Here is a 72,089-nt window from a genome sequence, read left to right as displayed (position 1 = left end):
TCCTCACCCTCACCATCGTGTAATTCCTATATAAGAAAGCAATTAATAATTATGTTTTGCACTGGATGTTATGAAAATGTATGTGATCTGGTATCCCGACGTAATGTAAATGATTATGTTACATGAAGAGGGCTGTTCGTGGGTGGTATTCGAATACTGTTTTGTATAATTATGATTTCGTTATGTGTAGATTATGTGCGTATAATAAGAGTTTCATTTTAAATGGAGTTTCAATCAATTTTATTATTCATGTCAAATTGGATTCCTCGGAAGACCATCACGACCATGAATGCCGAGTTGCGAGCAGGGCAATCCATACGTTTACCTTTGGTTATAATACCATGTTATTATAGTTGAAATGTATCATTGTTACCTTGGGACTTTACGGTGAATCATTTATTAACAGACAATCAAATATCTCCCACTGCCCAAGGGGAAACATATCAAACTAAGAATGACATTCATTTTTGCTTTTAAGATTTCCCCTCCCGTCTGACAATAATTTTCTGAAACATCCACCAGTGCCGGATGTAGAATGTTTATTCCGAAGGTGATATCCGACAATGAAGTACAAAGGCTTGATACTCCGATGAATTAGAATCACAAGCTTACGCAATGCAATTTTATGAAGAACACTCTTCGGATATATGTTGAAGATTAGTGCCTAAACATTACCTATAAACCAAAACAATCGTAGCATGTATTATGTATACTAGCTAGGCCTTCTAAATAACCAATAAAACATTTAAACGAATTAATAATTGCCTATAAATAATCGGCAGCACCCCTCAAGTATTTCAAGAAACAACTATATGTCTTGTGCAAAACAATTCCTGCATATTTTTTGAATGTGGCAAGATATAATGCGAACATGAGATTGTGAGTTATAAGAACAATTTCAATATTGAGCTGAGTTCAGCAGATGTCATAAAATATCTTCGGATCTCGTTCATGAGGACATGCCAGCAGAATTTGGGTAAATGAAATGCAGCCATTTCCACTGGAACTAATGGTAGATCAATGTTATTGCCGTATCCTTGGAGTAAAATGTCGCCGGGGCGCGGGACAATTCATTGTGGTGTCTTCGAAGGAAACATCACCGGAGCAAGTGTTGGTGGTTCAGTCGTCGGCGGAGCAATCATTGTCGACGGAGCAGATGTCGTTGGGGTGATGTTGTGGAGCACATTCTCGCGGAGCGAATTAATGTCAGTGGAGCATAAAGACTGACCTCTCTTTGATACATACGTATACTCATGGACACAAAAGAAACATTAGCCAATGGTATAAAGGGTATATAGTGGTCGGACATTTCCATCGCCTTGATGTTACCATTTTGCAAAGAATCTACAAATTTTAGTAACATACATTCACCAAAATTAATGTCATACCGTACATTTCTGGATGCTGAAAATAATTAGAAGCTGACCTATTTCACTCAGCGTGACAAAGGTGAAAAGTTTACGTTTTCTCTGTTGTTCCGGATTAAAGAAAAACAAAATAACGTCACCATGATTAATTTCCTATTATGACAATGTGTGGGAAGGGATAATGTGTTATTCATATTTTTTGCGGTACATCAATGATCATTGATGCGACTTGACTTGACATCATCTTGAAGTTCATCAGGACGTGTTTCCAGTGACGTTCATTTACTGGTGCTATATAGGGACAGCATGTCATGTTTTTACGGAGCGTTGTTCAATCTGTTAAAAACAATATAAAAAACATACATAACGATATGTGCACAGGAAATTACAATCATCTGATAATTTATGACAATAATAATGAGATGTGATGTTTATGGCTTATTTGCAATACATTGCACTCCCGTTACAACGAACACGGTAATAACGAAGCAAAACTTCTGTTCCCAAAATGTTCGCCATTAAAGTCTGTGTTAAAAAAATTCGCTTATAACGAACACGTTTATAGCGAAATTTTCGTTATAACGAAGTCTTTTCCGAGCGCCACTGACAAAGAAAAACAAAAGAAATGTGCGCTGTTATAACGAAATGCGGATCGCTTCCGAAAATACGTAGCGGAAAAAGCATTTATAGCGTCTCTGCGTGGGCGAATGCTTCACAATACTGCGTTTTCGATCCGTGTGTCACGCACAAATTTTCGAGGAGAACTTGCATTATTGTTAAACAATCTGACAATAATCTGAAATTGAGTAAGGTTCCTTATTACAAAACACAAAGATTCTGATACACCTAAATGTCCGTTAGTTCGGAAATGAAACAGTGTTTGTTCACGAACATTTTGGCGTTATTCCAAAGATTCGTTATTCCGAAAAAAAAAATAAAAATATGGTTCTTATTACGACGGTGCGTTTGTCCGAAAATGATAGGAATTCCAAACATTCATTGATTGGAACATTAAAAAAACAACAACCTAAAACAACAACAAAACAAAAAAACCCCCAAAACAAACAAACAAACAAAAAACGTTTCGTTAATCCAGAAAAGAAAAGGTAAGTCCACTAACAAATCTTAGGAATTGCAAACCTTATAATCGTCTTATAAGAAAACTGAACCTTCGAAATACGTAACCTGTGTCATTTTTTTTTTAATTAACAAACCTTCCACGGAATGACAAACTTTATTACATTTTCGGATTAAAAAACCTTCGCAACAACGAACCTTCGGAATAGTGATCCTTTCTCAGTTAGTAAATTACAAACCTTTGGAATGACGAACCTGATCATTTTAATTTCCGATCGACGAACCTTCGGACATTACAAACAACTTTATGCTCTCTTTTAATTGTAATATTCAAACGAAATTTAAAAGGTCCCATTCCATTTTACATAGCTTTCCAGTGTATTCAGCAAACAGAACATCATAATTTATATGCGTGGTTTCCTTGTTTTCGTTTAATATTGTATTTGTTCGGTTATAACGAAACTTCGTTATAACGAAAGAAAACTGCCCCCATGCCCCCTATAGGGTATAGTTAGTTCTCTTTTCTTTTAAAATGTATATCATCAAGGTTCTGCAGTGACCACGGGTATATTATTTTTTGATATTTGTTTTTAGGAAGGAAACAACCCCGTAACGAGGGGGCATTGGTGGCACGAGAAACTGAAGGGGAAAAAATGCATGGGGGAGCCTTTTTTCCTATTCAGCCGATTAATCCCGAGTGGGGCACCAGAAAGAAATAAAAAAGAAAGGATGCAATATATATATCTTATATATATATATATATATATATATATATATATATATCTTATATATATATATATATATATATATACGTGTGATACATACCTGATGGCATACGTGTAGAGCTGTCCACCGTTGCTTGTTATACCGGTCGAACACGAAGCCACCTCGATCACTACTGATTATAGCTTACTATAACACGAAGCCCCCTCGATCTCCATTGGGATTGTGTTATGTGAAAGAGATTGCATAAGATTATGCTCTTGTCATGACATTTGTCATCATGAAAAAAGGGAAAAGACGGTCGCACAATCACAGATGGAAGAGGTCTTTGATTTGCTTTGTTGTTGTTGTTGTTGACAAAATTGTCTCACAGAATCACCTGATAAGCAAACAAACCAGTCCTCTTCACATTAATTTTTTTCTGCCAATTCTCTCCACAAAATTGGCCGCTAAGCAAAAACAACAACAACAAAAAATAATAATAATACAAACAGAACCAGCACATGACTGTGGTAATCAATTCCATCAAATCACCTGCCCAAACAACAAGCAAACATGTTATACATAAAACGCATATTAGGCCCTACTAATTGTAAAAACAAACAGTAAAACAACTAGAAAACATAACATTTCGGAATACGTCTTTCTTGGTCAATCAGGCCTGCGCATACTACGCTACGAAAAAAAAAATAAGAAAAAAATGTCCGGCATAAAATGCTACATGCCAAGCGTCAATATCCATGATAGGCCTATGCCTACTCTGATGGCAACGTTGACCATGTAGATAATCGTCATTAACAATCGGATTTTCTATATTATGTTAGTTAGCGATTTTTTTTTCTTTTTGACTAGACAGCCCATTCATTGTCAGAATGAGCAAAAGAAAAAAAAAAGGCTGTGAAGACTTTTTTTAAAAATAATTTCTGTCATTTTTTTGTTTAAATCTTGACCTGACAGCACATATGTCGAGAGAAGTGTTTTTCTTCGATAAGCATATAAACATGGCAATTGAACATTATTCTAGAAGAACGCTACATGTATACCATCTTGCAGCACAGTTCCATTACACACTCTTTGACTGCACACAGTACACAGGTACCACGTGAATGGAGCAATGAAGCAAAAACAAACAAAAACGAAAACAAAAACCCGAAAACAATAATAATCTAAACAGGATTAGCATTTCTGTACAATCTGTCGACAAATCATCTGCTCAAACAAAAAACATTGTCGCGTTCTGCACAAAACGCATATAGGCCCTACTAAATCTGTAAAACAACAACAACAAAATAAATAACCCGAACCTTTCGGAATCCATATAATTCTTTGACACTCAGACCTATGCTATTTACGCTAAGAAAAAATGGACAAATGGAAAAATGTCAAGCATAAATGCTACGTTGCAACTGATATACGTCGATGTAGGGCAATTTGTCAATCAGCTGCAATGAAAACATCTCGACGGGAGAATTTCTTGAATTTGAATAAAATTAATGCTTCGTGCCAAGCGTCATGTACTGCACCAACTCTGGCAACGTATAGTGTATAGACGATCATCAGTAACAACCGAGCTGGGTTTATTTTTGTTGTTGTTGGTTTGTTGTTGATGTTTTAGTTAGGTTTAGTCGGCGATTGTTTTCTTTTTTTACTTGACAGCTGATTTATCGACATAATCGGCCAAAAAAAGGAAAATAAGTGCAGACAATTTTTGATTTCAAACAACAAAACCCAAAATAATATTAATAGTAATCAAAACAGGATTAGTGGTCATCAATATTATTCTGTCAACAGATCGCCTGACAAAACAAAACAAAACAAAACGAAAACACAATTAAACACGTCTTCCATAAAACGCATATAGGCCCAACTAATTTGAAAAACAATCAGTAAAAGTACGCTGAGAAAAAAAGAAGAAGAAAAGGAATGAAATTAAGAAAGAAATGCTCAGCATATACAGGCTGAAGCGTCAACTATGGCAACGTTGACCGTGTGTAGATCATCAAGCTGTTTTTACTTCTGTAGGTTTAGTTGACGATATACCGTGCATTTTTTTTTTATTGGACTGCTCATTTAGGCTATGGACAGAGTTGGCAAAAACGATGCAAAGATTGTTATTGATTTTTTGATTTGGCTTGTCAGCACTTACGGCGAGAGAATTGCTTTTCTTTCATCACAAATGATATAGTGTAAAAACCATCTAATTTATGGCAAATTGAACAAGACCCTGTCGCCATTACACGCCGGCCGCAGTAACTACGCACAGAACACAGGTAGGCCCTACCATGCTGGACAAACAAATAAAAAAAACCAAAAAAAAAAACCCCTAAAACGACAATAACACAAACAGGATTAGCAAATTTGGTTGTCAGTTCTCTCGACAAATCACCTGACCAACAACAAACATGACCTACAATCGCAAAATGTATCTCAATAGGCCCCACTAATTTGAAAATTACAAACAATCAGTAAAAAAAAAAACAAACAGAAAAAAAGCAAAACAAAAATCCTTTCGATTTCGGATTATGTCTTTCTCTGACAATCAGGCCTATGCAACTAAAAAAATAAATAAAAAAATTAAAATTAGAAATGAACAGCATGTGGTACGTGCGGAAGCGTCAACATCTACCGACTGCATGGCAACTTTGGCTGTGTAGATGATCATCAGTAATAAATACATGAGAGCTGTTGTTCTTTCTTAGGTTTAGTTGGCATTTTTTCTTTACTTGATTGTGTGATCATGTATCGTCACTAACAAAAGGATCGTTTCCCTCATTTCAGTCTTGTTTTGCAGATGTGCCTTTTTCAGACAGAAATGTCTTTGAATAGATACAGATGATGAGGAGCAGCAATACCTGAGATCATGAGAAATTTTGTGTCAATCATGCACGGCCACCTGTAGGCCTACATCTCAAAAGCGTCTCAAAGACAGTTTTAGCATGCTTTAGGGTACTGCTTTGATCCCATGATTGTCACCGCAAGCAAGCCGGGAGAAGAACAAGATGGAGATTCGATAAATCTAAAACTATATGCGCAGAAGAAAATAACGCAGAAAAATCAAATGAAGTGAATGTGCAGTCTTGAGGTGTATGTTAGGAAATCATACCTCAAAGCAAACACTTTCGCTAGGGAAAAGCAGGCAGTTTTTAAAAGAAATGATGGAAGAATGATTGTCACTTGTGATCTCAATATTTCACTTTTCCGTAGCATATTCCAGAGCACAAAAAAAAAAAAGAAGGAAAAAAAAAAGGATCGGTATTCGTAGAGGACAGGTATATCCTGTAGGGAAGGTATTATGCGTGTGCAAAAATGTGTACGATGAATGTCCTTGTACTAGTAGGCCTATATTAGGTCCATGGCCTGTCAACAAATCACCCGACGAACAACAAACATGTCCTTCACAAAACGCACAGGCCCACTATTGTTTACTCTTTTTTTTTTTTACTTGGAAGCTCATTTATCGACAGAATAACAAAAACAAGAAAAATGGGAGGGCTACCTTTGATTGTTTGTTTCAGTTATTTTATCTGTTCTTGTCAACACATAATATGGCGAGAGAATCTTATTGTTTATTATAGCATGAAAACATGGCAATTGAACATGCATTTCGGACCGCCTCTATATAAAGATAGATCTGCAGAACAGTCCACTAACACGCAGCTCGCAGCTGGTCGTATGAATACTAACAGTACCCAAGTACATAATACGTGTAATACGTTAGTAGCTTGCAACGGGGCGAACGAACGAAGCCAGCTCGCTTGCCATGGCCACGCATGTACCATCCACTAGTACAGTGATTGGCATTGTCATAGCGAACGGAAGCCAGTACGATATCGCCACGGACTACATTGTTCAGTGGACTGAATCCACTCTTTGGTGGAAGCATGACTAGCAAAGAGTATCGACTTTTTGGTGGAAGCAGGGAGGTCTCACCTCCCTGGTGGAAGGCAAAGAGTGGGGAAAGCGCGTGGGGCATGTGTACAATATGGGTACTAGATAGCATGCTCATGGCCACCGTACCCACATGCACAGTATACGGTTGGCCCATCCATGCCCCCATGATACGTACACACAACATACACCGCACAGGGGTATCGTTCGATCGTACACTACTGGACGTCGGACATAAAACGCACACAGTGGCTATACACACAATGTACGCAGTTGTCGACAGCTTGCTCTGCTATAAACGGATCGCGGATCGTAGCCTCTGGGATGCGGTCGCGCTTGTGTACAGTACACTTCAGTAGTATATCACAGAGCTCTCTCAAGACTTCTGTAAGTAGTATAGTATCAGTAGTATCCGAAAACCGACTTTCTTCTCGGGACCGCAAGGGGGCGTTGTGAATCATGCGCTCGAGACCAAATCCTTCCGTTTAAACGAGCCGTTATTTTGCGAGAGTCACTACTGCAGTTCTCATCTAAATTGACGTTCTAGTAATCAAACATGAGTTATAATGCTCCCTAAGCATCATACTGACTAGCAGTTATATCCTGATACTTTGAATCATGGTTTCACTCGGTGAAATGCACCTTAACAGGAACTCCGTTTTATCTTTAACACATCCTCACCAGATTGTCTCATGAACCAACCCGACGGAAAGGGAATTGTTAATCGAAAGAAAAAAAATCGTATGTTTTATAGCTCAATAACATTGATGATTCGGATATGGTTGTCCAAACATAACACTACCGCTCCTACAATAACTTTATTGAAGTCTTTTGCAGGCGGTGGCATGTATTAATGTCTCATACGAAATTTAAAGTTCGAATGTTCTCAATTCAATGCTAAGCCAGCACCTATTCACATCAAAAGTCTAAGATCTTAATAGGCCCCTTCACAATCTGAACTCAGCGTCGACGACTATACGCACTGTAAAAACAGCGGTGTTAGATTTAACACCACGGGTGTTAAATCTAACACCGATCAAACTTCAATAAAGGACCACACCCACAGGTGTTAAAAATGCACTGTGATGGTGTTGAAAAGTGTTCACCTGACACTTCATGGTGTTAATTTGACACTGTACCTGGTGTTATTTTGACACTGTACTGGTGTTTAATCAAAAATGACACCACATGGTGTTGATTTGATATTTGCTGGTGTTAATATCAATGGTTTAACACCCGTCCAGCTTCAATAAGGGACCACACCAGCTGGTGTTACTTTGGTGTAAATTTATTTTCACATTTTTTCAAAAATCTAGTATTTTAATGTAAAATTCTTGATCGTCTTGTTTAAATTAAAAATCAACAAAAAGTGCAGTTACTAAGAAACTCTTCAAAAAACAGTTTAAAATTTGGAAATGACACCCGTAGGTGTTAATTTAACACCATAAATGAGCACCGAAAATTTAACACCAGCTCGGTGTTCACTATTTAACACCGGACTTTTTGCAGTGCGGTATACTGACGTGAAGGGATCAAGTCATTTCCATTATATAGACCGAAATATTTTCTTTATAAGAACTAACTGTTGACGATCAGCTCGATCCATTTTACTGTAATTTAGTTTCGGCAATTCACTCTAGAAATGTCGCCAGTCATAAGAATAAGAAAGGTGAGATTGCGATTGCATTTAGACCAGAAAGACGAGTAGAAAGCTTACCATGTATAGCTGTGGCCTTCTCTACATAGATGTTCGACTCACAGAAAGGAAACAAACATAACTTACATTCTGCTCTTTTTATTCTGTGCGTGACATGCCTTATTGTGGTGAACGGTGGAGTATATCAGTGACAAAGCAGTGTTAGGTTTGCAACACAGAGCCAGTGAGTCATTGGTGTGAAGAAGACGATACAAACATCATCGAACTGCATGTAGTATCCATCACACAGAGCTAATAATGATAATGATAATAATAATAATAGATAACAGGAAATAATAATAATACTAATGATATGTATTACTACTACTTCTACTACTACTACTATTATCATTATTACTAGTACAAAAATTACCATTCAGATGATGTAAGTTCTGATTCATCCGGGTAACGATCAATAAAGGTACAAAATGAAATCAATTCATCTGGACTTTATGTTTTAATTCCAAGAACGGTTTCACGTCCGATCCTGGACGCTTCAACAGCTCGTCTGATTTGATGGCGGGAAGGCGTCGTTGCCAATCGGCGCAGACGCACTATCGACTTTATTGTTCGAAGTATTTCGACTATTGTTATCATCATTATCATTATTATTAGTAGAAGTAGTAGTATAGTAGTGGTTGTATTTAGGTATTAATAAGCATTAAAGTAATAATCAGTGACAATGCCTTCTTTAGCGGGGTACCCTTTTTCGGTGGTACCACTGCTCTAACAGAGCGCCCTGTCGTTATTAATGTATTATTACCCTATAGCATTGCCAGCTACCCATGCATACCCCTTGATCGAGAGGGACATTGTGGGTGAAAATCTTGTCAAGAGTGTAAGCACTGGGCTTGATTCCATCTCGGGTCCTCCGATTAGGAATCTGGAGTCTTATCTACTATTCCAGTGCCCCCAGCTCTTTGACGAATCAACAGGGAATTTCATATATCACAAGTATGTAATCATTGTTTACTTTTCATAATTAACTTTTCCTACTGTGCCTTGAACACATTAGTCACGAGGAATATGCAATTGGAACTTTCATTATGCGCTGTGATATCAGGTATACACTAAAAGAGTGTTTTGGATGCGGGGAAAACCCGCTTTTATCACGAGTCAGAGCGAGAAGGTCACAAAGAATATAGACTTTCCTCTGAAAGTTGCCCGGCCATTTTGGTGAGTGCTGGATAGTACATATGTCTGTTGGAAAACAAAGTCTTCATAGGATCATTTTGCGTAGATCGTAAAATTAAGACCACATTCAGTCTAATATGTGTTCGCACTTTCCTTCACGGTGATTAGGCAGCAGATCATGAGCTTGTGTACGCAATTTGTGCTTCGGACTCAGACATAAGTCGGCAGTATTGAACCCGGAAGTACAGCATAACTTGGTAAGTATTCCATTATAAGAAACGATATCCACAATCGTGCCGCATGACCACTGAATATGCACAAAATTGTATGCCCTTGTTTTTTTTTTTCTCTCTCTCTCTCTTTTCTTTTGTCAATAGGTTTCTGTCCCCGACTTTCGTGATTTTGTGAGCATATTTAGTCCCACCTCCACACCTCTTTTAATATTCGTAATGCAATTGACAGTTAGGCAAACAGAAAAAAAAATGGTATATCAATCACCATGTTACAATATGCTGTAGAATAAAGATATTAATCATTGTCTCTGCTGTAAATAGATTAACGTCTAACAATCTTATCACATATTTGTGCTAACAAATTAAGAAGTAGGATCATTATCGGAGAAATAAATGAACTTGGAAAGGTCAGACATCTTCGAGATTGCCATCCAGAACTGAGGTTGATGCATTCTAATGACCAATGAAATGATGCTACCCTAAATAATGAGAGCATCTAATCGAAGGCCTCCAAGATAACTTTAAGCGATCAAATAAAGATGGGGTTGATTACAGGATTATATGGCTGGAAAGGTGTACAGGAAGCCAATCGTGGCAGTCAAATCTGTCTCATTGTCTGCAAGAGCGTTTGTCTCTCTCCATGTATACATAAAACTCAGTCGAAAGAACATCGATTAGAAGGTGACTGTAGACCTGACTGCCTACAGTCAGACAGGAGCTGAAAGGCCCTTTTATCCGTACTCATTTACTTTTATTCACCCTTTTCTTGCACCATTTCGACGTTTGGCTATTCGAAAACAAATATTTTCTCTGTGCTAAACTCTGTCTCTCACGCATGAAACAAGTGGATCAAAGTTCTTCCGGGTCTTCCAAGACTGAGGAAGCCATTATTGTCATGCAATAAAAAAGAAAATCATCTCTCTCTCATATATATATATATATATATATATATATTGTATAGATATATATTGTATAGATCGAAGGACTTCTTGTTCCATTGGGCCTACATACAAACAGACAAATGGACATTGATGGACGCACGATTCTTAATCAAAATATCTCTCATATCGCTCATTTTCATTGATTTCTTTTTTCGTTTTTACAAGACAACTTTTGCAAATGACATCACTGGATGATGTTATCGCTGATAAGTAGATGTACAAGATCACGATTAAAAGAGCTCCCCCCCCCCCCTTAGCTGCATGCTCGAATCTAATACCCATTATATTTTGATGAGTGTATCTATATATGTTTTATAAGTGTGTCGTATCGAATGTATACGTTTATGACATAATTTTTGATTTATTCTTTCTTATGTTTTGTTGGAAAAAATGAAAATAAATGAATTGAATTGAATACAGTGCAACTCATTATTGTTTTACGAATACTTCTGTAAGAGTATCAACGAGTTGCATCTAATTTTATTCTATGTCATCGTATGGCGGTCCACTTAATACCTTAATGTTATCTCCTCCACTCAAATGAACCATGCTAAATAATGAAGTTTATTTGAATCCGGAAATAAAGCATCCTCAGCTGATATGATAAAAAAAGAAAACATTCACACTGGTCTGTTAGATTGTGCTTCATTATTTCGTTCGGTTTTAAGAATGTATACATTCTACCACATGTTTCGAACGAACTTTCGCCCTTTCTATCTGGTAAACGATAAACTCAGTTTTTTTATGGTATTGTAACACAATCGGGACCGTTGTGATCGAGGTCGGGACTCTCCTGTCTTGGCATACTTGAAGAACTCAACTCTCTCTCATACATCACCGCATTCGTACGTAAAAGATATCTCAAATAAACACACCGGTGATTGTCGCGGTAATTGAATTGTATATGTCACAAGCACTTTACTTGCCTTTATTTTCGGAGAGGGGCGAATAACACATCGGAAAGTATCTCGCGGGGTGGCCCTCGGCCCTTCACAATCTCACCAACTGCTTGTATACGGACGACCCAAACACTGTCCTTACCCGGCCGTGGCTAGAACGCAACTGCCATTTGTCAGTTGCCGTACAGACTCTTATTCATACCGCGTGCTGTAAACGCACGCCCCGTCCGTACCTATATCCTCTAAGAGAATGTGCGTACACGCACTATCATGACACCACTTTGTTACACTACCCCCCTCTAAAACAAGTAGGTCCTCTGACGGTGAAATAACAACGATAACAGAAGCGATGGTATGAAACTACTTTCCTGTCAGTGAAACAACTTTTATCTGACAGCCTTGTATCTGGCTTCTTTCTGTATAACTATACATAATTCATAACTTCCTCTAAACAAGATGTTATTCTTTCTTCAAAACCAACTCGCTCTTTAACAGTCATTCATTAATGGGACAACACACTGAGTAAGCCTATACACATCACTTATCTTACTAAGTGCAAAACATTACAAATATCAAAACCACCACCTGATATATGGCTTTCATACCTGTGGCAAAATTTGGTAACGACTCAGTGTAAAGCCGCATATTCAAATAAGAAGTCAGCCTTTAAAGCTAAAGAAACAAGATGGAGTTTATAACTTCCTACTCTATCAACAATTTCCATCTTACGCCAAACTCCAATGAACAAGAAAACCACTACACAGGAATGTACTTATTTCCTTGAGAGTCATATTACATGGAATGCATACTCATTAACAGTTAATAATTACTTATCCCTTGTTTTTTTTTCAATCAGTACTCTAACTCAAAAAGCTAAGAAAACACTCTTCAGCTTCAACCCTTTCCTTCAGACATGTAGTATTCTGTGATAGAGGGTATCTTAAGACATAACTCTCTGACCTCCAATACTTAGCCAGCATAAACATTGCAGTTACAAATAATGAACGTTTTCAACTTTCCTTGTATCTGATCTCACGACTTAAACAATCCTTATCATTGCTATACTATCATGATAGAACATGTTATATTGTCTCACTTTGGCCGAGAAAATACACAAACTGAAACATACTTTATTCTCGATTTCGCTACTCCGAAAAGGCTCTTATGTTCTCTATTCACAAATCATAAGGTTGAGTAAAATTAACTACATCTTTTCAAATTCACAACACGCTGAACTTAATGGCAGTCCTTTGTCAGGAATCTGGCCTCCAGGTCCACTTCGAAGTCCGTGATGGTTTCCTCTTGGCAGACGAGGATTCCCTCCTGAAAGGTCTCCCTCTTCACTGTTTGTTTGATGCTTTTCACCCTCCCTTTGCATTCTTCTTCCAGGTCGTCTGTGGTGAGTGGCACATCCATTTCCCCCCGGTGGACTTTGTGAAGTTTGGTGGTGCCACTGGTTTGCCGGTTGTCTTGAGCGGAGTTGTGCATAACCATCCTGTACTCCCTCTCCTTTTCCTCCTGGAATACTTTCATGCCCTGGGCGCCGTACCATGTGTAGGTACTGTTCTCCCTTACTCTAACAGGCAGTCCCATCAACATGCGATGCGCCTCAAGGCTCCCGATGTCTTTCCCGAGTTGGACGCGTCTGATGTCAGTTTGGAGCACAGGAAGCACATCGCCGGGGCCATCTGACTCCGTGGCATCCTCGGATGTGCTATCCGCCGCCCGTTGTTCCGCCTCTCGTTGCGCCCACATTCCCCTTGCCTTGCCAGACAGAGGTGTTTTGCCCCCCTCTTCAACATATTGCCGGGTAATGGGCGACACTCCGATCACAAGCTGGTCTCCACATCCGTCATCCGGGCCGGCATCTCCGGTTTGGTCGACGTTCGAGGGCCGCTCCCTCGTGCCTGACTCCTCCCGTGTTGGCTTTGGGGTCGCTGTGGACCGACCCAGTCTCCTCTGCTCCCCAGTCTCGCGAGTCTTCCGCAGTGGGCTGCTTCTCCTCCGCGGACTCCGGCTTCTGGGGGTCCTCCTATGGGGACTTTTCCTATGGGGGCTCCTCCCTCTACCCGTTGGACTCTTCTCTGCTGGCACGTCGCGATGTGTCTTTTCATGGGCGCGGAGGTTGTCGATCCTTCCATAGCTTCGGTTGCATTCGCGGCACTCAAAACGCCTCGGATGCCTATGCTGACTTTCGATGTGTCTCTGGAGACTTCGGTGGTGGCCGAAGTACTGTTGGCACGTGTAACACTTGAAGTTTCCACCCATAGTGAAACGTGGGAACCTGCATCAAAACAGAAAGAAAGGACCAAGGCTGGTTCCTTCAATTAAAAACATAACCTACGTATTATACTGGTAAGCTAAAGGGAACACAAACATCGCATTTATTCATCACACTTCAAAAACCCAATCGTTTTGGGGCCATTCTCTGCCTTGGAGGGTTTCGACGTGGTGCCGGGATAGGCATTCGCCTTGGCGCTGGGGTGGGGATATTTGGTTCGGATTCTTGGTCAGGGGGTATCGTTTCCAATTCGGCGTCTGGTGACGTCGGAATATCCTCTCTGATCTCTTCCTCTGTCTCATCCTTCTCGTCGGGAAGGTAGCTTGTTTCTACTTCCGGCTCTTCGATCCATGATTCTAACGGTTCCCCTTGATAAGGCTTCAACCGGTCTGAGTGAACAACTACCATTTTGCCATTGGGTTTCATTTGAAGTCTGTACACGACGTCGGAGAGCTTATGTGTCACGAGATATGGCCCTTTCCATCTTCGCTGTAGTTTCGGAGACAATCCCTTTGTCTTTGCGGGGTTGAAGTACCACACGAATTTCCCTACTTGTAAGCCATCCTTTTCTGCTGTCTTGTCATATGTCCGTTTCTGGTGTCTAGCTGCTTTAGCTAAATTCACTCTAGCTCTTTGATGTGCTGTTCTCATCTTCTTTCTCAGCTCGTACGCATAGTCCGACTTCATTTCGGGGTCAATTTCTTCGTCTACTCTGGTCGCTTCCGTAGTAAGATCAATGGGGAGATGTACCTCACGACCTAACATCAACATATTTGGTGACTCTCCTGTTGATTCCTGGGGTGAGGATCGATAGCCAAATACGGCCAGGGGAACTTGTTCGTCCCAGTCACGCTGCTTTCTGGTCGGGTCGATCATCATGGACACCATGGATACGAGCGTACGGTTAAACCTTTCTATGAATCCGTCAGATTTCGGGTTGTACGGCGTTGTGCGAGTTTTGTCGATTCCCAGGATAGAGCACATCTCTGCAAACACTTGAGATTCGAAATTTCGTCCTTGGTCTGAGTGCAATACCTGCGGCACTCCGAATCTGCATACAAATTCATGGACAAGTTTCTCAGCCACTGTCTTAGCCGTTTGATCTGGGATGGGATATACCTCTACCCATTTTGTAAAGTAGTCCCCTACAACTAGCAGATATTTGTTGCCTCTCTCTGTTTCTGGGAAGGGACCAACGACGTCCAAGGCAACACGTTCCATGGGCATCCCGACTGATCGTTGTTGTAGAGGTGCGCGTCTTGTTCTGACAGGAGACTTCTTGCTGGCACATGTGTTGCACATACGAATGATTGATCTTACGTCTGCATCCATTTTTGGCCAGTGATACCTCAGGCGAACTTTTGCGATTGTTTTCTTAGACCCCAAGTGCCCTCCTGTATGACCGGCATGCAGTTCCGCCACTACTTGCTTCCGGTACTTCTCTGGAAGAATAATCTTCCACTGTATGACATCTCCACTGTCGGATTCCCAACGTCGATGGAGGACGCCTCGTATCATTCCCAATTGGTCCCACATACGCCAGTATGACTTTGCGGTGTTTGATTGCGATTCGACATTGGACCAGTCTGGCCGGATACCCTCCTTTTCTTTACACTCGACTACCCATCTGATCGTGTCGTCAGCAAGTTGTGCTTCTCTGAAATCAGAGAGTGTGATGGAGGGCTCCACGTGGACCGCCTTTACCTGCTGGTGGAATTCTGAGTTTGGTACCGGGCTCTCCTTATGTTTTGTGTTTGGCTGAGGACAATCCCCTTTGATGTTATCGCACTGAGTACAATCCCTGCACGGTCGCCTGGAAAGACTGTCAGCGTTCGCATGTGACCTCCCCGCACGATGCACAATGTCAAGGTCATACTCTGAGATGACTTGAAGCCATCTAGCCATCTGGCCTTGGACATCTCGGAAGTTCAGAAGCCAGGTGAGAGCTCCATGGTCCGTCCTGATTGTCGTCCGTTGGCCATAAACATATGGCCGGAACTGTTTCAGGAAGACAACGACATCCAGTAATTCCTTACGGGTTGTACAATAGTTCTTCTCGGCTTTGTTAAGGGCCCTGCTAGCATAGGAAATGACTCTTTCCTTCCCATCGATCACCTGCGAGAGCACGGCTCCTATGCCCTCGTTACTAGCATCAGTGTCTAAGATGTACTCACAGTCAGGAATTGGGTACGCCAAAATTGGCGCCTCTTGTAATCGTGCTTTCAACTCTGTGAAAGCAGCCTCGCAAGCTTCGGTCCATGTAAACGGTTGACCTTTCTCGGTCAGTCTGTGTAGAGGGCGAGCGATGCTGGAGAATCCTGCGATGAATCGGCGGTAATATGACGCAAGCCCCAAAAAACTTTGAACTTCCTTCACAGTAGTGGGGGTTGGCCATTCTTTAACCGCTCTGACCTTCTCTGGGTCCGTGGCTATTCCTTGGGCTGAAACGACGTGACCTAGGTAAAGGACACTTTCCTTGAACAAGTGACACTTTTTTGCCTTGAGTCTTAGACCGGACTCTCTCAAGCGCTGGAAGACTGTCGCCAAACGATGTAGTTCCTCTTCGACGGTCTTGGCATATACGATGATATCGTCCAAATAGACCAAGAGAAGATCCCAGTGTAGCCCGGACAAGACACGCTCCATCAACCTTTCGAAAGTGGAGGGCGCATTCGTAAGGCCAAAGGGCATTACGTTCCAACAATACAGACCTCCTCTCACAACGAATGCCGACTTTTTCTTCGCGTCATCGTCAAGCTCGACCTGCCAGTAGCCCGAGGCAAGATCGAGGGTTGAAAACCATTTCGATCCACCAAGGGCATCCAACGAATCGTCTATTCTTGGAATGGGATATGCATCTTTGATCGTGATCTTGTTTAGACGCCGGTAATCAATGCAAAACCTTTTCGTGCCATCCTTCTTATTCACCAATACAACATTGGAAGCCCACGGGCTATCAGAAGGCTCGATCATGCCAGTGTCTAGCAATTGTTTGATTTGACGATCGATTTCCCTTTGTTCCTTTGGAGGAAATCTTCTGGGGCGTTCCTTGAGAGGTGGGTGATCCCCTGTGTTAATTCCGTGTCGCACTCTGTTCGTGCGCCCGATGTCTACGTCAGATTTTGCAAACACATCCTGATATTCACATAGGAGTTTTGCGATATCTTTGTGGTGTGTTCCTTCGACTCCTTGTTTGGCCCGTTCGTAGAGGTCTCTTAGATGATCAGGCACCTCTTCAATCATTCCGGCATCTGTAGGTTGTGTCTGTTTCTCTTCAACATCAGTAACAGGAGTGACGAATCCAGCAAGGGTACCCCGCTTAACAACGCATTCTTTGTTACTTGGGTTGTAGACTCGGATAGGCAGGGTCGTATCGTCGGCCTCAACTAGTACACGTGCCACTAATATTCCCTTCCGAGCTAGTTCATTGAGCGCAGGCTCAATCAGACCAAGGCCTGTCCTGACCTTGCTAGATCTCACGTGACCTGAAATTAGTGCCTCGTGTCCAGCAGGTATTCTAGTAGTTTCCCCAACTACTACCCTTGCACAGAACGATGTTCCTTGTCCGTTGGTGCATCTGATTTTCTCGCCCTTCAGGTTCAATTCCCTGGACTTCAAATCTAAACTTGCCTGGTTTTGTAGGAGGAAGTCCATACCGAGTATTCCATCGATTTGGCCAGTGTTACCGAAAACAACTTGCAATGACGAGATACAAGCCCCTATTCGAAGTTCGATCCAACCACTTCCTAGTGTTGAAAGCTCACTACCATCTGCGTTCCTAACTCCTGAGATGTTGGTATTCAAATGTGGCCTTTTTACTCTAGGAATACGGTGATACAGCGTGGACGACAATATCGTGTCGGTAGCACCAGTGTCTACCAGTAGCATAGTCTTGATACCCCGTACTTCCACTTCAACGAGAAGGCCACTGCGAGCCACGTCGGGTCGTGGTCGAACAGTTGGTTGTATCTCTGGGACTGTTGGCGACTCATTCATTGTGTCACGGTATTTGTTGGCCCCTAATTCTGATCCAGCCTCCTCTCGGGCCTCTGAGTCGGCTGATCCTCGTTTCCCGAATTTTTGACCTGTTCTTCCTTCAACTTGTTTCTTGTCTTTTGCGGGCAGTCTCGTTGGAAATGCCCTTTCTCATGGCACTTAAAGCACCTCCGATCTGTTCTTGGTGCGCTCCATCCCGGCTGTCCTGTCCACCCCCTGTTTGCTTGTGGTTTGGACTCTAATCTTTCTCTGAACCACTTCAGTTCCTGTCTCAGCTCGTCTATCTCTGTCAATGAGTTCCTTTCCAGGACTCTGGATTGCTTATATCTCCTTCCAGTCCTTTGTTCCTCCAATCTGTAGAAATTGTCGGTCGCCAGTGCAGCCTGAATAGCTTCGTCCAGCGAAGTAGGCTTGGAACGGAAGACTCCCTCTCTGATAGACTGATCCTCGATTGCTTCCGTAAAATGGGTTCTCGCAAGACGATCCTGTGCTTCCTCTGGTAATTCAGGATAGGCGAGCATGGACAATTCTCTTACCGCTTGGCCCAACTCCTGAATTGTCTCTCTTGGCCCTTGACGGCGGTATCGCAGTTCCAGTAGATAGTTCTCGGCTAGCTGTCCGGGACCGAAACGCTTTTCTAGAAGGCCCACCAGTTCGTGATATGAAAAGCCTGATGTTTCACTGATCTTCCCGCCGAGGGTTTTTAGGGCAGACCCCCTAAGGCTGGCAACCAAGAACACTTTCGCCTGGGCATCATCCCAAGCATTTGCCATTCGACATGCTTCAAAATGGCCGATATATTCATTCCAAGGCGTTTTCCCATCAAACCTGTCCGGAATGATATTAGGTTTTGAAGGTGTTGTGTGTGCTAAGTGTGGTTCGTCAAGCTTCCCTTCTTGTGCAACTACTCTTGTCGCATCAGAAACCTGTCCTTCCATGTGGTGAGGTTTGTCTGCTTGACGTGGTTGCGGTCGTCTGCTATTTGCCGGCATCCTTAAACCTGTCGATGTCTTTTCCCAACCGCGAGAAGAAACGGGAGGTCCTCGGTGCTGTTCAAACAAAGGAGAGATAGGTCTCTCGTCCGCTAGGACACCGTCGTCAAATATGCTCGCAGTAGGTGTCCGTTCTCGTTCACGTACCCTCGGAAATTCGACGGTTGATTGCTCCAATTCCAATCGTTCCAGCTTTTCGCGTAGGAGACGATTTTGTTGCAGCAGCAGTTGATTCTTATCTCGAGAGTGTTGCAATTCTTCATCACCTCGCTGGACTTCCGCTGCCAGCATGTCAAGTTCTTCTTGAGGATCTAGAGCTGAATTTTCCGCCATTGTCAACGGCTTTGCTTTTCTCGCTGTAGAAGTACAAGCGCCTGCAGAAAATGTAGTGAAGCAACCTGACGAAACTGGAATGAAACTGGAATGCTCATATACAAGCGACGAGATGATGACACCTGAAGACGATTGAGTACCAAAGGCACCTGTGAGCCTGAGGATGTCCTGTAGGTAGAGTTAACTCCTGCCCTTGACGTCTATGGATGAATTTATAGCGCCTGAAGGCGACGTGTAGGTGCAGCTGTAGCGCCTGCAGGTGACATGTAGATGAAGTGGCGCCTGCAGGTGGTTCTTAGGTGACGTGACGCCTGCAGGTGGTGTGTAGTTGAAGAGGCGCCTGCTGGTGGCGTGTACAGGTGAATAGGCGCCTGTAGGTGACGTGTAGGTGAATAGGCGCCTGCAGGTAATGTGTAGGTGAAAGAGGCGCCTGCAGGTGACATGTAGATGAAGTGGCGCCTGCAGGTGGTTCTTAGGTGACGTGACGCCTGCAGGTGGTGTGTAGTTGAAGAGTCGCCTGCTGGTGGCGTGTACAGATGAATAGGCGCCTGTAGGTGACGTGTAGGTGAATAGGCGCCTGCAGGTAATGTGTAGGTGAAAGAGGCGCCTGCAGGTGACGTGTAGGTGAATAGGCGCCTGTAGGTGACGTGTAGGTGAATAGGCGCCTGCAGGTAATGTGTAGGTGAAGAGACTCAAGGCGAGCCTCATGGGAATACGTCTAATGCAACGTAGAGGTGAAGACACCTTTACGTACCACGTAGGTGACTAGGCTTTACGGCGACTTGTAGTTAACGCAATAGATTGCACATGTCGGTGACGGCGCCTTTAGGCGTCGTGTAAATGAGAGTGAATAACGAAATTTGAGTAAGATGGGAAAATCTTGCAAACGATATGAACTAATACAATCAAAATCCCTCAATATGCCTGACAGATCCCACCGCTGCCACCAAATGTAACACAACCGGGACCGTTGTGATCGAGGTCGGGACTCTCCTGTCTTGGCATACTTGAAGAACTCAACTCTCTCTCATACATCACCGCATTCGTACGTAAAAGATATCTCAAATAAACACACCGGTGATTGTCGCGGTAATTGAATTGTATATGTCACAAGCACTTTACTTGCCTTTATTTTCGGAGAGGGGCGAATAACACATCGGAAAGTATCTCGCGGGGTGGCCCTCGGCCCTTCGCAATCTCACCAACTGCTTGTATACGGACGACCCAAACACTGTCCTTACCCGGCCGTGGCTAGAACGCAACTGCCATTTGTCAGTTGCCGTACAGACTCTTATTCATACCGCGTGCTGTAAACGCACGCCCCGTCCGTACCTATATCCTCTAAGAGAATGTGCGTACACGCACTATCATGACACCACTTTGTTACAGTATTTATCGATGTTTTTACCACTTGGTGTTTCTTTTGCTAATAGAGAAATAGACACCATGGCAACGTTTCATCAGATCATCAGCCAGAATCTGGAGTGCCCTATCTGTCTGACTCTTTTCAACCAACCTAAATCACTGACATATTCTCACACTTTCTGCAAAGACTGTCTTCAACTAATATCTCAAATTTAGTCCGACAAGGAAACTTTAACATGCCCAATATGCAGGAAAGGAACGTCCCTGCCCAGTGGAGATGTGGATAAGTTACAAACCAACATACCCTTGAGTTCCCTCGTGGACGAAGTGAAAGTCGCGAGTCCAACATGCACAGTTTGTGAGATGGACAATAAGTCGCCAGCTGTGTCCTACTGTCAGGACTGCGGGAAATATATGTGTGATTCATGTGAGAAAGGTCACTCTTTCTGGAAACCGTTCTCCACCCACTCAGTGGTACCCATGAGCGAAGTGCAGCTCTCGGGAAAAATTCAGGTTAACAGGCAACGGAAATGTAAGAAACATCCTAATGATGACGAGGAGTGTTTCTGTACTGGATGTCGCGAGTACGTTTGCTGTAAGTGTGGGATGTTGAGACACTCAAAAGCAGGACATGATATCGAAGAGGCAGCTATCCATGAGGAGAAATTGATAGAAAATATCAAAGAGTTGAAAAGGGGAGTGAAATCAAATAAAACGACCATTGAAAATTACATCGAGTTCATAGGGACACAACGCAATGAAATAACAAGTATGTTTAGACAGCTCAATGATGACGTCGACAAGACGTATGAAGAATACATGAAGGTATTGTCAGCCAGTAGAAAAGAGCTGAAAAGTTATGTGAAGCAAATATTTAAAATATTCGAACATGAATTACAATTCATGGAGGAGGAAAGTCGGCGAACAATCAGTCACATGACCGCTATGGAAGAGCTGGTAACAAACGGCATGAAGGTGCCACTGGAGAAAGACGCCTTGTTTGCGCACGACACGCTGTGCGAAAACTTGAAGAGCTTTCTGGGACGAGATGATCCTGATGACCGATCACCGAGAGGTGTGACAGAAAAAGCTCAGAAGATTTCTTTCCGTAGATACGAGAAGGTCAATGAACTTTGTCTTGGAGAGTTCGAAGGTTACACGTGGCATGTCCGTGAAGGTGACGTCTCATCTCACTGGGACGTCAAAGCAGTCGTAACGTTCCCTATCATAAGTAGTATGACCTGTATCGCTCGTGCACCAGGTGGTAAGATGGCGGTGGGATTGTCTAAAGGAGGAATCCATCTCTACTACTCAGATGGCAAGTTACAGCAGACCGTGCTGAAGGATGTCAGTGTTTCTGGAATTGGATTCCTGTCTGATGGTCGAAGTGTTGTACGTGGTAAGGGGCACAATAATGTGTCCCTCTACACTCCACAGTGGGAGAAGCTTCGCGTCATGTTCGAGACGATGAGTGCCCTTGAAGGAGGGTCTGATGGTCTCACTGTGGATGTAGATGATAATATTTACGTGGGTTATTGGGTACAAAGAAAGATCCAGGTATTTACCCCACAGGGTGGTAAGGCTGTCAGGAGCGTGATGTTTGATGGATTTATGCCTCAGCAAATATTCTCCTTTCACAACACAGGGAAACTGATACTGACAGACGGATCAGCTGTCGTCTGCCTTGATGGTAAGGGGAAGAAGGAGAATGTCTTGAAGAAAGAGGGTATTTCTCCCTTCCCAGCTGTTTGTCGAGATGATTCGGTCATTGTAGCCTGGGTGAAGCACGAGGAGGGTCTCGTTAGTATCGATCGATAAACGAGTGATTTGGAGCACACGCAAAATCTTGTCACTAATTTCAAAATACAACGTTCACCGTGGTGTACATACTTTCTACAAGAGTTTGAGAGTTGTGAGATAGCTTTAGGCACTTTAAGTAGGCTCTACATATTTAATGCGATTTTACATGAACAGTCATAGCCGATATTTGTTTGCCAGTGGCATGTAAAAAAGAACAACGAACGAACAAACAAACAAATACACAAAAATATTTAGTGTGATATTCTAAGTGAATAAAACATAGTACAATTTTCAATGACGTTTACGCGAGGGTCCTGTTATGAAATCAGCAACAAGAGACAATTGCATCTCGTTCTCAGCTGAGTAGGAGTAAGTTCACCTTCCAAGCATTCTTGCAGACTATGACATAGGCTATATACAATGTGTGTATAATGATCGTTAAGAAAATGGGGGTGGGGAGCTTTGAGGGTTCCTTGATGTTCATTTGTATATTCATTTGTATTTTCTTTTAGAAAGTTTGAGCGTGTACTTTCAAAACATGAGATCAAATCTGAGAATATGCTACCAATTCGTTTCCAGACCCACGGGGCCTCCCCTGAATCTTTTATAAACTTGGGGTACATTTACTAACGTGTTCATACAGAGTATCTCTGGATTTGGATATATACTCTCTTTTTTCGATTCTCTAATTTTGGGCATCTGGTGTCCCTTTGGGGTCCCCATTGGTTGAAGGTTCTGAAGAAAAAGAATTGTGAAGACTCCTTTACTTCGGAGCTATCTATCCCCATGAGCCATCCCCCTATCCCAGTACCTACAGTGAGATCGGGGGATGGCTTGGCAGTGAATGTGCCCCTCTGAGCCCCCGAGTGTGGAATGGTGTCCATTTGAATGAATATGATATATTCTTATAAATATATACACTAGCAATAATGGCTACGATGTTTTGGTCCTTCCCCATCGCTAGATCTGCGATAAATATATTTTGATAAATAAGCTTTAAACTACAGTTACCAATGTACTTACTTGTAGCTCTGTTTGAGAAAAGATTTGTGAAGATTCCTATATTTGGGAGTTTTGTCGCTCAGTTCTCTCCAGCGTAGTCCTACAATATTACGAATGGGTGTCCAAGCTTACTTTAATGTTTGTGTGTCTACAAACATAGGTAACACCCATCTTCTTCATTTACAATGAAAATTAATTTCAAGTAGTTGTGATACATGGATAGTGTGTTTCGTCGTTATTTTCGGTTTCCACATAAGTATTCAGGTCGTGGTACTTCGCTGTTTTCTATTTCAATATAATATATTCTATACACATAACAATGCATGTAGTGATGCGTTATATCATGAAGTGAAATTGTATTTACGGCGGTAACAGATATTTTCATGCTTGAATGAATGAAAAACAATTGTTTTATTGCATTGACATACTGTTGCTTAGGGTCCAGAGCATTCTCCACTTATATTCCAATCATGTAATTTTGACATTACTGAGAAGCAGCGTAATACACTTTGGACCCCCCCCCCCAAAAAAAAAAAAAAAAAAAAAAAAAAATGTGATGACATACAGAAACATATGCTTTAAAGATCGATTTCAGTTCAAGGGGCGGGGAGACAAAACTGAAACCGGAAAAAAAATAATGATGACAGACCTTATTCTTCCTTTTTACTGCTCAACACGTTATCAAAATACAAATTCAAGTTTAATAGACTTAGTGTAACGGCATTCATGAACCCAGAAATTGACATCCCAGAGGAATGAAATATGAAAGTGAAAAGTAAAACAGTAGTATGCTTCAGCATTGAGATACTAATTCATAATGTATTCGTACACTTGTCCATGTGTGTGGAAACACGTAGCCCGGTGATCGGCCAGGGAACAGAGGTTATAATAATTCTCCATTTTAAAACACAGATGCTGTTGTTATGAGTAGGGGGATATGAAATGTAGTTTATTACTCTATACAAAATAAGATTTAAAAGAAACACTGCATGGGTGAACATGACGGTCTTCCAGATTTTGGAGAAAAGTTGTCAAACAGGATATCACCGCCCCCCCCCCCCCAAAAAAAAAAAACCAACAACAACAACAACAACAACAACAACAATTGAAGGGTTTGTTCGCAAGAACCGATAAGTCCATATTTGCCAAATGGAGATATTTGCGATTAAAGGTCACGACAAATAAAGAGAATAATAAGAAGATTGCTGTTTCTTTTGACCATAACTTCAAATATGTGCCTTTATATGTAGTGACCAATATATCATTTAAAAGGTATTATTTTGTACTTTATGACAGAGACCGTACGTCAAAATCTTCAAAAATGCCCTTATCGGTTTTCGCAAACACTCTTCAATTCGTAATTCACCTTTCATTATCATTTTCATTTCTCCCAACCTTTATCAACCTCTCTCTCTCTCTTTCTCTCTCTCTCTCTTTCTCTCTCTCTCTCTTTCTCTCTCTCTCTCTCTGTGTCTCTTGTCATTTTCTGTTTTATTCACATTTTAATTTCATAGCGTTCTTCACTTTCTGATGTATGAAATAGGCTATTATCTCTTCTGTAGATTTGGAGTGAAACAGTGCCGTGTATCAAACCAATGACGTCAAATAGTGACACGAAGGAGTTTTGAACTGCCCCATCTCTGGTATATTTTGAAATAGTGTAAGCGAGAAGCTGTATATGAAACTATTAGGAGTATATTGAAGTTACCTAGATCATTGATACTGGTTATTGTAGATATTTGTTTGATTAAGGTCATTATTATTCATCACATAATGTGATGGGCTTGGTAAAACTGTAAAACCATCTTTTCAAATGCAATTGCGAAATTGTCATAGCGAAAGAAAAATATTGCTATTGTAATGATGTCACTTACTTCAAACTTATTAATGAATATATTTGCGAATATTTAGGAGATGTTATCAAACTACATGTATATAATAACGACACTCTCACTCTGGGCGCACTCGTCTTTCATCATCCGTTACCTTTACACAACCACACACGAAAAAACTAGCCGGAGATGCAGCTTTGTCTTCTTGTGCCTCTAGGCTGTGGAATAAGCTCCCTCCTCTTCTCAAATCTTCACCCACACTTGATCATTTCAAGCAAAACTTGAAGACGTATTTATTTTGATGTCCCTCTATGTGCACTGGACTTATACTGTCGCTGCCTGGTATTTTGTATATATTTTATCTCCTATGGCGACCAGGGAGGACATGTCATAGCGCTTTGCATCCCGTGGAAAAAGCGCCCTATAAATGTCTATTATTATTATTATTATTACTATTATTATTATTATTATTATTACACAAAATATGGAATCACTTTGTCATGTACAGTAAGTTATGTATTTCTTACATTATGCATTTCTTACATTATCTTATTTGTAGAAACTTTGCTCGGCTGATCGAGCTGGAACACTTCAATTCCCTCTTCTAATCCCGATGTTCAGCACCTCAATTCCCTCTTCTGATCCCGATGTTCAGCGTGTTGGCTTTTCTTTTCATATCCTTTTTCTTTCTCTCCTTTCTTTCCATTATTCTTTTGTGTTTTATTACTGTCATGGTATACCGTACTGTAAAGTCATGTAATGTCGTTGTGTTTCTACTGTCTTGTTCTGTCCTGTCTTGTTCTGTCCTGTCTTGTTCTCTCCTGTCTTTGTAAAAAAAAAAACTGACACAAAAAGTTTAATGTATTCACAAGAATCCTTTCAGTGGTTCACAATTTACAAGCATGCTTTCAGTGGACCTCTCAGTTCTTTCTTTCTTCTTTTTTTCTCTCCAAACATAACTTTGTATTTTGCCGGTATGCATGTATAATGTCGTATTTGTTTACCATTATCTACCATGTAAAGTCGAATACATGCCTATGTTATATCTCCTGATTAATTTCGTGTTATGTTTGACGAAAAAGAAAGAAGGAATGAAATAAATGAAATGAAATGAAATGAAAAGTTCCGTAGTGGTGGCTTTAAAACGTGCTCACTCTGTTCATCCATATTCATAAAGTGCAATCCTCTATATAACACACTTTACGTATGATAAGTAGGGAAAGACATTAGCGGCATCCCGGTGCGGGAAACTATTGTCTAACCACCAGAATGAAAGCCCAATTGGGTAACAAAAGTTGAAAATGGATTGTCATGCCTATTTGCTTTTATTTCGGGCCAATAGGGCCTGCATATCTCTTTCGGGTCACTGAAATTTCAAGTTTGAAGATTCTAGGGCCTAATGACTCGAACGTATCACCAAAGAAACAAATTTTGTGTTGAGTCCGGCTGTATGTAATTAAGACAAACGAGAACTTCTGTTTAGGCCCTACCCTGTTATTCGATTAATAATTAATAATACAATTATGGATATTCACAGTACATTTGCATTCTTGTGTATTGTCTGTTTGTGCGTTACCGACTCTGTTTAATGTTCCTTTATAATCAATTCTACTCATTGTAACATTTAGAAATCTGATTATTCATCCACCCCATTACATATTATCATTACTTGCGGTCTTTTTTTTAATTTGAACTCGCCTTTTCTCTCTCTATCTCTCTCCTCTCTCTGTAAGAAAAGAAAGAGTTGAGGTTCCATCGTAAATTTATCTGATGTTTATTTAATCACATTTTATAAGCATATAACATGTCCGTATTACTTAATTATGTGTTCATAATTTACTCTTTGGTTCTTATGCATTTTATAGAATTCGTATGTTTCTTGTTGCTCTTGTAGTATACTTGCAATCACTTGATATTTTTCAATTTTGTACTCCCTTGTGTTTGCTTTTTATTTCTGGTGGAAAAAGTTCATTGAGTCAACAATATCTTGAGAACTTTGTCAAGGAAAGTCGTCTATAACACCAACTGTTGTGCCACTGTACAAAACGATTTAAAATCATTATTGCCAATCCAAACTACGTAAACTGTGTAAAAGTTTTATGTTTGTTATTGTTCTTGTTGTTTGTTATTACCACGAACTCTGTGTAACGTATAACTTCAAATTCGAATTATCCAAAATATCAAGTACAAAATGTCTAGCTACAATGGACTAGCTGAATTCCATAATATTTGTATGGGAGTAAGCTGTTGATCATGTTTTTTTTTTTTTTCTTTAGAGACCGCCTTTGCAGTGTTGGCTATTCAGGGATAATCTGTATCTTTAAAACAGGGCCCTGCAGACGACGACGTTATTTGAATTGATGTTATTATGAGAGAATAAATAAAACTGTTTAAAAAAATGCTCTGCTTTACAGATTAGAACTTTATGTCCGACATTAAGATATTCCGTTACGCTTTTCCATGCCATTACAATGCTATAGTTTTTTTTCTTTGATTTTCTTTTTTTTTTTCTGGGACGATAAAATTGTGTCCTTGCACAGTGTGTTGCGTAATTAGGTCAACATAATGTACAGGCCTACATGATTCAGATTTTATGCCTTTTGTTTGCAAAATCCTTTTTGTTTTGATAGACATTCAATATTTGATTTCCCTTTATGTTTTAATGGATGTCAGTGCATATGTGAAATTAAGGTGAGTATTAAACAGTAGTGGAATATCGCTCGTTCACCCATTTCTCTAAAGTAGGCCTACATCGTGTACTATAATTGTTTTTGCTGTTGTTTGCGTAATTGTAAATCTGAATGGTGAAATCTTCTCGTTGAGTTGGTGAAAGTGACTGTTAGTGTCGAAAGACATATTTGCACGATACAGAAAGTTTATGGTGGAATTAAATCTTAGCTATGGTGCTGGCTGTGTGTGTGTGTGTGTGTGTGTGTGTGTGTGTGTAAATGACTTTTACCATTTCCCTCTTCCCTTTACTCTAAATACTTAGTTTAAAGCAGAATGCCAACTATGTTCTCCCTTCAGAAAATGCGAATTTTACTAAATTTGTGAAAACACAATATTTCAAACTATAACAAGAAACTCCCCCACCATGCTTGTTGCAAAAAGGAATCAGTCAGTCCGCAGCGCGAGCGAAAACGCACGTATTTATTCAAGTCGTATGCACGGCTGAGCGGTGCTTGCATACGTAATGAGCAGATACATGGTCATGAATAAATCCGTGTCGAACGAGTATTTCTTGTCAGTTTTCGACACTTTTAATATCGACTGAAAGAGAAAACATTAGCAAATATGCTCATGATCAAAATAAAACGGAAAAGAAGAATATAGAATATCAAAATCTCTCTCTGAATTCTGTATTGTATTCAAAAATATTCCTTCACGTTTGACGCCAAAAAACTAACCTGAAATCTTTCATGCCCCTCTAAAATATGGTGAAGACCATGTCCGCTAAAGTATATAGTATCACAATAATAGTCCGGGAGCCAGCGGGGGTCAGCCTAGCTGAAAAGGTTACCAATTTTTATGTATACAGCAATTTAGTACATATGCCCCTAAGTATGGAAATGCACGTCTGGCTGGTCATCGGTGGTGGGTGTGGCCAGGAGGGCCAAACAAAGGACCCCTCAAAATTAGGCTAGCCTAGCTGGAAAAGTAACCCCATGAAAACAATTGGAACTTGTTCGTTACACTTACAGGATAAATGAATGACCATTGCCAGACGTTTTAAGTGGTGGGGGGTAGCCGCCAGACGCTCTTAAAGGCCCAACTCCAGCTAGGCTAGCCTAGCTGAAAAAGTAACCTCATGAAAACCACTGGAACTTGTTCGTTACACTTACAGGATAAATGAATGACCATTGCCAGACGTTTTAAGTGGTGGGGGGTAGCCGCCAGACGCCCTTAAAGACCCAAATTTTTCCAGCTAGGCTAGCCTAGCTGAAAAAGTAACCTCATGAAACCAACTGGAACTTGTTCGTTACACTTACAGGATAAATGAATGACCATTGCCAGACGTTTTAGGTGGTGGGGGGTAGCCGCCAGACGCCCTCAAAGACCCAACTTTTTCCAGCTAGGCTAGCCTAGCTGAAAAAGTAACCTAATGAAACCCACTGGAACTTGTTCGTTACACTTACAGGATAAATGAATGACCATTGCCAGACGTTTTAGGTGGTGGGGGTAGCCGCCAGACGCCCTCAAAGACCCAAATTTTTCCAGCTAGGCTAGCCTAGCTGAAAAAGTAACCTAATGAAACCCACTGGAACTTGTTCGTTACACTTACAGGATAAATGAATGACCATTGCCAGACGTTTTAAGTGGTGGGGGGTAGCCGCCAGACGCCCTTAAAGACCCAACTTTTTCCAGCTAGGCTAGCCTAGCTGAAAATATAACCTAATGAAACCCACTGGAACTTGTTATTTACACTTACAGGATTGCAATGCATGGCCGTTGCCAGACGTTTTAAGAAGTGGGGGGGGGGGGGTAGCCGCCAGATGCCCTCAAAGACCCAATTTTACCAGCTGGACTATAGCCCTGGCTGGACAAGTAACCTCCTGAAACCCACTGGAACTTGTTCTATGTTTGTATCTCACCTAATAAACACTGTCGACATAGTATTCTGGTGTTCTTTCAATAACTTTCCACACTTTTGAGCCATATGACCACCAAATTCACTCCTCAGATCATCTAATGATTTAATTGCTGTCAAGTGTTAATATTGGTGAAGTCCGACAACGACAACAGTCAAAAAGTCAATGAACTAGGCCTATGCCATTTGAAAATCTCTGTAATCACAAAGTCGATACGTGGACGAGACATCACTTCGCTTTTGCCTTGTTAGATGGTGAATATTTGTAAGCTTCCGTTTCTAATTCATACAGCACCAGCATACAATATTGTCATGTCTGAGAATAGCGGTAAAGAAGATTAGAGTCTTTGGCAACAAGTGCAAAATTAAATTCCGTGCCTTATTTGCTAAACAAATGTGGTAGGAGGACAACGACCTGTTAGGCAATATGGCGGACCAATAGCTCTATATTATTAGTGTTATAGAATAAATGACAATGATGTAGTTCTGAAGCATACTTTTCATTAAATGCTTTTGCAATGACTCAATGTATACTTTTAATCGAACTAAGTATATATCCATGACTTGCTCATGAATTACGGCAGAACGATTCGGTGAGGAAAGTTTTCTGTCATGTCATTAACGGAAGAAGTAAACGTGTCAATATTTTGCTATTTGTTTCATAATTATTTCTGAAGTGGTTAAATGTATTTTCCTAAAACATTTTTTTCTTTTATATGATATCTACGTTGCATCCAAATGCCTATTGAAAAAATGCGGGCCATGTATTCAAAGGTCAAAGATCATAGGTTAATGGAAGTAGGGCATACATTGTACAACATTTCACTAAGTTGTTGGGTTTTTTGTTTTTTTTTTTTTGGGGGGGGGGCATGATTCAAAGTGTCCTAAAACCTTGTATAATACATGTAGGCCCTATTTAGTTTTGTAGTCACGACTCTTGCTATGTATGATGCCAAACTCTTCCCGCTCATACAAATGCAGCCGTTTCAGGGAAATAATTATGATGATTGGTAATGCTGAAGTGGTTCATAACATTCCATTGATACTATGTATAGAACAGAAAGTGAATTTGACAATGGTATATGATATCCGCAATTTACTCTTTGACAGAATCTATCATCCGATTAATAGTGTATAAATTGAATATACAGTAGTCCCCTATTCAGTAACTACAGGTTAAGTTAGATAAGCTGCATTCATTTTGCACGCGACCATGGCGTTATAGCCAAAGATGATTGAATTCTGTAAATCTCTGTGTGCCTGCACAGGATTGGAAAACGAAACAACTTTCTGTGTATAGAACAACGAAACAGAAACTGGTGCATGCGTTATTCTCAGTCACTCTGTTATACACAATGATGGTTTGCTCATTGCAGTTCCGGAATCTCAGCTCGAGGGACTCGAATTGATCCCAAATCAGTCGGCATGCGTGTATCACCCAAAACAATATCTGAACACAATTGTAACTGCAGTCCTCCATAGTCTGTATTGGTTGCCGATAAGGGCTGGTATCAAGTTTGATTTTCATATTATTTACAGTAACTTGTATTTAAATGTTTTCATCGAAATGCCCGTATACGGTATGCGTGTCTCAGTTAACTCTTTAAACCATAGTTGTAATCTACGTGCCAAGAATCTCATGTTTTCAATAAGCGTGAACTCCAAGACATGTCGTGATAAGGACTTTAAGACAATTGGCATCGTCATTATAAAACGAATTCCCATTTTACAAGACACGTTTTAGATTTTAGATAGAAATATGGATTCGTTTGAATGCATACAAACAGCTTCTTAAATCCTCTTACATTTTGTTTTTAAGATATGGTGTATACTTTAGAAGTGTAAGAAGCATGCTCTTGTTTTAGAGGCTTTGAGTACTGGTAAGAAGCATATGTTATTCTATGTGAATAAGTACGCATTCAAGAACGTTTTGAATAAAACGTATCCAGACAACTGCATATCATAATAACACCTCTTCCTTCATGCAGATGTATACTCTTGCCGAGAAGGTTAACTGTTTGATAGATATAGTGCTCACCTTATTGAAAAGGTAATTGGGTAAATTTTTGGTTTCAGTATAATATTCAAACACAACTAAGTTAACTTTTACATTAACATTTTCACAACTCACAAATTCCACACGCACACACATTTCATGATTCACAAGATCCAAGTCACACTAATCCTATTTACTTTGCAGAGTGCAACAACAACATAAGTTATATACTGAGCAAATAGGCTTACATCAGTTCGCACTATTCAAGGTTTAGAGTAGTTAAGGAACTAAATCGTACCCGATTATGTGATGCTAAGTTGCACCTTGAGATGATGGGCAATATTGTCCCTATAAAGGAGCAGGCATTGACACTGACTTGCTCCTTTAAAGGAGCAATTTTGCAGCAGTCATGGAGCAAATAAGCACCACATAGGTGCAACATCATACCAATAAGGCACAAGAATGCACCCTCAAGAGAGGGTACATTCTTGCATCCTTCGGGCGTAAAGTTGCACCTAAAGGTACGAGGTTGCGCCTTTTTCAAGGGGGCAAAGTTGCTCCCGAGGGTGTAACATTCACCCTTTCTTGCGGGCACAAAGTAGCACCCAAAGTTCCAAGATTGCACCCTCAAAACAAGGCACAATCTTGGAACTTTGGGTGTTTCCTTGCACCCTCACGAAAGGATGTAAAGTTGCACCAAGATGTAAAGGCTACACGGGGTGCAAAGGTGCGCCGAAAGGTAAAGGGTGCAAGATCGCACCCTCAAGAAAGGTGCAACTTAGCACCACTTAGTGTGGGTGGAAAGATGCACCCTCAAGAAGAGGTGCAATCTAGCACCACTTAGTGTGGGTGGAAAGATGTACCCAAGGGAACATTTTCGCACCCTCAATAAAGGGTTCAACTTTGCACCCTCTCTGCAGTATTATTTTATGCACACGTGATTTCCTTGTTCCTGTGAGCTACGTTTAATATGAGCGTGACCCAGCATTAGACACGTGTCAAGCCTTTGCAGACACAGATTTTTTTCTTCATATTGTTTAAAGGTCATTTAAAACAAATTTAAATATATATTTATTTCTTTTAAGTTAAGAGGAGCAAATGTGGAGATCATGACCTGTGATACATGTTACCGGAAGTCTATATTTTTATGTGTACTCGTTTTTTTCAACTACAAGGAATTACCTATGAGCTAATTGGATAAAGAAGCTGAGCATTCCTTTTTTTGTCATCAGTTAATGTCAGTGCTGGTGTATTATTCTTGAAAAGTTGGCATCTAAATGTCCTCCAAACCAAGTACTTACTGTATAAGATTATATTCCTGTGAGTTACGTTTCTTATGAGCATGGTGTCTGTAGACACGTGTCATAGTGGTTACAAACACTAAGTTTCCTTTGCTTTCATCGTTATCAAGAAGCGATTTTGAACAATTTCAGATGTTCTGTTTTTTTCAATTTCGTTGCGAGAAGGCAATAATGATTTCATGTGAAACATATTAAGGAAAGTTGATAGTTTGGTTATTTTATCAATACTCATCTTCTTCTTCTCAACAAGAAGATGATACACATGAGCTCATTTGCTAAAGAAGTTGAAGGATGTTTAATTCCTGGTAGCCACGTAGGGGCTTTTGTCATAACATTTTGCATCTTAATCCCTCGAAATTAAGTACATGCAGTATTAGTTTATAGATAACATAATATTTTTGTTGTTGCTGTGAGCTTATTCATATGAATTTTAGACATGTTTCTCATATGTTTCTGTCATATGCTTTACTGAAGAACAGCAAATGTTGAGTTTATTGGCAAGAGAGGTTGATCATTACTTTACATTTAAGTTAATTGAAGTGCCGGAGCATAAACTTGTCTTGAAATATTAGCATCCAAAACCCTCCAAACCCAAAACGTGCAATACTAGATACGACAGGAATTCCTTGTTGTTGTGAGTTATGTTTCTTAAAAACACTGATTTTTTTCTGCTTTTGCAATGTACTATGTTCAAAAACACTCTTAAACAATTTTCAGATTTCGTTTCTTTCTTAAGAGAAGAAAACGGTGAGGTCATGTGAAGCATGTTCCTATACGTTTTATTTCGTTAATAATTTTTCTTTACCAATCTCCTCAACCGTAAGGTGATACGGTACCTAAAAAGTCATAGGCCAAAGGTGTTGAGCTTTACTTCCCCTTTTTAAAGTAAATGTAAGAGCTGGGGAATTATTTTCAAAAGGTTGGCATTTTAAGCTATGTACACCGAGGACGAGTCTTACTGAATGGATTTCTTGTTGCAGTAGAATTGTATTTTTTATGAGCTTGATGGAGTACTAGACAATTGTATAAAGTGTTTGCAAAAACTGTTAATGTATTCCCTTTTGCTAATGTCCAAAGAGTTCATTTGCCAAGTTTTAATTGTCTTTTGTTTTAATCATCAGGGGTTTGTTTTATCATGGTCATAGAGGAAAGAAACTTAATTATAAAAAAAGCCTTCATATAAGAAGAGATACTGACAATTTCATCAAAAGTTGTGATTTTCAACATTTCCAAAATGCAATTGATTAATATTTCTCCCCAGGGCACAGAAAGAAAGTAGTTTTTGGTCTTGTTTTTTTTTTTCACGTCAGTATGTTATAAAAGCCGCGGGTTTACGCCCATCCCACCAATTTCCATCCGGATACTGTATCCGGCCCTTTTTTTTTTCTTCTTTTTTTTTTTACACTGCAAAGAAAATGAGAACACTGATATTTGAGAAAAATCCCGACATGTTTGATTGGGGCAATTCTTTTTTGATGTCTATCATTTTTTCCAAATAAGTTTTTTGGTTATCACTGAGGACAAATACAGATACCCTATTTCTTCTACCAAAACCACAGCACTGTATATTCTCATATTTCTACAGTATTTCGTCTCAACACTTGCCCTATTGATATTTCAAAGCATGTTTCCCTGTGCGCTCAAGAAACTCCCCCATTAAAGGAGACCTCCGGGTGATTCTCAGATTTTTACATTTGTACAACTATGAATTAGTTATACTGAGGACAGAGTTTCAGAATTTGTGATAATTGGGATGAAGAATAAGAATATTTTCAAAAAATAGAACAAATTGCAATGAAAAAGGATGATGACATGGGAGAGTCACCATAAGAATGCATGAGTTGGGGGCTCAAGGAAGCAGAACAAAAGAATAAGGCATGCATAGATTATAGGGTGACACGACATTTGCTCCTGCGACAATTGCTCCGGTCTTATATTCTCCAAAGACTTATAGGTTAGGGTTAGAGTTGTGATAGGGTTTTAAGTTTAGTTTGACGTGAGGATTAGGATTATGGACAGGGTTATGTCTGTGGCTACAATTTATGTTTGGCTTAGTGTACAAATATTTCATGGGAGCAATTGTCGCAGGAGCAAATGTCATGGAACCAGATTATAGACAGGTGAACTCGCAAGCAAGCGCTATTGTTATGGAATTACACTGCTATCATTTCTGAAATATGTGAACCTTATAGCTGGTAAAATTGTGTATTTGAGAGCGTCTGGGGGCAACGCCCCACCACTTAAAGCGTCTGGCAACGGTCATGCATTTATTCTGTAAGTGTAAGAACAAGTTACAGTGGGTTTCATGGGGTTACTTTCCTAATTTTCAGCTAGGCTAGCCTAGCTGGTAAGAGTTTGGTCTTTGGGGCGTCTGGCGGCTATTGTCTGGCAACAATCATTCAATTATCCTTTGAGTGTATCACAAGAACAAGTTCCAGTGGGTTTCAGGAGGTTATTTTTCCAGCTATATATAGGCTAGTCTATAGCTGGTAAAATTGGGTCTTTGAGGGCGTCTGGCGGCTACACCCCCCCCCCCCCCCCCCCCCCTCACCACCATTTAAAACGTCTGGCAACGGTCATGCATATATCCTGTAAGTGTATCGTTCCAGTGGGTTTCACAAGGTTACTTGTTCAGCTAGGCAAGCCTAGCTGGAAAACGTTGGGGCTTTGAGGGCGTCTGGCGGCCACCCCCCACCACTTAAAACGTCTGGCAATGGTCATTCATTTATCCTGTAAGTGTAACGAACAAGTTCCAGTGGGTTTCATGAGGTTACTTTTTCAGCTAGGCTAGCCTAGCTGGAAAAATTTGGGTCTTTAAGGGCGTCTGGCGGCTACCCCCCACCACTTAAAACGTCTGGCAATGGTCATTCATTTATCCTGTAAGTGTAACGAACAAGTTCCAGTGGGTTACATTAGGTTACTTTTTCAGCTAGGCTAGCCTAGCTGGAAAAATTTGGGTCTTTAAGGGCGTCTGGCGGCTACCCCCCACCACTTAAAACGTCTGGCAATGGTCATTCATTTATCCTGTAAGTGTAACGAACAAGTTCCAGTTGGTTTCATGAGGTTACTTTTTCAGCTAGGCTAGCCTAGCTGGAAAAATTTGGGCCTTTAAGGGCGTCTGGCGGCTACCCCCCACCACTTAAAACGTCTGGCAATGGTCATTCATTTATCCTGTAAGTGTAACGAACAAGTTCCAGTGGTTTTCATGAGGTTACTTTTTCAGCTAGGCTAGCCTAGCTGGAGTTGGGCCTTTAAGAGCGTCTGGCGGCTACCCCCCACCACTTAAAACGTCTGGCAATGGTCATTCATTTATCCTGTAAGTGTAACGAACAAGTTCCAGTTGTTTTCATGGGGTTACTTTTCCAGCTAGGCTAGTCTAATTTTGGGGGGTCCTTTTTGTGGCCCTCCTGGCCACACCCACCACCGATGACCAGCCAGACGTGCATTTCCATACTCAGGGGCATATGTACTAAATTGCTATACACATAAAAATTGGTAACCTTTTCAGCTAGGCTGACCCCCGCTGGCTCCCGGACTATTAGACCGGGGGCCCAGAAGATTTATTCAGCTGAAAAGGGTCACACTTTTTATTGGTCTCATCATATAGGGATGTGTCCAAGGGTCAATAAAATGCATTGCTGGCAAGTCACATCCTGTACCGTAAGCCTAGGGACCACAAAAAGGGACCCCGAAAAATGGATTTATTCAGCCGAAGGGGGTCACGGACAGAAGTTGGTGGATATTGTTCCTTTGGGTGTACTTATCATGAAAACAGCAATGCCAGCTATTTTATCCTGTACGGGGCCCCAGACAGTAGCCCCAAAGGGCCCCAGAAATATGGTGTTATTCAGCTGAAAAGGGTCACGGTAATTTCTTTTGCAATGGAAGTAGTTCCCATCAGAGATATCCAAAACACCAATGCCAGCTATTTTATCCTGTACGGGGCCCTAGACAGTAGCCCCAAAGGGCCCCACCCCCCATGGGCCTACGTACAAACATACACAAACATTGATTTTATTCAGTTGACAAGAGTCACGGCTAATTTCTTTTGCAATTGAAGTAGTTCCCATCAGAGATATTTAAAACACCAATACCAGCTATTTTATCCTGTACGGGGCCCCAGACAGTAGCCCCAAAGTGCCCCACCCCCATAGGCCATACGTACAAACACACACAGACATTGATTTCATTCGTGCAGCTGAGAAGAGTCACGGCTAATTTCATTTGCATTGGAAGGAGTACCCATCAGAGATATTAAAAACACCAAAGTCAGCCATGTTATCCAGTACGGGGCCCCGGACAGTAGCCCCAAAGGAGCTCCCCCCCCCCCCCCCAACACACACACCCACACTAGTTTCATTCAGCTGAAAAGAGTCACGGCTAATTTCTTTTGCAATGGAATACCCATCAGAGATATCCAAAATACCAAAGCCAGCTATTTTATCCTGCACGGGGCCCCAGTCAGTAGCCCCAAATTGCTCCCTCCCCCCCCCCCACACACACACATTGATTTTGTTCAGCTGAAAAGGGTCATGGCTACTTTCTTTTACAATTGGTAGTAGGCATACTCATCAGAGATATCCAAAACACTAAAGCCAGTTATTTTATCCTGTACGGGGTCCCAGACAGTAGCCCCGAAGTGCACCCCCCCAACACACACACACACATTAGTTTCATTCAGCCAAAATGGGTCACGGCTAATTTCTTTTGCAATGGAAGTATACCCATCAGAGATATCCAAAGCACCAAAGCCAGTTATTTTATCCTGAACGGGGCCCCAGACAGTAGCCCCAAAGTGCCCCCCCCCCCTCCACATACACACACATACACATACACATACACACACACACACACACACACACACACACACACACTAGTTTCATTCAGCTGAAAAGGGTCACGGCTAATTTCTTTTGCAATGGAAGTAGTACCCATCAGAGATATCCAAAATACCAAAGCCAGTTATTTTATCCTGTATGGGGCCCCGCACAGTATAGCCCCAAACACGGGTAATTTCTTTTGCACTGGAAGAAGTACCTATCAGAGATATTCAACACACCAAGGCTAGTTATTTCATCCTGCACAGAGCCCTAGACAGTAGCTCCACAGTGTCCCATCCATTATACATGTACTGTGAATCAGCTGAAAATGGTCTTACAAATTCTTTTGTAACGTTAATTTATTTATCAGGGCCTACTGAACAGAGATATCACAAACACTAAAGCAAGTTATCTTATAATATCCTGTATACGGGGTCCCATAGGTTACAGTAGCAAAACACTCAAGAAATTTGCAAAGGAAGCATACTTCTGTATAGTGCACAACCAAGATGACCATATATTACGAAAACCAGTCATTTCATCTTGTACTGGGCCCAGGTTACAGTAGCCATAAAGTGCCCCTCCCCCACATAATTATTATGACATCATTTAGCTGAAAAGAGTCATAGTTGTTTTTCTTTTACAATCGAAGTAGGCCTTAGTTTACATCATAGATACCCAAAACATCAAAGCCAGTTAGGTTTTCCCGGCCAATTTTGCACTTTTGTTGGTTCATTAATTTTGATAGAAGGTACGAATTCGTAAAATGGGTATTCAAATTGGCTGGTACCCTACGTTCATTCAAATTCGCCTTGACTTGCCGAAAAGTGTATTTCAGTCATTAAATTTCGCGAAAGACAGTCAAATTCCAAAACGTGTTCATTCAAACTCAAATCATGCTCTTTCTTTGTTTCAGATCTTTTTAATATGTGTTTCTATGTGTGTTTTCGTTTCATCTATGAATTACTGTTATAAAGCAGTAAAAGTGTCATATTTCTTATCTAGTATAATCTGGATTTGGTTGTTCTGTAACCAGACTGGTAACGCTCCTTCTCTTTCATATACATGTCATTATAGGCATATACGGTGTACCAGTAATGCAGCCTAACTTCATTTTTTATAGTCATGACAGCACAATATATACAGACGTATATCTCTAGAAGACATAGAAAGAATTATATAAAAAAACAACATTTGAGGATCATAACCTGGACTTCTTGTAACTGGCCGACCGCTCGGAATAAAGCGCTCGTAACGGCCAGATAATTTGTGGCTTCTTACTTCTTTGGATTCAAAAGGCACGTTAAAAATGGTGTCAAAGTCTCTTAAACGAATTATACGAAAACGTGAAATGGTATGATGCTTACAAAACAATAACTACGACGAAAGAAATAAGGAAAGAGGCCAAGCATGAACATATCTGTTTAATTGACTGCAGAACATGTTAAATTAGATGGCCAGAAATCAATATTTGAATGAACGAGCGCAGCATGTAATCACGTGACTATCATTATGAATTTATGAATGAACGGATAGTGGAATGGTACTTGTATTATATGGATTTCAGTTGAAAAGTGTTATTTAGAATAAGGTTAGAGGTAATGTGAATGTTTCAAAATAAATTTGAATGAAGAGATTAATATGACATTGAACTACCATGTAATCTAGGCGAAGTTTTTGCTAAATTTAATTCAACATTAAAGAATTCGATTAAAAGAGGTGCGATATTGGCCCGGATGCAGGGCCCTTGACAGGTATAGCCCCAAGGTATTCCCACCCCATATGAAGTATGGGTTTTTAGGGTGAAAACTGTCATGTATGGCCTATTTCTCTGGCAGTGGAATTAACAGCTGATACGTAAAACACAAACCCATCCAGTTAAGGGGCCCCAGCCAGTAGCTGGAAAGTGCTCCCGTATTATATTCTAAGTGAAAAGAATATGCGATAATTTGCATGTATTGTAGTACTCAAGGAGGTATCAAAAACACCGAAACCAGTTATATAGCTGACGGGGCCCCACGGAGTGTTTCTAAAGTGTCCCCACATGTATTCCACTATCAAGATCTGCATCCCGATCTATTCAATCTGTCAGATCGGGAGGAGAGCGGCAAAAGTGTACGGGGACCGGGAGCATCGTAGCAGCAGCGTTTGGGGTGATGGGGTTGGGTCTGGCAATTTTACAGATCGGGAAGAAATTTGAACTGGTTCAAAATTTCTTCCTCATCTCCCATCAGATTGACCTATTTTGAATCGTAGCTCAAACGGGGAGAGAGCAGTGACAGTGTAAATACCGCAGGATGAGCGTAACAATTCCAGGTTTTTCTGACCGTAGTAACAGCGGCACAAGAACGGGAAATAATAGTCTAAAACTAGACACCGACGACATGGTCCCGCTGTTACGCCGCTTTCTTGATCAAAGCACGACCTTCCCGCTTAACGACGCTCTCGACTAAGTTCTATACTCTCGTATAAAATCAAGGCCTGTTCCTACGACGCTTCATTCCTGCTTCGATAACGCTGTTGGCCGCTTTAGCTACGCTGTTTCCTACGCTTTCCCAGACTCAATTATGCACGTCTTCCGCTCTCGCCGCTCTAAAATCGAACGTAGCCGATACGCTGGAAAATGTTTGCCAGAACAGCAAAACTGATGATTGATGAGGAGGGCGCGTTGTCGTTGTCGCGAAAATGAAGACGAAGGAGCGCATATTTAGAAGAAGTGATGCAAACAATAAAGAGAATAAAGCAAAACACTTTGGAGCTACTGACGGGACCCTGTGCAGGATAAGATATCTGACTTTGTATTTTGATATCCGTTGGATTCTACTTCCATTGCAAAAGAAATTAGCCGTGACCCTTTTCGGCTGAATGAAACCATATATATGTGTGTGTGTGTGTGTGTGTGTAGGGGGCACTTTGGGGCTACTGTCTGGGGCCCCGTACAGGATAACATAACTGGCTTTAGTGCTTTGGATATCTCTGATGAGTACTACTTCCGATTGCAAAGAAAGTAGCCGTGACCCTTTTCAGCTGAATAAAATCAATGTGTGTGTGTGGGGGGGGGGGGGGGAGGGGGAGGGGTAACGGGACAATTTGGGGCTACTGTCTGGGGCCCCATGCAGGATAAAATAACTGGCTTTGGTATTTTGGATTTCTCTGATGGGTACTAATTCCATTGCAAAAGAAATTAGCCGTGACCCTTTTTCAGCTGAATGAAACTATTGTGTGAGTATGTGTGTTGGGGGGGGGGGCACTTTGGGGCTACTGTCTGGGGCCCCGTACAGGACAAAATAACTGGCTTTGGTGTTTTGTATATCTCTGATGGGTACTACTTCCATTGCAAATGGAATTAGCCGTTACTCTTATCAGCTGAATAAAGTGAATGTGTGTGTAAAAGAATCACTGCTATAATTTCTTTTGCAATGGAAGTAGTACTCAAGGAGGTATCAAAAACACCGAAACCAGTTATATAGCTGTACGGGGCCCCACGGAGTGTTTCTAAAGTGTCCCCACATGTAATTCCACTATCAAGATCTGCATCCCGATCTATTCAATCTGTCAGATCGGGAGAGAGCGGCAAAAGTGTACGGGGACCGGGAGCATCGTAGCAGCAGCGTTTGGGTGATGGGGTTAGATCTGGCAATTTTACAGATCGGGAAGAAATTTTGAACTGGTTCAAAATTTCTTCCTCATCTCCCCATCAAGATTGACCTATTTTGAATCGTAGCTCAAACGGGGAGAGAGCAGTGACAGTGTAAATACCGCGGGATGAGCGTAACAATTCCAGGTTTTTCTGACCGTAGTAACAGCGGCACAAGAACGGGAAATATAGTCTAAACTAGACACCGACGACATGGTCCCGCTACTGCGCCGCTTTCTTGATCAAAGCACGACCTTCCCGCTTTAACGACGCTCTCACTAAGTTCTCTACTCTCGTATAAAATCAATGCCTGTTCCTACGACGCTTCATTCCTGCTTCGATAACGCTGGTAGCCGCTTTAGCTACGCTGTTCCTACGCTTTCCCAGACTCAATTATGCACGTCTTCCGCTCTCGCCGCTCTAAAATCGAACGTAGCCGATACGCTGGAAATGTTTGCCAGAACAGCAAAACTGATGATGGTGAGGAGGACGCGTTGTCGTTGTCGCGAAAATGAAGACGAAGGAGCGCATATTTAAGAAGAAGAGATGCAAACAATAAAGAGAATAAAGCAAAACACTTTGGAGCTACTGACGGGACCCTGTGCAGGATAAGATATCTGACTTTGGTATTTCGATATCCGATGGATACTACTTCCATTGCAAAAGAAATTAGCCGTGACCCTTTTCGGCTGAATGAAACCAATATAATATATATATATATATATATATATATATATATATATATATATATATATATACATGTGTGTGTGTGTGTGTGTGTGTGTGTAGGGGGCACTTTGGGGCTACTGTCTGGGGCCCCGTACAGGATGAAATAACTGGCTTCAGTGCTTTGGATATCTCTGATGAGTACTACTTCCGATTGCAAAAGCAAGTAGCCGTGACCATTTTCAGCTGAATAAAATCAATGTGTGTGTGGGGGGGGGGGGGGGAGGGGGTAAGGGGGCAATTTGGGGCTACTGTCTGGGGCTACTGTCTGGGGCCCCATGCAGGATGAAATAACTGGCTTTGGTATTTTGGATTTCTCTGATGGGTACTAATTCCATTGCAAAAGAAATTAGCCGTGACCCTTTTTCAGCTGAATGAAACTATTGTGTGAGTATGTGTGTTGGGGGGGGGGCACTTTGGGGCTACTGTCTAGGGCCCCGTACAGGACAAAATAAATGGCTTTGGTGTTTTGTAAGTCTCTGATGGGTACTACTTCCATTGCAAATGAAATTAGCCGTTACTCTTATCAGCTGAATAAAGTCAATGTGTGTGTGTGTGTGTGTTTGTACGTAGGGCTTATAGGGGGTGGGGCACTTTGGGGCTACTGTCTGGGGCCCCGTGCAGGATAAAATAGCTGGCTTTGGTGTTTTGGATATCTCTGATTGGTACTCCTTCCATTGCAAAAGAAATTAGCCCTGAATCTTTTTAATTGAATAAAATCAATGTTTGTGTGTGTTTATACGTAGGCCTATGGGGGGTGGGGCCCTTTGGGGCTACTGTCTAGGGCCCCGTACATGATAAAATAGCTGGCATTGGTGTTTTGGATATCTCTGATGGGAACTAATTCCATTGCAAAAGAAATTAGCCGTGACCCTTTTCAACTGAATAACACCATATTTCTGGGGCCCTTTGGGGCTACTGTCTGGGGCCCCGTACAGGATAAAATAGCTGGCATTGCTGTTTTCATGATAAGTACACCCAAAGGAACAATATCCACCAACTTTTGTCCGTGACCCCCTTCGGCTGAATAAATCCATTTTTCGGGGTCCCTTTTTGTGGTCCCTAGGCTTACGGTACAGGATGTGACTTGCCAGCAATTCATTTTATTGACCCTTGGCCACATCCTTACATGATGAGACCATCAAAAAGTGTGACCCTTTTCAGCTGAATAAATGCTCTGGGCCCCCGGTCTACTTTGACTACTAGTATGCCAGTAGCACTCAGCTGCAGGCACATTATATGAACATGGTCCATTATTTCTTTTCCTTTGTTCAGCACTTAACCCTTACTGTACTGGGCTATTTGGCTCCATGAAAATACTGGGGGGGGGGGGCCTGGGAGCCCCCCCCCCCATTGATCTCGGAAATGCAATGTCCAACGAACTTGAAAATTTGCATGCTGATAGATCTTCGCGTGCTGAATCTGATGGTGTAATTGATTTTAATCAATTATGCAATTTTTTTTTGCATAATTAACTAATTAATTATTCATAATGCATATTTTATGCATTTGGGGGATATTTTCAGAATTTCGGCCTTAAACAAGTACAAAATTACATGAAAACTGTAATAATAAAGAATAATGTTTCCCAAATGTGAAATAAATCAGAGAGAGAAAAAAAAAATGAGAAAAAACAACTTTTTTGTTATGTTTTGTATTGTTTTTATTTCTTATGTTTTCTATTGTTTTATATTCCTTATGTATATCATTGTTTCTAAACTTTGCCCAATTTATTTCAGAACAATATAGAAGCATGAACATGGTCTAATGACAGTATGTATCGACCTGCGCATACTAATTGGCTCATAACACCCCCTACAAGTAGGTAGGTCCGATATGGACAAATGTGGTATCAAAATGTGCGCAAGAATTCAGGGGAAAAAGTCATAAAGCGAGAATTGGAAATTCCCAGCGGTCGCGATGCAATCGCCAAAAGTATGGAGGGGTGCCTCCCAGGCCCCCCCCCCCCAGTGCAGTTAGGGTTAATATGTAAAGGAAGTAGTACCGTACTTAAAATCTACCGAAATTGAATAAATATTAATTTCAATTCAATTCAGTTCAATTTAGGTCTGCTCAATTCAATTCTAGTCATGACTGCACTTAAGCTATGAAGTTACAGTGTACTACAGGTTCACATACACTGTACATTCCCACTCATACACAGGCTCACAGGGTGAATGAACATTAACCCGTTGAGGACGAGTCCCTAGTATACTCGGGCAGGTGTCTATGGGAAATGCATTTTGTAGCAAAATCAGTCCGTCCTCAACGGGTTAACTAAGAGATTCCCAATGCATCTAAATGCATTGTAGGAGGAAGTTTCTATGCCTGTCTCTGACTGGCTGTCCTTGATAAATTGTTGCAATCTGTTTCCTGTGTAAACTTGACCCATGAAAGAAAACCTATAGTGTGCAAAGTCCAGAGGTTCAAACATAAAGTAATATGTAGCAAAACTGTTTGAGTTTCTAGTATGGTAATAAATATTATCATTTTTTTTTTGCTCAAGATAACCAAGTGTGAATACCAGAAGAGAATCATTTCAAGACATATATGTGAAAATCAGACTGTGAGTACCATTGTTCAATATTTAGGACTCCCAGGCAGGAAAATGTAAGCAGCAAAATAAGTAAAATTTATAAATGAATAAATAAATGAATAAATAAATAGAAAGATAAATAAATGAATGAATTAATAAATGAATGAATGAACGAACGAACGGACGAACAAACGAACGGACGAACGAATGAATTAAAATAAACAATAAAAAAAGAAATAACAGTAATGATTAAAAAAAGTGAAATTACAAAAATGAATTTAGAATAAAGATCTAAACTGAAATTGAAATTAAGACTAAATCAAAATTAAAGACTCTTGGATGAGTCTACAATAGTAGAAGTGCAGATAAAACTGGGTAAGCAACATTCTTGAAACCTCTTTATGTATGTGTCCATGTAACAAGCCAAAACTTTGCCAAGCTATTTCATTGGTGTGATCATGGAGTAATTAAACAACCTATTACAGTGTTACCGTGTAGAACTCTCACATAAAGTTTACTTTGATACAATGGCATAAGGGAACAAAAAAGAATTGTTTATTGAGAGTTACCTGAAAAACATCAGTAATCAGTAAAGAAAGCATGCAAGCATAATTATCTTCTCAGTGACAAACAAAGCAAAGTTTAAGTTTAATGTGAGCTCAGTTGTGGCCCATCACCACAATCTTCTTACTCGTAATCAAAAAAAAAAAAATCTCCACTTCAGACTGTGCCTCCAGTCAAAATTTCATAGTTGTAGAGTTTTTTGAAATTCAAACTAACTTTTTTTTTTTTTTAATATATTGAAGCATCTTACTGTGGCATTTTAAGATATCATTTATTAATACCTACCTACTGCAAGCTTATAATTGCATCCAAATTGAAATCTTGATTTTCTGTAATATTTGTCTCATGGTTGACCATCTGTGACAACTTTGTGGAAGGGAAATATGGCCTGTTTTACATCGTTGGAAGTCATCTGGATTAGGGAGAATTCTAAAAGGACCTATATTAGGAAATCAATGTTCTGTTCCTGTATCTTAGATAAGATCCCAGGTCCATCATCCATGCTGTGTCTGGCTTTCAGTTTTAGGCTGTTGTACATGTATATTGCTCTGGCTGTTGTATATTGCCCCGGCTGTTGTTAACCCATATCGGGCCATCTACGGGATATTCCGTAGTTCGTCCGAACGCTGCAGGGGCCACATACGGAATATCCCGTAGTGAATAAAATGACGTATGAACAACGTCAATCACTTCCGCTGAGTACTATGACTGTACTATGCATTAAATGGCAGCATGTTATATATCATATTAAAGAGATTCTTTTCTTCTTTCAAATGATATATAACTTGTCTATGTTTTTTTCATTGTTTGCTAATGAAGAGCGATTGTTTGGAGAGTTGTCTGTTTGTCGGCGTGTGTGGGCGAACGATGCTGGGCCACTTGGGTGTTTGTTTACACAGGTTCGTCGGCCCGATATGGGTTAATATTGCCCAGGCTGTTGGATATTGCCCCAGCTGTTGTATATTGCCCCGACTGTTGTTGATATTGCCCAGGCTGTTGTATATTGCCCCAGCTGTTGTATATTTCCCGGGTTGTTGATGCTGACAATGCACGCAGTCTTTGAGGAAAAAAGGAAGAATTATGTGGGTTTGGTGGTGAAAGGTTATAATTCAACTGAAAGAAAAAAAAACCCAGCTTTTTTCAGTAAATTGACAGAGACTGCTTAAATTTCCATCTCTCTACCTTTTGAATACAAGGTATCAATGGTACCGAGCATACACACGGCATCCCAATGGAGACATCATCTACGAAGAGGTGGACGGTGCTGCGGACGCCATCTTGGATCTCCCACAGGTCTCCCACGACCAGTCTGGCGGCTACTGCTGCAAGGTCTACCACCTGCCTCAGGGTGGGCAGAATTATGTCTTCACCGAGTGGGCCTACCTCACTGTTCTCCAAGTTCCAGTCAGCCCCGAGACAGCCTGTAAGTCGCTCCCACCTCCTTTACCCTTTATACAGACCCGATACCATGAGGATTCATGAGTGCCCCTATTCATTTGGGTTTATTGCCACTTGGTCTTATATCAGATGGTCTACTTCCCAGTTCGTCTAACACCACTACGGCTAAACTCATTTGGTCTGCTATTAATTTGGTCTAATGCCCATTTGGTCAAATCCTTGATCACTTGGTCTAATGTCCAGTTTGGCTAATTATCATTTCGTCTAGTGACCAGATGGTCAAATTGCAACTTTGACTCCTTGGATTTTTTCCATTTTGTCTATATAATAAACTGGGGGTTTTAGACGAAATGGGCATAGCCCATCTGGAAGTAGACCAGCTGGTAATGAGGCTAAGTGGCAATTGAACTATTAAGGTCTTCAGACAAACTGGGTGTAGATGAAGCAGGATTAGACCGTGTAGTTTGAGACTAGATGGCTATTGGACGAAGTGGAAGTAGACAGAGTCATAGATCATCTTCACTTGCAGCCTATCAGGGTACATTCTAAAGCCACGAATAGCACCAGTCAGCAAATACTTGCATCGAAACTCATGCTCATCAATAATGGTTGACTCGAGTTGAGATTCTTCAGCTGTGTGGACTGTGTACTGTGGACCATGTTTAAAAATCAAATCAGTATTGTTGATACTCAAAATTGCGTTAGGAGGTTTTTAATGTCTACCAGTTGAGATACATGTACAATGTCTTGTAACCCCATACTGCTGAACAGTTCAATGTAGAATTTGTTGTGGCTGTCTCGTTACTTTCAAAACAGCACTTCCAAGCTCTCCCGGCCTTCAGAATCAGATACATGCCAAGCCAATCATTGTTGAGCAGCCAGAGGCCAGGATAGAGGTCACTTTGGGCCGGGAACTGGCCATGTCCTGCAGGGCCAGTGGGTGTCCAAAGCCCAACTACCAGTGGTACCGTATCGAGCTAGACCCCAAGAGCGGCATAAGCACCAAGAATCCAATCAAGGGATTCACCTCCTACATGCTTGAGGTGAGCATGTTATAGGGAAGGGCAAAATTTACTGATTGTAAAAGCAATAGCGTAATCATGATTTTTTTTTTCTATAATGCTGTGCTAGAAAAATTGTATTGATAATTTTTCAATTCAGTTCAGTCTTTATTTTGAGTTCATGATATATGAAACAATGTGTACTATTTACACCATATGTACATGTATGTATACTGTATTTGCAGGGTTTTTCTTTTTTTCTCTCTCTCTTTTTTTTTTTTTTTTAATTTTGCGAGTAAGGGACTGTTTCCAAATTTAACAATGCACAAATACTGTGTGCAAACTATGATCCTGGCATGAATGCAATGTGCACATGTACAATTCCCCATCCATTGCTGCAAATTTTTTTTTTTTTAAAGAAAAAAATCAGACTCGCAAAGTAAATGGCATATTCAGTAAATATGAGCAATTACGAAAGTATAGATATAAAACAATGAAAACACTAAAGGAACAAGGTAGATTATTAAAAAAAGTGTAGGAAATCAGATAAATAAACAATGGGTACATAAAGAGCATGAGCTCAATATCAAAGTTCTGTGTGCATAAGATGATCAGAAAATATGTGCATAGAAAGCCAAAAAAAGGCTTGTTATGTTGCACATGCCCTAAAATGTAGTCACTATAAGGAATTGTTTAGTTTTGGTTGAGACCTAACTTCAGGATAAAAATTATGAGTACCACATTATTTCTGATAAAAACAGTGCTCATCATCCTCTTCTTCATTGTCATCGTTTTCATCTTCATCATTATCATAATCATTACTATCTTTATCCAGTGATAATGGCAAGAAGGTTGTAAACAACGTTATACATGGTATTACCGTATAATTTGATGAAGGGGAGATTTTCCCACTGGTTTTATTTTTGCAAATTTTGCAAATCACTTTTCAACCACAAAAATAACAACACACACAAATATAAAAACACATGCAAAAGCAACAATGCATGGAAAGTCATTTAAAACACACAAAAAAATCAAGCCGTGCCAATACTGAATCTCATGCAAGTAGTAAACCACATTGTAGGTCTAGCATGCTGCATGGGCCATTGCAGTTTAAAATGTTGTGATGTTGGCATCTACACACTTGTACAGTATTTCCGATTTCATGTACAGCACAGGGAATCACAGAGTAAAAACATTCAACACAAATATTTTCACTTGTTTAGTTGTCTTTTATTCTTATCTGTTTTGTGAAAGAGGAGGTAATAAGTACTAGACTGTCGCAATTGGCAAAATCAGCGATACGAGAAAATGTCCAACAAGTGACAATTTGTTATGATATCTGCTTACAAAGATTTTAGGTGATACAATAGTCTGACGAAGCAAATCACCAAATTGACCAAACTTGTATTATGCTGCCTATGTGTCAAATCAGACATAATGCCGTGTAACCACCCAAAATGGTATTATCTTTTATTCTCAAACTCTTGTGTGGCATCTTTCTGATTGCAGTTTGCCCAGGCAAACTCGAGTGACATGGGGCGTTACATCTGTCACGCCTATAACTCTGTCGGTGAGGACTGGAGCAGCGAGGTCACCGTTTCCGTGGCAACCGTGGCCGAGACCGTGAAGAGGCGCTGCCGCATCGAGATTCTGCGGAACCCCTGCAGCGTGGTGTGCGTGCCGGGGATGGACCAAAAGTTTGAGTGCGTGGCCAGCTGCCCCTCTTCAAAGCTCTTCTACCAGTGGTTCAAGAACGATCAGATCCTCGAAGGTATCAGAAAAACTGCAGTGTACATCACATGTCAAGATGTTATACAACCCCAATATTTTTTTCAATATCCCTTGAGAATATTAAGTCACCTCAGGCTATATCTGAGGGAAGAAAAAAAATCAACTACTTGAAAAGATGCCTGACTTGCACAAAGAGTTCCTGGCCATATTATTTATACAACTGTTTGGTTTGTGACAAAGTCCATATTTTGAATTCTACAAATTACTAGGTATTTTTTATGAGTTTCAGTATGTCAAGCCTTCTACTTGCTCTGACATAGTTTTGACTTTTTGAGGTCGTAACACATGATTAATTGTGTCAAATCATTCAAGTGGAACCATAGATCCATTAAAATATTCCTGCATCATGAAGTTTTGTTTCTTTGTTTTATTGCACTGAATATACAATTAACTCAATTGCATTCTAAAAACCCACAAATACAATTCTTTGATAAACATGTGTAAGATGCAGGGAATAGTTTTTAAATGTGTCTTTAATCTGGTCAGTTGTGATTTCCCAAGATAGAGAGCAGATGTAGCCTTACAGTATTTTCTTGGAAATATGGTAAGTTTAATGTGGCTATTATCTTATCTTATTTTAACTTATGCTTACTATTGTGTTTCACCCAAAGAGGAAACGTCCCATCAGCTGTGCTTTGACCGAATACAAATGTCTGATGCTGGGGTGTACTTCTGTCGAGTGATAGCTGAAAACAATCAGTCTGAGGACTCGGAGAGGGCGACCCTTCATGTCCCCAGTGTTGTACATCAGAGGACGTTTACAGGTAAAGTGAGGAAGAGAACAAGTTCAGTGACCCTAAAACGTGATACTGTAAAAGTTGATCTTTTCGCGCTTCTACTAATTTTTCGCGCTTGGGCGGGTGAGAAGAGTTTCGCGGGTTTTTAATTCCGCGGAATCAAGACATCAACTACTGGATCATATGGCATGCAAGAATATTCGCGTGATTTTATTTTCGCGCTAGGTTCTGGTTGCGCGAAATGCGTGAAAATTTCAACACCGCAAAAATTTCCACTTTTACAGTAGGCAACTCTCCATCACAAAACCCACAAAAAGTTGCACAGTAAAATGAAAAAAAAAATGAGACCATGAGACTAGAAGAGCTGCAATGCATAAATCAGCCCACTCATTGTGCCAACACAGCATGCTATGTATCGTAATTAAGATTCCCACAGGATTAACCTGACTTCAACTTACTTTTAACCCATTGAGGACGAGTCCCGAATATACTCAGGCAGGTGTCAATGGGAAATGCATGTTGTAGCAAAATCAACCCGTCCTCAACATATTAACTTAGCCAGCATCAATGATAGCGGTGCCGGACGACATCTATATTTGAGATAAGGACCAAAATGAACTATCTTGTGGTTACTTAAAGTTAGCATGATGATTGTAGCCACAAGAAATATTGTGGTTAGGTCAATGATAATGGTACCCTCACGAAGCATCATAGTTAGTGCGCCCATGTGAACACAGTTAACAACAAGCTTATAGTTAGGATTGAACCCTATGAGTGCTGAATCACTTCTAGTGAGTATACAGTGTAGCATGTAGCATTATTTGCACACTATTACCAGGGAGGTTTTGCACAAATACTCAGCATAGTCATGGAATAGGGCCAAATACATTTCTGGATCTTATCAAGTTATCTATGAGTTCTGGTATCAGTGATGGGCATCATGTGAACGAAATTCATATTTTTGTGAATGTTTCAGGTATATGTTGTACATTCAGTCATACTTTCATGCAGCAAAGATATAAACATGCGAGTCCCTTGACTGGCAATGTTAATGTAGCAGTGGACGTTCTCTTCAAAATTAAATTTTCTCCCTCTCCTACGTGTATTCCTCTTCACCCAGCCTCAGACAAGGTGGCATTACTCATTGCCAACGAGGACTACCGGTCAGCTGTCCAGCTGGTTGCCCCGGGCAGCGACATGCACAAACTGGCCTTGAAGCTGACCTGTGAGATGGACTTCAAGGTGGTGTCGTTGCTGAACCTCAGTCTGGCCGAAATGCGGAAAGCCCTTGATATCTTCTGCACCCTCCTCAACAACGGAGTCTATGGTGAGAGTCCAGATCTCTTGACTGTGCTGTGAAATCAGAAACATTGGCAGCATGTATCTTTTGCTACTTGAAGCTGACAGCCTGTTCGTGGCACGAAAACTATCACAAATTGCTCCTGGCATTGTATACATTGCGTAGACAAAAACTTTTGCATTCATTTTACTTTTGCTAGTCTTAGCTCCTCCAAAAAGTTGTGGAGCCTGTACAATGCCTGTACAGTGACGGGGCGATCATTAACGATCGCCCCATCACTGTACAGGCATGCTGACCTTGAAACATTAAACTGCACATTACTTGAACAAGAGACCATTCTGAAGCAATTAATTTTCACACAACAATAGATACATAATGTACTCTTAAATGAATCCCACAAGGATTGGAACAATCATCCCCCAGCATTCCCACTGATTCCCACTGATCAGTACGAGCCATTCCCTTTAAAACTTTGAATTGAATAAATTATTACTGTAAGATAAACAATGAATTGCAAAACCAACTGATGTGTCATTGTAATGATAAATAGCTGATTTGTCAACATATCTTACTACTACATGATGAGCATGAAGAACAAATAGGCAAATTTCAAAAGTCTCCACACCCAAACCCCATTTTTCCAGGTCTCTTCTACTTCAGCGGACACGGCTTTGAACATGACGGTCAGACGTACATGGTGCCCTCGGACGCAGCCAGCGGTCACCTACCAGAGGAGTGTCTGTGTGCCCAGGAGGTACAGGACAAGATGCAGAGCAGGGACACTGCCCTCAACTGCATCCTACTCGACATCTGCAGAAAGTTGTGAGTCCACACTACCGCCCGGGGTCTCTTGTTTATTATTCAAATAGGAAATGGAGATGTGTGCCATGCTTAAAATTATATTTTGTTCAACTTTTCTTTTTACGACAGCAGATGTTTGAAATGCAATTTTTAGGATTGTTCACATGTTGTAGTTACAAATTAATCTACAGTAGCCATGTTCAGACGTATTTCTAGTCGGAGTAAAATTTTATGGCGCAGCAATTAAAATTCAAATTTATACTTATCTTATCACGACCCTGTGTCTACACGACAGTCATGGGAAGAAACTGAGACCAATTTACCACGGCCTTCCCGGGGATCACCGTGGAGGGTCGGTGTAACTTCCGGAAGTGGTAGTGCCGTGCACGTTGACCATACAATTGTTTTTTACCAGTGGCATTTGTTTTCTCCATTCCCGTTGATGGAAATTTCTGAGCGCTAGCTTCTTCGTCGCAATCGACTAGGTTAGAATTGCACCACACGGGCACATGTACTCACAAAATGTCAACATTGCAATTTGCTCCCGGAAGTTTTACGTAGGTCGTAAGGTATGTAAGTTCAGAGATACTCCAAGTTCTTGTCCACACGGGCAATTTACTCCGACCGTCTAGTCATGGTAGCGAGATACTCCTGAGAAAATTCAGGAGTATCTTGGTCGGAGGAAGAGATCATGGTAAGTTCCTCCAACCGGAGGAAGTTACCACGACCTTGTTCAGATGGGCACTACTCCAACCTTTCCTCCGAAGTTACTCCGACCAAGCTTCCTCCGACCCTTCCTCCGAAGTTATTCCGACCGCAACTGTCCTCGTCTGAACGCAGCTAGTGTGTCTTGAAAAAGTCAAAAGATATAGAGTACCAAAGTGATGGTGTCACAGTCTTTTGTTATAGCTGGGGTTGGAACCAAGTGCGAGCATGGTTAGAAACAATAGTCTTCATAGACATTCGGGCCAGATGACATTATTTAGAGCCAGTTTCCATGGTAATGAATGACTATGACGTCACACTCTTGTACTGTATTGCTCTCTTAAAATGCAATTTTACCTTGTTTATGCTTCATGTGTAGTGAGTGGAATGCCCCTGTTTTTCTTTCTTTTTCATAGGAATGAGAATGCGCAGGGACCAACTAAAAAGTATCACCCCATCGTAAAAGGAAACACTGTGTTTGGCTATGCTGCGTAAGTATCCTTGTGCAGGACCGTCGTGAAGAAAAGGTTGTGTCTTTCTGTATAACCAGAGCAATGCCATTGCGCTCAACTTCTTCCAGTTCACATGGTATTCTTTATTCTGTCAATATCCTTTGCCTCCTTTTTTCTCTTTATCCAGAAAGGAACCATTTATTCAGGGCTCAACACTAACATTTTTCTCAGGTGGCCTGTTTTGGCCACTAAATCTTTGACTATGAAATTTTGGTGGCCTGGAAAGGAAATGTAGTACTCTTGTAACGTGGGGAAAAAAAAGGATATGTAGAGTTTCATTCTGAATTTTAGTTGCCTGATCTGGCCACCAAAAGATAAGCTTTTTGGAAATTTGGTGGCCCAACATCAATTTTCAGTGGTCCCGGGCCACTGCTGATGTCAAGCCCTGACTTATTACTTGCATACTTTTCATTTCTTTGAGAAGTAGATCTGTCAATCTTTTTATGGCAACTGATTGACAAATTGCCCAACATTGATGCAGATAAGAACCTGATTATTCAGTGCTTTAGTAGTAGCCATGATGATAATCTTGGGCATTCATACTCAGATGGACTCAAACCAGCAACCTCCTGATTGCTAAAACAGATGTCATGTTCCTTTCAAGATATGTTTGCTAATAATCAAGAAATGGCATTAATATTTCAGAAGGTAGGACTGCCACTTTGGTCATATTATATACCACTGTTGCCATATCTTTTAATCAAAGAAAAGTTCACTAGTAATGATTTATGATATTTTCTTCTTTTTTTTTCGATGTGTATGTATGTGTGTGAAGCTTGACATTGTCATTTATCCTAATGGACATAGTTTTTCTGTTGTATTGCATTGCTGTCAATCCACTGATGTTTTTCAAATGTACAGTGCGTACTAAAAAAAAAAGGGAAATATCCAGAATGCTGCCATTTCATAATTGTCCACTATGGAGAACGCAACTGTCGGTTGTAACAAAAAGTTGGTCCATAATCTTCAATATGGCCACATTTCCAAAAACCTGATCACTCCAACAAAGGCCAACCCACACAATCCATTTTTCTCTGTTCATATTCAAGACAGGTTATGTTGACAGCTAGACTACATGTACGTGAATACTGTTGAATATGAACAGAGAAAAATGGACTCTGTGGGTAGGCCTTTGTGGGAGTGACCAAGGAGGTACTAGGCAAAGCCGCTTTGCCTAGTACCTCCTCGGAGTGACCAAAGTCTTGGACAGGTGGCCATGTTAAAGGTTATGGACCATGGAAGGTTAGAAGAAACCCTAAACACCATCCTGCAATCATGGAGGTTGGCCTGTTTATTTTACCACATTCATTGACAGATCTCATCCATTTCAGTGAGACATTCAATGTTCCTCCATGATAACACTCAAACTTGGAAAAAATGCAATTTGTCATCATTGTCTTAAAAGTTAATGTGCTCAGGTAGGCCCTATGCACGGCATTTGCCAACACGATTAGGTATCAATGGAAAGAAGAAGAGTTCTCCTTTCCTCACAACCAGCATTGTAGTCTTCATAGTAGACAATGATGAAATGGTGGCCCTCTGAAATTGGATTACTTTTTTTTATATACACAGTCTAGATGGTAGCTCACAAGGTACCACATGGCATAATTACTTTTACGAAACTCCATTTTCAAACAGCCAAACAAACTCAGAAGCCTATGAAGTCAAGAGTGCTGGCTACGCCGTCTTCACACACTACCTTGTCAAGCGCATCCATGAGATCGAAAATGTCTTCATCTTGCTGTACAAGATCTTAGAAGGTTTGTTGTCACCATGGCAACCGTAGCCTGCCTCCAGTACCTTGATACCACTATCTATTTAATGTAACTAAACCTCTCCTTTCTCCAGAGAGGGAATCATGACACTGAGATAGACCCATTGCATGAGGAATTTAGTGCTTCTTTTTAGCTTCACTCTTCCAGAGTCCATTTTTGTGGTGTGTGTGTGTCTGTGTATGGTGTGTGTGTGTGTGTGTGTGTGTGTGTGTGTGTATTTAGTATTAAGAGCAATTGTAACCCTCCATGACAAAAGGATCCCAAAGTCGCTGACGGCTGAGCCGAGAAAATTGAGTTTGATCATCAAAATTGGTGGAAACCATCAGATTTCTGTTTTTGGCATAACTGTAAGAGGAATATGTTTTGGGGGAAATGAAATAAAGCAAATTTTATATGCGGATGATATTTCGTTGTTTATAAAGGACATAAAATCTTTAAATAGGTTACAGTATATTTTTGATGAATTCGGGAAAATAAGCGGTTTAATTGTAAATAAAGAAAAATTTAATTTTTTGTGGATGGGTAAGGATACAGATAAACCTGTATTATCTGTATCTGGAAAATATGTGGATGCAGTTAAAATTTTGGGGGTGAATTTTGTAAGAGATGTGAGGGGGAAGAATGAGATCAATTTTAAAGAAATATTAAGTAGAATAAAAAAGTTGTTAGGATGGTGGAAACAGCGTGATTTAACACTCATGGGAAAAATTCATTTGTTGAAAACTTATGCATTATCAAGGTTAAATTATGTTTCATCACTCATAGTTGTTCCTCAATGGATATTTCCTGAATTGGATAAGATGGTTTTTGAATTTTTGTGGAATGGTAAAGACCGGGTAAAAAGGAATATTATGTATCAAGATTATGTTAATGGGGGACTGCGAATGATAAATTTTAAGCTGTTTGTTAAAACGCAACGTATTATGTGGTTGAAACGTTTATTGTATGGTGAGAAGAAATCTGGGTGGAAAATGTATTTTGATTTTAGTTTTCGATCAGTAGGAGGAAGGTTCTTATTTTTATGTGACTATGAATGGTCTAGATTGACATTGACAAATCCAGTTCCACCTTTTTATTTAGAAATGGTTAAGGTATGGCAGGAAATGGATAAATGTAGGAATTTTGAAGATGAAGTGATGAATCCAGTTATATTTAATAATAGAAAAGTATGTATAAAAGGGAAGAGTATTTTTGATTGTGATTTATATGAAAAGGGTGTTTATAATGTACATCATATTTTACAAGGAGGTTTTATTAAACCCGTTGGGTATTTTCGAAATTTAGGTATTATGGAAAATGGTATATTTAAGATAAATGATATTTATAATGTTTTTCCAGAAAAGTGGAAAGAGTCCACAGGGAGTGTAAGGTTTCAGCAAATTGATGTATTAAATTATGATATACAGGTGAAGATTTTTGGTAAGATATTAGAATTTCAAAATATTAAGTCAAAAATAGTGTATGAGTATTTTGTTACAGCTTTACAAGAATTGTATACTCTGGAAATAAGATATGGTGAAGTGAAGTATGATTGTAGTGATAAGGAAATTAGACATTTATTTCTTAGACCTAGAAGCACGACTTTACTTAGTAAACATAGGGAATTTCAGTTTAAGTTGTTACACGGGGTGATATATACAAGGGAACATTTGTTTAAGTTTGGTTTTGTGAATGATAATCTTTGTTCTTTTTGTCAATTGGAAAGGGAAACTTATTCACATATATTTTTTGATTGTGTGAAAGTAAAGCCGATATGGCAGTTTCTTATTGAGTTTTATGATTTAGTTGAGTTAGAAGAATTAGAATGGAGAGATATCTTTTTAGGTTTACGAGGTAGTTCAAATAGAATCAAATGCGTGAATGCCTTGATAATTTTGATGAAAATTGTAATATTTCGGTCAAGAGAACAAAATAAGTTACCCAAGAGGGAAAAGATAAAGAAATTTGTTTTGGATTTTATAGAGGAGGAAAAGAACGTTGCGGTTAAAGCAGGTAAGCTCGGTTTTCATTTGCAAAAATGGGAGCAGTTGAAACTTTCATAGAGTCAGATGTATGGTCAGTTTAGGTTTTAGCCGTTTTAATGTTTAGGAATCGGTATATGTATCAGCATTATGGTGGTCACTTTTTTTTTCCCCCATGTAAAATGTTTAGTTAGCTTCGGTTTTAATTTGGTGTGTGTTTAACTGTCAAAGAAACAGGTAACCAAGATACCACAAATATGCAGTGTGACTTGGCGTGCAAATGTTGGTGTTTGTGAGTGCGCACTGGTGGGTATGTTGTTGTTGTTTTGGTTGATGTCTAGTGCATATATGGGTGTGTGTGTGTGTGTGTTGAGGGAAGGCTACGGGGGTGGGGGTATGTTAGTGGGAAAATAGGTGGGGATGGTTAGGGTCATAGGTAGATGTAGTTAGGTTAGAGTAGAGTAATGGTTAGCGGGGAAATAGGTGGGGATGGTTAGGGTTAGGTAGATGTAGTTAGGCAATGGTAGAATAATGGTTAAGGGGTCAGGCAGGAATATGATTTGTTTTGATGATATACACATATGGTTATTTTGTGCTGTACGGGGGGGGGGGAGGGGTGGTTGATAGGTTAGATAGAAAAAAAAATGATGAGTTTTGTTCGGTTAAGTAAAGAATGCTTTTTTAAATATGTTTTAGGAACTGCTGTATTCTCAAGAGAGTGTAAGAGAATTTATATAATGAAGTGGATATTGAGCAATCTGATCAAGTTGATCAAGATTTTTTTTTCCCTTTTAAGAGTTATACTTTATCTGATATATTTATGTATATAGTGTGTGCTCTGCCAAAAAAAAAGAAACAAAAAAGAAGGAAGTTAAGTGAAAAAGTGATTGAGTAGCACACATCTCTTAGTCGGTGTGTGAATGATAAGGCACATTCGGATTGGCTTGATTAGGCTGATCAAAATAGCTTTTTCTGAGAATTATGCAGATTTTTATGTCATTTCTTTTATAAAAACAGGGTATGATTTGGTAAAAAGAATCAAATATATTGTACTGTATGTTTGAAAAATGATTTAGCAGCACAAGAAAGAAGAATGCAGCTGCTTTCTTTTTTTTTTTGTTGATGGACGTATTAATTTTATTGTTAATATGGATTTCACATTGAATGAAACTCAAATAAAAGAATATTACAAAAAAAAAAAATAAAAAAAAAAAAATAATGTTGTAGTCTAGTGTTTCGTCTATGTATCATCTGCCGAAATTTCGATGCTAAATGATCAAAGGAAAGGCAAGAAATTAGCGTTTTTCTTGGCCATGATTTTCCGAGTTTGAAACATGTCCAAAGATTTTGATTTAGTGCCGCAGATAGGCTCCACCCCAAGCAACAAGGGAGTGATCTTTATTGGTCAGTACATGGCATCCTGGTTACTGATTGGTCTTGCATAGACCGCTGGCATTAAAGCTTGATTGAGCATCGCAGAGGCGGTTTTCTCGAAACGCTAATTTCGCATACCACTGGACATGGTCACATAAAATCATCATTATCTCTGCAGCTGAGTAATTTAATGAATCATGTTATATACATGTGTGAAAGTAAAGCGGAAGAGTAAGGGAATATGCCGTTTTCGGAAAATTGACCTCCCTCGACTTTCGGATCCTTTTGTTGTAGCGGGTCGCAATTTATGACATGGACCCAGCTTCCAAAATGAAGTCCTTTGGCCAACCAGAAAATTCCATTAACCCAAATAGCACTGAGCGAGAGATGATGTGAAGGCACTGTTGTTATCCATCTTCAGATGTCAAGAAGGACAAAGACGCAGGCAACAGGCAGTTCCCGGCACTGATGGGTGACTTGAACGAAGGCCGCACCCTGATGGACGTCATCTCGTACACTGGACGCACGACGGAGTTCAACTCGCGGCAGATTGCTTGGGAGAATGCACACAGTATGTTCTCTAAACTCCTCAGTTTGGATTCTATTTCAGTTTCAAGTATTTAACGAGACGTTCATTGGATTGGTTCGAAGATTACTGTTATAAAGTCTTATATGAATCTGCACCTTACAGCATGTCACTTGGGATGGTTAAAGTAAATATTGAGTAAAGGTACTTGTATTATGATGGTATCAGCATAAATGCAGGAAGGTGGGAAGAGATTAGTGCTTATGAGAGCAAACTCAAGTGTAGTGAAGTGAAATTATAGTGTACACCAACATTGATAAAATTATACCCACAGTTTAAATATGAAGAGTTTGATCACAAACGAGTTAACACCATTCTAGTCAATTTGAGATATTTGCAATAGTCTTCATAATTCCGTTTGTGTACTGTAAAACTGGACATTTTTTCATGCTCGGCCAAGTAAGATGAATTTTGAATGTCTTGATTCCTTGAATCTAACCTTTAAATGGTGTTATGTCTAACAAATAAGAATATTTGCATGCTTTTTATTTTTACACTGTTTTCCAGTCACGTGAAAAGAAAAAAAAAATTTCCACACCACAAAAAATTTCCACTTTTACAGTATGTCTATTGAAGAGAAATATACATGTTTCTTGTCATGGAATTCTCTGCAGAGCTTCCCCAGGACATGAGAGTGGAGAGTAAATTCGGCAGCATTGTACTGATCCAGTACGAGTCGCAATTTTCAAACGTCATGCACATCGTCACCATGGTGCTTGACCACATGTGCCCGGTCAAGTGCGATGCAAAGCTCGGGCATTTCCCTCTTCAGCTGGACATCAAAGTGGACGAAGAATTCAGAAAAATGGTACAAACACTTAATAAAATTCTCACACATACATGTGTTTTAACCTGTTATACGGATAGGCTGATTTTTGCTACAACACGCATTTCCCGTAGACACTTCCCTAAGTGTACTTGGGACTCATCCTCAACGGGTTAAGATCACCTCTTTGAAATGGATGAGGGCCTTGAGGTGGGTTTGTTTCTCAAAGCACTGTACAACAATTTTAACCCACTATAGATTCCACAGCAATTGCTGGGCAGTAATAAAGCAGTCATAATGCCCAGTTTTGTTGTTAAAAGAACTGCTGTTGTATTTGAAGTTCATGCAATGATTGCAGCTTTCTCAGGGGTAGGTTGCTGGGAAACATGATGTTAGTTTCTGAAAATGACAGTTTTTGTGGAATGAATCTCAATGTCACGATGCATGGTCAGACTTTGACAGATATCAAATTCTTTTTTGGTCCCTGTCCATTCCATATTTTGTTGTTTTCTAAACACTGAGTAATTGAAGAATCTCTAAAAAGAATATTTCACTTTTATGTAGCAAAAGTGAGGAGTGAGGGGCACTTTGGTGTAAGTTTTGTGGAAGACTAGTTACTGGGTGTCATTTCCAGCTGGAGTTTTACTGCAATTTGGAGGAATTACGTGTATAAAAGAGAACCAGTTCCACATTGAGGAGTAGTCCAGTGGTACAGTCACACAACAGGACATGAAATGTAATGATTGCTTTAATAGCATGTGAATGATCTTACAGTGGAATGACAGTTGTCATTCCTGAAATAAAGCATTTTAGCCTACGTATAGGAAGAGTTTTTAAATTGCCACTTGGATTTCCAAGGACATGGTGCATATTATATTTATTTGTGTTGATGACGACATCAAAATATAAAGCCACCATTGTTGTTTTTTTAAAAGGAACATCTATTGAATGTTTTATGTTTGTTTATTGATGAAGTTTTACATTCACTACATGTATCATCTTTCAAGTGTGCACATTTCAGTGTAGTGCGGTTTGTAAGGGCGGTGATTTGGCTCAGTTGGTAGCGCATCTGCCTCCTCATCCAAAGGATTCGGGTTTGATTCCCGAGTCTCACTGAGGAATGTCGTTTGTTTAAGCATTCCGCCTCTTCTAGTAATAGGCAAATACTCTGTCCCTCGGATAGGGCATTAAATGGAGGTCCCGTGTGTGAGTTTAATAGCCATGACTCGCACACGTAAAAGATTCCACTTCACTCATTCATCACAAAGAGCAGGGTGTTTAACCCGGTGAAGTAGTCCGCCTGCCTATACCCACACATGAAAATGGGCAAAATATGCCGACCCCTCGTGCACCCCAGGTGACTCATAATAGTCTGCAAATGGTATCAACCAGGCACATTGTGCCATACTCTTTAATGAATGAAATGCAGTGTGTTACATTTTTATCACAGATTGAAGGAAAGACCAAGAGGTTGCATAAAGAGTTGTCTTATTAGTGCAGTGTCAGCCAGTAAGGATGAGTGGTACCTTTCTTCATACAGAGCTGTAAAGTTTACTGATATTATCAATTCAATCTCATTGTTCTCCAGGAGATTGACGGCAGGGTTTGTGATGTGCGGTGCCGCGTCACCAAGGTGCAAAATGTGCAGAAACTTGAGGTGAGTCCAGAACGAGGCAATCAGGGAGGACTCTGCTTAGACAGAAACATTCAGCTTTTTGCGACAAAAAAACTTTAATATTACCATGACAATAGGATTTTTCTATCATATCATCGCTGGAGTGACAAGACCTCGTATCTCAAATTTTAGTGAAAATGACTTGGATTAATGGTCAGTTAATCAGTTATCATGTAAGTGATGTCCTGTCCAAAGCCTAGATGTCTTACCCCAAAAATGAAGCCTGTCAAAGGAAAGGCTATCCCATTTCATACAGTTCTTTGACTGCCATGTTTTTTTGCTCTCCCGAACATTTGACATTTTGTAGATACGAGGTCTTGTCGCTCCAGCAACAATATACTGTTTAAGCATATCCAGTAGTGTGACGTTTTTGTTTCATTTATGCTCACCAATGAAGCATAATGTTTGTATATTATTTGTTGTTGTTGTTGTTGTTAAGGGGGCATTCAATATGTACCAATGTGAGAGTACCAATGGAATGTGTTTATTTCTAGTTGGTGAGATTGATGCAAGTGAAGAGTTTGTTTGCAAAAACCGATAAGTCCATATTTGCCAAATGGAGATATTTGCGTTTAAAGGTCAAGAAAAATAAAGAGAATGATAAGAAAATGTTTGCTTCTTGTGACCATAACTTCAAAAATGTACCTTTATATGTAGTGACCAATACATCATTTGAAAGGTATTATTTTGTACTTTATGACAGGAACAGTACTTCAAAATCTTCAAAAATGGACTTATCGGTTTTTGCAAACAAACTCTTCAAGTGTTGATGGGAGATGTGACTAGGGGAAAGCAAGGGTATCGGTATAAAAGATGCAGTAGGAGTACCAGCTGTATTTGGAAGAGGGGAAGTGGTAGAGATAGTAGTCGTGTTTGGAGAAGAAAAAAGGTAGGAGTGCTGGTGGTACAGGTAGAGGAAAAGTACTGTAAAAGTGGAAATTTTCGCAGTGTTGTAATTTTCGTGCATTTCGCGCAACCTGAAACTAGCGCGAAAATAAAAGCACGCAAATATTTTTGCTTGCCATATGTTCTTGTACTTACTGCCTTGATTCCGCGGAATTAAAAACACGCAAAACTCTTCTCACCGGGCCAAGCGCGAAAAATTAGTCGCGCGAAAATATCCACTTTTACAGTAGTTCAAGTGCTGGTGGTATTCATAGAGGAAAAGTGGTAGGAGTGCTCGGTAGAATAAAAGTGGTAGGAGTGCTTGGTAGAATAAAAGTGGTAGGAGTGCTTGGTAGAATAAAAGTGGTAGGAGTGCTAAGGATATCTGTTGAGGGAAAGTTGTTGGAAGGATAGTGGCTTTGGTAGATCAAAAGTGGTTGGAGTGCTGGTGTCATTGTAGAGGTACATAATGAAATGGTAATGTTCCGTTTTCTGTGAATTAAGCTTCCATGAGGTCATAAAATTCCCTGACAAACTATGTAAAACAAGCAAATTAACAATTGATACATTATTCATCACATTATAAAGCACTATTCTAAAGTTTGAACATCATATTTGTGACCTCAAATGGTTAGGTACCGGTACTTATGTTATGTTATATATATATATATATATATACAGAGACTTTAAAAAGGGCATTCACTGGAGCACCGATTATTCTCATGTGAATTCTGAGAGTGGAATTTCTCCAGTAAATTCTGATCCATCACATGCTCTTTATTTTCCCCTTCTTCATCTTTACTTCTCACAGCGTGACCTGACCTTCAGGCTCATCCTCACTTCCACCAACCTCCAAGGTCAGAAGTACACCGAGGAGCACTCCATCACTATCGATAAACCGCTCATCTCCGAAGTGTGGCTATTGGATACCGAAGGATATCCAGACTCCACGTCATATTCAGAATCCTCTTCATATCCAGAGTCCGCTTCAAACTCCCTCCTTTCTTGAGTCCCCATCGCCCAAACATTCACCTCTATTTCCCTTTAAATACTGTAAACCCCCAACACCATCATGGAACCACCAGTAACCCAATCTCCCAAAGTCGACCCCCATTCTGTGGCTCTCACCAATCAATTCTTGTCCCTAACCTCCCTATCCCAACACTTCATTCTCAGGAGAAATGATGGTCATTAAATAGTATGAGTAAGGTGGGAAAAAAAATTGTCTACTCGTGTTCTGGGCATTTGCCCTTTGCAGTTGTTAACAGTAGAAGACAAGTCCCGAGTGTACTCTGGCAGGTGCCTATGGGAAATGCCCATAATAACGAAATCAGCTTGTCCTCGTTAGGTCAGTAGGTAATGTCACCCACATCAGAGTACAGATATCAAGCAGGAAAGTAATGAAAGGAAAAGATAATAGTTCCCGTAGCAGTACCATTTTATAAGTAGGCCAAAATACGTGGTATAGATCTGATATTGACCCGTTTAGGACGAGTCCTGAGTAAACCCGAGTATACTCGGGTAAGTGTCTATGGAAAATGAGTGTTGTAGGAAAATCAGCCTGTCCTCTACGGGTGAACGTTTAAATCATATCTTTCTTTTTTTGTGTGTACAAAATTGGCAGTAAGAACATGAAAGTATTAGATGTGACCAGGTGTAACATAGAGGCCAAAAGATGAGAAAGAGGTTCTGTCTTAGTTTGTTGTTGGTTACCATTATTTATAGTTCTCATTAGGGAGCACTGTGGCAAGGTGGATAAGACTCTTGACTTTCATTTAGATATCACGAGTTTGAATCCCGTCAAGTGCCTACATTCTTGGACAAGATGTTTTTACTCATCATGTCCCTCAATAGGTGTATAAGTGGGTACGTACATGTAGCAGTGCAGCGTAATGGCAGGCTACCCTTGACAAGGAAGACTGTATTATTTTTTCTTAATGTGGAAGTGTGTTTTAAAAAAAACTTGATGCATACAGTAAAGGGCAATCATATTGTAAGTTCATTCTTGTTGAAAAAGGCTGTAGATTTAGCATCTGAAGGAACTCTGCCTTCCATTTACAATGTACATGTGTATATGTAATGGGATTTGTATTGAAGGGGCATGGGTGAAATTTGATTACACCATTTAAAGATATATGGTTGGGACTACTAATCATTGACCCCCTTTTTATTAATAACAGTCAAACCTGTCTATACACACGTAGCTACCACCATCTATAGCGACCACCTGCTGTATGCGACCACTAAACACAATTCCCCCCCCCCCCCCAAGAGAAAAGTCATGTTAACGACCCTGTCTTTAGCGGCCACCTGTCTACAACAGCCAATTTTTTGTCTCCCTTGGCCACTGTAGACAGGTTTGACTGTACATGTACATCTGATCTCAGAAAATACTTTTTGTTTTACTGTAATTTTGTCTCACTTGGAAGCAGATGCACATCTCGGGCTCTGATTGTTAGCTTGTATCATACGCAGGGGAATCTTGGCAAAACGCAGCTTGAACCGCAAGTGACGTTTTTCACTTTTCACCTGTGCGAGCTCATTATCTAAACCAGCAGCTTGCCCTCTATTGATTAAGCATGTATAGTGAATGGCAGAAATGTACCAACATTGATGTATAGGAATTAATGAAGATTTTTTTTTTTTTTTTTTTTTTGGGAGGGGGATTCGATTTGGTTAATATCTTACCCATTTCTTCCTCATTTCTCTTGCTTTTTGGCTTGTTCAAATATTTGTGGCATATTCCACTCAGTCTCAAAGCGTATGTCTTTATTTCATACATTGTTGTATGCATGACAGCCATTGCACAAAGGTGGTGGGTTTAAAAATGGTGATAAGTGAGTAGTAGACTTACCATACATTCATTATACAGGTGTTTTATCTTGAAATTGTCCCAATTAAGCTCCTCGAATGAATGGAGTTCATGATTCTGGACTCTGGTCTCTGGAACTGAGTAAATTATGTATTGGCAATCTTGGGGAAAGTTATTCGAATGTACAACATTTTTCCACTTTACTGTAAAAGTGGATATTTTGGCATGACTAATTTTTCGCGCTTGGCCTGGTAAGAAGAGATTCAAGTATTTTTAATTCCGCGGAATCAAGACAGTAAGTATGGGAACATACAAGTGTATGGCAACCAAAAATATTTGCGTGCTTCTGTTTTCGCGCTAGTTTCTGGTTGCACGAAAGCGAAATGCACGAAAATTCCACTTTTACAGTAATTTCTTTTCTGCTGACTTTTAAAGGAACAAAATCTCTCTACCTCTAAATTTGAAATTATGTTGGTTTGGAAAAAGCACACTAGCTGGCTAGAATAGCATATCCTGTGGCTTTACTTGTATCACTGCTGGTCTTGTATCTTTGAAAAAAACAACAACACTTGATTGATATTAAAGCAAATAATGCATATCCTGTGATACTTGTGATGGGCTTAGACTTTTTCTACTGAAGTGTGTATCATAATATACAATGTATAGGGAGCCTCTCCTGTAGTGCTGAAAAGGGTACAGGTTGTATGTGATTCAAATTTTGTTTCTGTACTCCTAGTGCCATTACAAAAGCAAACATTTCTGAAACAAATTTTGCATTGCTTTAAATTTGGTATGAACAGTCTTCGTGGATCCTGACTAGTACAGTGTTTTTTTGTGGTATTGTGTTATTTTCATCTGGTTTTGACATCCACAAGGGACCTTCTGAAGGGCAAATGTGCAGAGTGTTTTTCTTGGTAAGAATTTGTGTTGAAATCAAAACATACATGTCAAAAAGGACCCAGGTGGGAATATCTTTTGTTTAAGAGATGCGTGGGGATGGAGTCTCTGACACACATATTCACACACATACACACATATGCAACACAAATCACAATCATACAAGTGACGTAGGCCTACACATGACATTCAAGGCCCATACATGGCAAACAACAATATTTGCACCAGTTCAGCAAAGATAAAATGCATCGAAACTGTTAGTGTATTTAAAAAATAAAAAAAAAATAGCCTTGCGTAATTCTGAGATCTCTATTAGACCGCAACACCCCCGGAGACTTGAAGTCTGCTCTACTGCCATCACTAGCATTTTAATTTGGAAATGATGAAAACTGTGGCACTTGATATGTACACTGCTTTTTAAATATGTAAGCAATTTTAGGCATCCAAAGTAATTTCATGATGCACATTATTCATGTACATGTATGAGTGCAAGTGTAAATGTAATGATTACATACACCTGTAGTTAAAATACTAACAGGGAAAGGCGAGGTTGTGTATGCGCATGTTGTGGGTCTCCCGCAGTAAAATGCAGGACATTGTACAAGACTCTGGTTAACGTTTTCCAAATCCTGCACTATCCCATTTTAATTTCCATTACTTCAGCATTATGCTAGTAGAAAATACCATGTTCAAAGCTTAGCTGTATTGTTTGATAGTACATGTATACATACTGTCTAATTCCTTCAACATATCAGCTATTTAAGTTTTATCAGTGAATTGTCATGCCAAAGGTCTGCCACTTTTTTCAATCTGATGTTCTGTGAACAATTCTAATTGACTAATGTATACATGACACAAAAGAAGTTAGAAACTGCTTTATACTTTCATTCAGATTTCAGATCAAATTGTGTTGCCAGTGTGTCACTAAAATTTTGAATCATGGGAGCACTCAAAATTACTTTTATGGTTTCGTATCAAGTCTTGTAAATACAAACAGAATGTATAATCATTTTCTATTCGCTTTAATGATTGATCTCTAATCGTTCAAATAAAATGTCAATTCATAAAAAGAATATTTATGTGTATATAGTATATATTTGTGCATCTTGCGATATATCTACATTTGTATATTTTACCTTCATGTCACTCAATGAAACATAAGGCAATTTCACAGAACTGTTCAGATTTTTTTTTCTTTTAAACAAGGAATGTAAACCCACTCTTTAACCCTAAAAAGGCCGGGGGGGTTGAATCAACCCCCCCTCAACATTTTTCGCGACTACTCCGCCGCGCGAAATTTTTCGACCGCGCCGCTCGCTGACTTTTTACTTTCAAGTCTCGCGCATCTTTTGACACCATTTTCGCGAAAATTGTGCATACCGTTATGATGCTGCACAACGTTTTATACATGCCTGTCAGACCGAAAATGGCTCAAAAACGTGATTTTGTGTATAAAGTCTATGCAAATAGACTTTTCTCTTCTTATTCATAAAGATATGATTATTTTCACTTTCATAGCCTGAAACTAATTAATTTTAGCATAATTATGCTTGAAATAGGTTCTGTCATAAATTTTGCGAAAAAAAATGATAAAACAAAAGGTCGAAAAAACATGGAAATATATAAGAAATTGATTTTGATACCAATTTTTTTTTCAGTACATTGTTAGGAATGCTACAACGAATGTTTTTACCAAAAATTAGGATTCTAAAAGCTTTAATTTCTGATTTAGAGCAAAATGTATGATTTTATGCATATATTAGCATAATTAATTATTATGAAGAAAATTTCCATTTATTTTGGTATAGCTTGGTAGATTACGCCACAGGTAATGCACGTGCCAAATTTCATGGCGATTGCGAGATCGACGGCCGAAATCTCGGGGGGGGGGGGGGGGGGTTGATTCAACCCCTCCCTGGCCACAGAACACCCAAAAAAGCCCGGCCTGGTTAGGGTTAAGGGACAATCCTGCAGGAGCTTATTTTATATCACTGAAACAGATTTTGTTTTGAGATTTTAAAAAAAAAAACAATTCTTTCTTAACATCAATTTAAACATATTCAGGTATGGTTCAGGTCGGCTGTACATCCTGCACATTCATTGTTTGTATATTGAACAATACATTGTAAACAGCATTGTAAATTTTGCATGTGATGTATTGTTTTTGTTTGTTTTTTCCATGTTGTGTGTTGTTTGTTCGCCATCTTTTCTTTTCATCATTTCTTCCATTTCTTTGAGTAATCATTCCAACTGTCAAACAGCTCAAATGCAGGGATGCCAAGTTCAAAAACATTTTATGAGTGAGATCTTCATGACTCAGCATCTCGGCGAGCGAATGTGCACGCAAGCGAGGGTGTGGGAGGGGTCCCCCTCTCCCCTCCCCCCGCCCCAAAGCCTCCAACGGTAGGGCCAGCTTTTTCAATTTTTCAGGTGCACACTTAAGTGACTAGATCTATTTTTTACTTATTTTGAAAGACAAAAGGAAAATATACCTTCCTTTGAGCTATGCATGCTCCTTATTATGGGCCCAAACTGCAGACTTTGCCCGATGCGTGAGAAAAAAGGGTGCCATGCGTGAGATCGTGAGAGGACCCCTAAATGCGTGAGTCTCACTCAGAATGCGTGAGACTTGGTAGCTCTGCAAATGTAGTGTCCATGTGACTGTATTACATGTTACTGATCAATGAAGTCACATAATTGTGTGTATGGATGAATGCATCTTTGTCAACCTGTTATTAAATTGGCAACATCCCATCTGTTAATTTCACTGCATATCTTATGGGAACAAGATTAATTGTATCTGATATACAAGCCATAGCAAATCTATCTGAAGAAAGAAATTTGAAAATAAGCACCTGCCAATTTGAGAGGAAGAGGAACTTTATTCTTTTGCCAATGTGTTGTCAATTTAAGAATATGCTACAGTGCACTCACGTTATAACGAAATGCTTGGGACCGGCAGTTTTCTTTTGTTATAACAAAATTTCGTTATAACCGAACTAATATAATACAATATAACGAAAACAAGGAACCACGTATATATCTCATATTATGTTTGCTGAATACTCATCATACACTGGAAAGCTACATTGTATGTGAAATGTGATGGGATAACTGTATTACTATAATAAACACAAGTTCCCCTCAGAAACTGTGCGTGACACAAAGAGCAAACACACAGTGGTGTGAAGCGTTCACCCATGCAGAGACGCTATAAATGCTTGTTCCGCTACATATTTTCGAAAGCAATTCGCATTTCGTTATAACGGAGCACATTTCTTTTGTTTTTCTTTGTCTGTGGCGCTCGGAAAAGACTTCATTATATGAACGGAAATTTCGCTATAACCGTGTTCGTTATAAGCAAACTTTGTACCATAGACTTTAATGGTGATAATTTTGGGACCAGAAGATTTACTTTGTTATAACGAAATTTCGTTATAACCGTGTTCGTTGTAACGGGAGTGCACTGTATAAAGTAACAAGGCTTTTGAAAATCCTGCTTCTAAAGTAATTACCTCTGCCACAGAGATTCTGTTTTTGTCGGCGTTGGTTTGTTCAACTGTTTGCAAAATAGCTCAAATAAGTTGTGACTGGATTAGAATGAAGCTTAAATGAAAAGTTGTGATGATGACACAATTAAGGAACAGATGATTAAATTTTGTAATGATCCGGGATTGTTTTTTTTTTTAAGTATTTTGTTTATCTTTTGGCAGATATGGTAAATGAACTTGGGAGTTCAAGCTGTGCGTATTTGAAGTTTGCATACACCCACTGAAGCGTGTGCTCCGCTCAGTGCGCCATGCAGCAGGAGCTGATGATGTAAACACAACGCTTCTTTAACTATAGCTGCATTCACACGTACAAAGTAGCAGGATAACAATCGTGATCTATATCTCGAGATTTGAATCCCGCTAATTTGTATACGTGTGAATCCTACTATTGGGAAACTGGGCGACTTTCAGCATGTGTTTATGGGTGGAAATGAGATTAACATTCTGCCTTCAAGGTGAGCAGTCTTTTGAGTTTGTCAACAACGGATCATACATCATGCATCATGGCAGTGAAATTAGTACAGGTACAACACTGGTCATGGACAATAAAGACAATACCTGTGTTAATGACCATCCAAGCCACCATAAATATTTATTTCTGTGCAAGTTGCCAACATGTACAGATCATACACAGTGAATGGTACCATGTACACAAGTGTCTCGTTTACACTACAATGTTTGTTTGCCATTAGGCCTATATGTGACCCGCCATAACAAAAGGATCCTGAAGTTGCTGACGGCTGAGCCGAGAAAATTGAGTTTGAAGTTATATCATCAAAATCAGTCAAAACAATCAGATTTCTGTTTTTGGCATAATTTTGTACTTTAATGTATCATCTTTTATCTGCCAAAATTTCGAAGCTAAATGATCAAAGGAAAGGCAAGATATTAGATTTTTCTGGGCCATGATTTTCTGACTCTCAACGGAACAGAAACATGTCCGAAGATTTTGATTTAGCACGGCAGATAGACTCCGCCCCTAGCAACGAGGAAGTGATCTTATTGTTCAGTGCATGGCACCCTGGTTACTAATTGGTTGTGCATAAATCGCTGGCGCTAAGCTTGAATGAACATTGCGGAGGTTGCTATGAGCAGACCTTCTATTGTCAAGAGGTGAAAACTGTCTTACCTCCCCTTTATCACGACTGCGTCGGAAAGAAAACTTTGCAGGCGGTTTTCTTGAAACGCTGATTTCCTAGACCACTCGACATGGTCTCATAAAATCACCAATATCTCTGCAACCGAGTACTTTTATGAGTTGTGTTAAATATACAAAATTAAAGCAGAGAACTAAGGAATTAAGTCAAGTCATTTTTAGAAAATCGTCCTCCCCAACTTTCAGATTCTTTTGTTGTAGCGGGTCACATATACCTTGGTTAAAGACCTGGAAAGCGAGGGGATTCATGGAGTGAGAAAGCTGACCCGGCTCAGATGTATCACGAATCCCCATGTAAACAAATTGTGTACAGCTTTATATCACAGATCTCTTCGTAATACACACACATCCACACAATCTCAACTGGAGGCAACCGTTACTGATGAGCATTGGCTTCGATGCACAACATATTCACTGACACATGGCTGATGCAATTTGTGGTTTGGAATGTACCCAAGACAGCGCAGAATGACGACCGATTAAATCAGACCATCGATGTTTCCCTCACACTACTGGGTCTTTAAACATTAGCATACAAAGATGACAGCTAGCATACAAAGATGACAGCAGGCTGTCAGAATAAAACTTTTAATACCACAGGAAGTGGAAACAAACAGCACTTCCATCTGATGCTGGAAGCTGCTGATAATTGTTGTAGTGCAACCTCTATAACACC

At 40.1% G+C, this 72,089-nt stretch overlaps 1 protein-coding gene across 1 annotated transcript; it reads left to right on the top strand.

Annotated features, from left to right (window-relative positions):
• Nucleotides 1-21,870: 21,870 nt before the first annotated feature.
• Nucleotides 21,871-64,677, top strand: LOC139713063 (mucosa-associated lymphoid tissue lymphoma translocation protein 1-like). The gene is made up of 13 exons (XM_071624825.1): nt 21,871-22,725; nt 46,883-47,150; nt 47,942-48,168; nt 49,639-49,900; nt 50,532-50,684; nt 51,778-51,984; nt 52,602-52,779; nt 53,880-53,954; nt 55,614-55,735; nt 59,507-59,656; nt 60,286-60,479; nt 62,026-62,094; nt 63,809-64,677. The coding sequence occupies exons 1-13, from the start codon at nt 21,871-21,873 to the stop codon at nt 64,004-64,006; spliced, it is 2,958 nt and encodes a 985-aa protein (XP_071480926.1). The 3' UTR covers nt 64,007-64,677.
• The last annotated feature ends 7,412 nt before the right edge of the window (nt 64,678-72,089 follow it).

The sequence above is a fragment of the Diadema antillarum genome, unplaced genomic scaffold (assembly GCF_040938485.1).
Source record: "Diadema antillarum isolate AM-2024a unplaced genomic scaffold, OU_Dant_1.0 seq00001901_RagTag, whole genome shotgun sequence".
Taxonomy (NCBI): domain Eukaryota; kingdom Metazoa; phylum Echinodermata; class Echinoidea; order Diadematoida; family Diadematidae; genus Diadema; species Diadema antillarum.
This window is presented reverse-complemented; position numbering and strand designations above follow the sequence as displayed.

Excerpts from the sequence above, each read along its gene's own strand:
- LOC139713063 (XM_071624825.1), top strand. The coding sequence starts at position 21,871 with ATGGAAGAGCTGGTAACAAACGGCATGAAGGTGCCACTGGAGAAAGAC. Across the intron at positions 60,480-62,025 it reads ACGAAGAATTCAGAAAAATG|GAGATTGACGGCAGGGTTTG; the intron begins GTACAAACACTT and ends ATTGTTCTCCAG. Across the intron at positions 62,095-63,808 it reads AAAATGTGCAGAAACTTGAG|CGTGACCTGACCTTCAGGCT; the intron begins GTGAGTCCAGAA and ends TACTTCTCACAG.